Source organism: Capsicum annuum, chromosome 2, assembly GCF_002878395.1.
Source record: "Capsicum annuum cultivar UCD-10X-F1 chromosome 2, UCD10Xv1.1, whole genome shotgun sequence".
Lineage (NCBI taxonomy): Eukaryota > Viridiplantae > Streptophyta > Magnoliopsida > Solanales > Solanaceae > Capsicum > Capsicum annuum.
Window position 1 is genome coordinate 147,002,438 of NC_061112.1, and position 56,953 is coordinate 147,059,390.

The 56,953-nt window shown below is 34.3% G+C and overlaps 4 protein-coding genes and 1 pseudogene across 5 annotated transcripts; 1 reads left to right on the forward strand and 4 right to left on the reverse strand.

The window, feature by feature from the left end:
• Positions 1 to 14,771: 14,771 nt before the first annotated feature.
• Positions 14,772 to 19,000, forward strand: LOC107860347. Its single transcript, XM_016705670.2, has one exon. The coding sequence runs from the start codon at positions 15,904 to 15,906 to the stop codon at positions 18,691 to 18,693; it is 2,790 nt and encodes a 929-aa protein (XP_016561156.1). The 5' UTR covers positions 14,772 to 15,903; the 3' UTR covers positions 18,694 to 19,000.
• Positions 19,001 to 21,265: 2,265 nt separating this feature from the next.
• Positions 21,266 to 28,201, reverse strand: LOC107860348 (protease 2). The gene is made up of 11 exons (XM_016705671.2): positions 27,726 to 28,201; positions 26,876 to 27,054; positions 26,501 to 26,723; positions 26,279 to 26,420; positions 26,005 to 26,205; positions 25,711 to 25,842; positions 24,816 to 24,944; positions 23,171 to 23,580; positions 22,774 to 22,990; positions 22,393 to 22,583; positions 21,266 to 21,753 (listed from the first exon to the last, which is right to left on the reverse strand). The coding sequence occupies exons 1-11, from the start codon at positions 28,109 to 28,111 to the stop codon at positions 21,576 to 21,578; spliced, it is 2,388 nt and encodes a 795-aa protein (XP_016561157.2). The 5' UTR covers positions 28,112 to 28,201; the 3' UTR covers positions 21,266 to 21,575.
• Positions 28,202 to 28,802: 601 nt separating this feature from the next.
• LOC107860349 (B3 domain-containing protein LOC_Os12g40080) lies at positions 28,803 to 31,118 on the reverse strand. 2 transcript variants are annotated; one of them, XM_016705672.2, is made up of 4 exons: positions 30,807 to 31,118; positions 30,092 to 30,575; positions 29,860 to 30,005; positions 28,803 to 29,266 (listed from the first exon to the last, which is right to left on the reverse strand). In XM_016705672.2, exons 1-4 carry the CDS (start codon positions 30,861 to 30,863, stop codon positions 28,985 to 28,987), a joined length of 969 nt encoding a protein of 322 aa, XP_016561158.1. In that variant the 5' UTR covers positions 30,864 to 31,118; the 3' UTR covers positions 28,803 to 28,984. The 2 variants fall into 2 exon arrangements, with proteins under 2 accessions (XP_016561158.1, XP_016561159.1); XM_016705673.2 differs by having other exon boundaries at positions 28,803 to 29,263; positions 30,807 to 31,078.
• A 1,647-nt stretch (positions 31,119 to 32,765) lies between these two features.
• Positions 32,766 to 35,524, reverse strand: LOC107860352 (annotated as a pseudogene).
• Positions 35,525 to 35,656: 132 nt separating this feature from the next.
• Positions 35,657 to 43,123, reverse strand: LOC107860353 (extra-large guanine nucleotide-binding protein 1). The gene is made up of 8 exons (XM_047407414.1): positions 40,732 to 43,123; positions 40,487 to 40,624; positions 40,298 to 40,402; positions 39,804 to 39,989; positions 38,793 to 38,967; positions 38,291 to 38,532; positions 37,203 to 37,366; positions 35,657 to 36,582 (listed from the first exon to the last, which is right to left on the reverse strand). Exons 1-8 carry the CDS (start codon positions 42,049 to 42,051, stop codon positions 35,991 to 35,993), a joined length of 2,922 nt encoding a protein of 973 aa, XP_047263370.1. The 5' UTR covers positions 42,052 to 43,123; the 3' UTR covers positions 35,657 to 35,990.
• Positions 43,124 to 56,953: the final 13,830 nt, after the last annotated feature.

Consider the following 56,953-nt stretch of genomic DNA (forward strand, 5'->3'; position numbering starts at 1 on the left):
CCCCCCCCCCCCCCCCCTCCCACACACACACACCAATTTTTAAATTTTTTTCTTAACAATAAAAATTCAAAACTTTTTCTTACCCCCACCCTTACTGCCTATTCTGACACCCCCACCCACCCGCCAACCAACCCCTTCCCAAAAAAGGATTTAATTTTTTTAATTTATTTTTTTAAAAAAGAATCTAAAATGTATTTTTACGCTTTAGCTAAACACTAAAATGTATTTTTTGAAAAATATTTTTTCATTCACCAACCAAATACTAGAAAATATTTTCCGAAAAATATTTTCCATCCACCAACCAAACATAAGAGAACAAGTAAAAAATCAACTTATTTTTCGGGAAAACATTTTCTAGGAAAATATTTTCCTTCATACCAAACACACCCTTAATGTGGTTGAAATTTCAAGAGTGGTTTGATAATATCTAAAAATATAACTATGGAAAGTAAACTACAATTTATGTCTTAGTTTCTTTTCGTTAATAGGTGTTCATTGAGGCAACAATTCATTTATCTTGGACTAGAGAGAGTACTAGTTATTCTATCTTTTACCCCGCATAAGATAATACAGCAATTTGTCATAACTTATACATATAATTTTTATGAATTTCTAAATTGCAAATCAAATTAAACATAGAATTAATTTTATACCTGAATAATCCTAACTAAACACCAGGCATTTACTAGCTATCAAACTACCCTTTAGAGAATCACAATACCTTTGTTCAATTAAATAGACAATAAGGAAACCAAAGACAAAAAGTATATTATGAATGAAAAAAGAAAAAGAGAAAAAAACACTAGGACCTTTGTGAATGACCATAAGAAAAGAGAAGGCAAGACAAGTGTAGAGTACCACATAAAAAAAAGAAGTTCATGCATATCAAGAAAATGGAATTCACTTTTAACAAAAGTTTGATGGCTTTTTTCTTTTTTTGAACTAATTGACTTGTTGGGAGCTTATGGAACTAAGTGGAGATTCCACACAAGGTGAAAAAAAGAGAAAAATAAATTTAATTTATTATTCACTCCAACAACTCAAACAACAAAGAAGGACAGGTTGGGCAAAAAGATTGTGTTTTGCATTAAATGTGTCTGTCATTGTGTAATGAATCCAAAATTTTTGTAGCCTACCCCCCTAGGCCCCTAGTTATTATTGCCATTGCCCATTTGTTAGTTGGAGCACACATTCTTCCCATCCCACTTTCATTTTGTACTCCCAAATTTAAGCTAATACACTCATTAAAAATTTCAAATCTTTACCAAAAGATATTAAGGGATAGAAAAAAAAAGTATAGGATAAGTATTGGCTCAAAAAGATGAAATAGATTGTAAGTCATGAGGTAAATTTGGAAAGGACCAGTCAAACTCAAAGAGCATGCAAAGACGTATAGGAAGTTTAAAGGCAAATACCTAACAACATGTGGAGCATTTTGTTTTGAAGTTGTACCAAATAATTGACTGGGTTGATAAAGTCAAAAGAAAGTAATGGCAATTGTGGTCCATTAAAAAAAAAAAAAAAAGTTAAAATTGTAGTCAATTTGGTTGTTTAATCAATCTGTTGGTGCCAAATTTTTGGGTATCGTGCACCCAAACTCCGACTATCCAGGACAAGGGAATCCTAAGGCCCATGCACTTGAATTTTCTTGTTATACTCTCTCCGTCCTATTTTATTTAGTTCCAACTTAACTTGACACATTAATTAAAGAAAATAATTAATAACATGATCAGTTTATCATGATATTTCTATGAAATGATACTTACATTTTAATTTAAAGAAAAATAAAATAAAAAATCAAATTAAAAAATTTGACATAAGTAAAATGGGGCGGTGGTAGTAGTTAATTAGTACAAGAATTATTTAAACTATTAATGAACATCGGAGAATTTATTATTTAAAGTTTGTAGATTTTTCATAATTTTAAATTATATTTAAAAAACAAAAACAAAAGGCCAGTTAAGGTAAAACAAGTTTTGTTACTGCAGCAAGACTGCTGTGTAATGTTAGTGAGTTTCCAACAAATATTTTATATACAGAGGTGCATAGCCAACACTATAAATATTTTTTAGCACTAAAATTCGATAATGATGAAATATAAACATAAATGTACACTGATTTAATTAAATATTATTAATTCTAATATATAAATAATTTATAATAATTAATTAGGGGTAATATAGTAAAAAAATATTATTAATTCTAATATATAAATGACTTATAATAATTAATTAGGGGTAATATAGTAATTCACAGAGCAATTAGGAGTAATATAGTAATTGATGAAGCGCTGGTCAAAACAATAGACAGACATGTCATTTATTTTTTTAATTTAATATTATTAATTTTTTAATATATAAATGACTTATAATAATTAATTAGAAATGATATAGTAAAATCACGGTTAAATCAGCTGAAACAAACGTCATAAATATCTATTTTTTAATTAAATATTATTAATTCTAATATACAAATGACTTATAATAATTAATTAGGAGTAATATAATAAAAAATAGTACTAATTCTAATATATAAATAACTTATAATAATTAATTAGGGGTAATATAGTAAATCATGGAGCAATCAGAGATAATATAGTAAATGACGAAGCAGCTGATTTTTTAATTAAATATTATTAATTTTTAATACATAATTTATAATAATTAATTAAGAATGATATAGTAAAATCATGGTTAAAACAACTGAAACAAACGTCATAAATATCAATTTTTTAATTAACTATTATTAATTCTATTATATAAATGACTTCTAATAATTAATTAATTTTAATATATAAATGACTTATAATAGTTAATTAAGGGTAATATAATAAATTACTAAACAATTAGGATTAATATAGGCAGACATGTCATCTATTTTTTAATTAAACATTATTATTTTTTTAATACATAAATGACTTATAATAATTAATTAGGGATGATATAGTAAAATCACAGTTAAAGCAACTGAAACAAACGTCACAAATATCAACTTTTTTAATTAAATATTATTAATTCTAATATATAAATGACTTATAATAATTAATTAGGTGTAATATAATAAAAAATATCATTAATTCTAATATATAAATAACTTACAATAATTAATTAAAAGTAATATAGTAAATTACGAAGCAACTAAAGATAAAATGGTAAATAATAAAGAGCTGGTCGAAATCAGCTCTTCTATAATATAGAAAAGAAATGTGTGTATATAAAAAGTGGATTTTTAATATAAATACATAATGCAAATGTTATTAGATTTTTGAGAACCCCTACCGATTAGATCGCCCCTGGATGGACAAAATATAAAATCACATAAAAAGTTACTCTCTGTTTACATTTATTTGTGACAATGGACTTTTATTTTCCTTGAAAAATAGTAATAAATAAATAAGTGTATAATTATGGTTTCAATGGATTTGGACATTAAAATGATTTAAAATTAGTAGTTAATATTAAAGCTGAAGTATTAAGAAAATTATTAAGTACTTAAAATATATTAAAATGGATAAGTAGAAACAAAAATTTATCTTAAAACTATAAACAAGTAAAAATGATGGAACAGATACCACTGGTGAATGGAGCAAACTCGATGGCTAGTTTTCTACCGTTTAATGTGCTTGCTGATCAAAGAAATGAAGAATTAGTCTCACATCTGTCGGCCGTTAGAATAGCTCGGAAAACAGAAAAAAAAAAATGAAAACAGAAACATTTGGATCCAGAAATAGTTTGAGAGAATTGAGTAGTAGTAGTAATTAATTTTGACGATGACTTGGTTTATGACCACGTGTTACAGTGCCTTTGACTGAAAGCACAATCAGTAATCATTATCTCTACATATTTTTGACAATATAAGGATGTTTCCATGATTGAATTACTAGTCAGTTTTTTTTTCTCTTCTTTAGTTAAAAATTTGTAAATATATCTCCGGCATATGTTAGCTTAAATTTATTGGTATTTCAGTTTAACATCCTCCAAATGATAAAAGTATGACAATCTATTTATGTTGCCTTCACCATTTTGTCTTAACTATATTATAAAGTTAATTTCTAAACAATGTTTTCTTTGGTGTTTAATATTCATATTGATCGGAGTGGACCTACATTCATTTGTGGGGTATTCCGACACCTACTAAATTCAATAAAAAATATATAAAAATAGGTATATAATATATAAAAGCACTCATTAAAACAAAAAATTGGTTGGATACACTGACATTTAGGTTAACTTTAAGATTCTTCACTAAAAACTAAAAGGGCTGCCCCAGGTTTGAACCTCATTGAGGTGATTTTTTTTTTTTTGTTCATTTTTAATTTTTTTAATCATCCATTATCTTTAAATCTTGAGTCCGTCATTGCATATTGAAACTCGGCTAATTTAAATTTGCATGACGTAAGATCCTTTAGGGGAAGTGCTTCCTGACAAGAAATTTCTTTCATGTCCAAAATTTGAAATCGAGAATTCGAGCTAAAAAGGAATAATTTCATTTCATTCATCACATCCTTTGATGGTTCCTACCTAATGTTACCTCCAGATAGATACCTTTGATTAAAACAATACTAAAAGATTTTTAACCTTTTAATGTAAAATAAAAAATATCATTTTGTTAGGTTCAATTTATGTGATGTTATTTAATTGATCATCATGCATTTTAAGAAAGAAATAAGAACTTAGACTTATGGTGTAAAACAAATGATAACGTGGTACAAATCATCCTATTAAAAATAAAATAAAATTATTATAAGAAGATATACGGATTCGTTTGGGATATGTTAAAAAGTGAATTATGTCACTATAATTTTGGACCAAGCGAGTATCCAATAACGACGGTAAATTCAACCAGTTTAGAAACCTATAGATATTTATTACTTTCCTCACTATCATATTAGTTGGATCTCTTGCTAAAAACATTTATTTTAATTGTCTAAGTTTTAAAATTAAGAAAAATTTATTGTATTTTTTTAATATTATATCTATCATTAAATGACTATGTAAAGCGTATATAATCAGATTTATATTATCAATAGATAATTAATAGGGTTATTTTAGTAAAATAAACCTCTATTAAATATTTTTTTTTAAGGGGAGTATCAAGTCAATAAAGACCATATAAAATGAAACGAAGGGAGTAAATAAAATAAATTAAGTACTAATTTTCAAAGGCTCCACGTGAATCTTATTCAACATTCTTTTTTAAAACTAAAATTTAGTATTATCTAAAAATCCAGTAATTTCCAATACAGCTCAATATAGCGTTATTCAGTTCGACATGCTAATCAACACTTTGAAAAGCCTGCAGCAGCTACTTGTAAGTTGTACTAATATAATATTAGAATTAATTAATTAAATTACTTTGAGTAAACTAATTAAAGATTGTCCCCGTGAGATGCTATACTTGTCTCAGTTCTTTTTGGTAAAGTGAAAGGGGGTTGAGACAACATTTCAACCGAAAGAACCTAAGTATGATTTGATTTCATTATGGTATAAACTTTACCAACTAACACCCTAATCTTTTCCCCTTTCACTCTATGATGTTCAGTTTGTGTCGGAAGTTTCTTGTTCGTGGTGTTGAGTGATTGTTTATGGTTTCGGATAGATAGTTGTAGTATTATCTTATAATTGTAGTATTATCTTGTGGCTAGCGGTGTTAGTTTATTTTGTATATTGTACTAGTTTATATACATCTATGTTTTGTGTTTGTTATACTGCTATTGGTCCTAAGCCGAAGGTCTATCGAAAACAGCATTCCTACTTCACCTGAGGTAGTGGTATGATTTGAGTACACTCTACCCTTTCAGACCCCACTATGTGGAAATACACTGGATATGTTGTTACTGTACTCTATAATGTTCGATAACGCTCATATTTTATTCTATATTTTTTGTATTACTTGTTTTTTGTTGGCTTGATATTTTCTTTAAGAGATTTTAACTAGAGATATATTTTATTTAAACTTGTCTTCTTAACAATGATTCGAAAGTCTAAATCTAACTATCTTTACTTTAGGTTGTAATTTCATACTAAGAATAATACGAAAAAAATTAATAAAATTTTCTTGATTTGCTAAAATGAACAAGTAAAATAAATATTTATTTTTAGAAAAAGACCCAAGTAAAATAAAATGATGAGAGAATATTTGATTTTTTTTCAACAACAGTGGAAATTTGGATCAATTCATACACTTTTAAATAGTAATTTTACTAGGTATTCTTCATCTTTCTTTCTCACAAGCATAGATTGTGAAATCATATGCTTAGAGGTCGTTCGGTACGTGAGACAAGAATAATAAATTCGAATAATATTTAAAACTAACTTTATCCCGTGTATAGTGTAAAGTATTAACTAATTTCAGAGTTACTTAATCTCATCATCCATACTAAAATGACGAAATATTATTTCATATAAAAGATGAAATATAGCAACTTTATACAATATCTGATCAAACGCGTAAAATATCGTTGCTTATTCCATCCGAACTCTTATAACTTCTTTGACCAAGCATTGAAAAATGCACAAAACCAACCCCAAAAACATAAAAATGGCATCTAAGCTGTCGTATTTGCATCACAGGAACAGCAGTTTTGTGAGTTGAAAAAACCAAAACAAGGATACTTCAAGGGTTGACCAAAATTCTGATTCGATTCCATTAGTTTTATAATTGAATTAAATTAAATTAGATATAAGTTGCTATAAACTAACTAAAAGGTGGAACAATCCAGCACTCCACTTGGTGTTGCCCAAATATTTATAATGATTTTGTACGATTTCGTTTTGTTTTCTTCTTCTTAAACAAATCTACATAATTTCAGTTGTTCTTATCTTTGTGCTTTGAAGCTGCTACGTTTTACAGTTGTGCATCTTTCTTCTTTTTCTTTTCACAAAAATATGGGCAGTTTAAACGGCGAGTTATACATTTAGCCGATTGATGAAAATAATTGCATTTATTAGTTAAATATACATTATTATTAATAAAATATGTAGACTATACATTAATATACATAAAATGTTATTTGTTGAATAGGCGATTATTTATATCAATTTTCCTATTTTAAAACTATGGGTCCCGGTAAAATTGACACATATGATTAAACTATAAACTATAAGCTGTCGTTAACGTAAAACTCTTCTAAATATTTTTCCAATGTGAATAATTTATAGAGTAAGAAAGATGAACAAACAATTGTGTACCAAAAAAAAGAAAGAAAAAAGAAGAAGCTATATTATAATTTATATATGAAGAAAAATCAATAGAACAACAATAATATATCCAGTGTATTCTCACATAGTGGGTTCTAGGGAGGGTAGAGTGTACGCAGACCATACCATTACCTCAGGTGAAGTAGAGGGGTTGTTTCCGATAGACCCCCCGACTTAGAACCGATAACAGTATCACAAACACAAAAGTTAAGCGCAAAATAAACTAATACCGCTAGCAACAAGATAATACTACCACTATAAGATAACAATAAGAACTATCTAACCTAAATCATAGACATCACATAGCACCACGCATAAAAAACTACAAACATAAAAGAACGCTCCCTTATTACTACCGACGCACTCCCACCCCCTGACCCTCTACCCTAATCCGCGTCCTCCACGCCTTCCTATCAAGGGTCATATCCTCTGTAAGTTGTAACTGCTCCATATCATGCCTAATCACCTCCCTCCAATATTTCTTCGATCTACCTCTACCCCGCCTAAAATCATCCATAGCTAGTGCCTCACACCTCCGCACTGGAGCATCCGATTCCCTCCTCATCACGTGCCCGAACCAACGTAACCTCACTTCTCGCATCTTATCCTCCACCGATGCAACTCTCACCTTCTCCCGAATAATCTCATTCCCCATCCTATCTTTCCTGGTATATCCACACATCCATCCCAACATTCGCATCTCCGCCACCTTCAAATTTTGGATGTGGGAATTCTTAACTAGCCAACATTCCGTTCCATACAATATAGTCGGTTGGACTGTTACTCTGTAGAACTTACCTTTAAGCTTCGGGGGCACCTTTTTATCACATAATGCTCCCGAAGCGAGCCTCTATTTCAACCACCCTGCCCTAATACGATGCGTGACATCCTCGTTGATCTCGTTATTACCCTGAATCATAGACCCCAGATACTTGAAACTCTCACTCTTCTGAATGACCTGCGAGTCCAGCTTCACCACCACTCCATCCTCTCGTGACACCTCACTAAACTTACACTCCAGGTACTCCTTCTTGGTTCTGCTCAATCGAAATCCTTTAGACTCAAGCGTCTATCTTCAAATCTCTAACTTATCATTAACTCCTCTCTGAGTCTCGTCAATCAGTACCACATCATTCGCAAATAACATACACCAAGGCACCTGTCCTTGAATATGTTGCGTCAAAACATCCATAACCAAGGCAAATAAAAATAAGCTAATTAAGAGTTGATCCATGGTGTAACCCTATCAGAACGGAAAAGTGTTTCGAATCCCCACCTACCGTCCTCACACGAGTCTTCACCCCATCATACATGTCCTGAATTGACTTAGTGTACGCCGCGGGCACCCCTCTAGCCTCCAAGCACCTCCATAGAATCTCCTTCGAAACTCTATCATACGTCTTCTCTAGATCAATAAACACCATGTGCAAGTCCTTTTTCCTCTCCCGAAACTGCTTCACTAATCTCCTCACGAGGTGAACGGCCTCAGCGTTCGAGCGACCTGACATGAAATCGAACTGATTCTCAGAGATACTCACGATCCTTCTCAGCCTCAACTCTACCACTATTTTCCAAACCTTCATAGTAAGACTCAACAACTTAATGCCTTCATAGTTGTTGCAACTCTGAATGTCTCCTTTATTCTTATATAAAGGAACCATCATACTCTACGGCCATGCTTCTGGCATCTTTGCAGTCCTAAAAATGATGTTAAACAACCTTGTTAACTACTCTAAACTTACCCCACTAGTACCCTTTCAAAACTCTATTGGAATCTCGTCTGGCCCCATCGCCTTACCCCACCTTATCCTGCGAATAGTCTTCTTGACCTCCTCAGCCTCGATACGACTACAATAACCATAATCTCGACACTCCTCAGATTTCTCCAAGTCCCCCAACACGAAACCTTTGTCCCCCTCGTCGTTCAAAAGTTTATGAAAGTAGGACTGCCATCTCTCCCTAATAAGGGCATCCTCAACCAACACTGTATCATCCTCTCCCTTGATGCACTTCACTTGGTCAAGGTCACGAGCCCTCGGCTCCCTGACCTTGACAAGCCTATACAACTTCTTATCCCCTTCTTTCTCCTATAATGTCGCACACAACCTCTCAAAAGCTGCTGTCTCAGTCGTTGTAACCGCTACTTTGGTCTCTCTTCTAGCAACCTTATACTCCTCCTTATTCGTCTGTCTTTCCTCACCATCCTTGCTCTCCACCAACTTAGAATAAGCCATCTTCTTAGACTCAACCTTCCTCTTAAACTCTTCGTTCCACCACCAGTCTCCTCGATGCTTGCCAGATCGACCTCTCGAGACACCCAACACCTCTTTAGCAGTTCTCTAATACAACTGACAATCGTTTCCCACATACTATCCACATCCCCTTTACTGCCCCATGCCCCCTACTCTTCAACTTCTCCCCCATTTCCAAAGCATTAGTCAAAGTCAAGCTACTTTACTTAATCCTGGGCCGAGCCTCCACTATTGATAACCAAGTCCATCACCAACAACCTGTGCTGAGTCGAAAGATTTTCGCTAGGTATTACTTTATACTCTTTACATAGTGCTCTATCACCCTTCCTAAGGAGCCAAAAGTCTATCTAAGTCTTGGCCACCGAACTACGAAACCTGATAAGGTGATCCTCCTTCTTTTGAAAGCTCAAATTCACTATCCATAACTCAAAAACCCTAGAAAAATCCAAAAGAGAAGTTTCTCATTCATTTCGCTCCCCAAATTCGAAACCACCATGCACATCATCATAACCTCTCGACAAAGACCCTATATGCCCATTGAAATCCTCTTCCATGACAAGCCTCTCAGTGCTGGAGATGCTACTCACCACCTCATCTAAAACCTCTCAAAAGTCCTTCTTCTCTTTCTCGTCCAAACCTACTTGCGGGGCATAGACACTAATAACATTCACCGTAGACCCTCCAATAACCAACGTAATAGACATCAATCAATCACTAACTCTTTTAACCTCTACCACATTCTCCCTAAGTTCTTCATCTACTAAGATATCTACCCCATTTCTATGTCGTACGCTACCCGAATACCACAATTTATATCCATCCACCTCTCTCGCCTTAATGCCTACCCACTTAGTTTCCTGGACACACACTATACTAACCCTCCTCTTTCTAAAAATCTTCACCAGCTCTATAAACTTACCCTGCAAAGTTCGTATGTTCCAAGACCCAACTCGCAACCTAGACGCTCCCTTATCCCACTTAGGCTTACTACCCCTTGATCCTAACCCCACACTCGCTCCTAGCCCCGACCCAGACCCAACACCACCTAACCCCGACCCCGACCTATGACATGACCTTAGTCTCCCATTGCCAATCACAACCACTATGCAAAAAGGGAAAGAAGGATGAAAAGAAAAACGAAAAAAGATAAAAAATGGGATATAGGAAACCAATAATATATGGAAAGCAACAAAACCAATAATACAACGCAAGTTTTGATAACCAACAATCAATAACAGAAACTACACTACCACAATAAGTAGATATGCTAGTAAACCAGGTAACAATAATCAAGCTAGTAGAATAAACAAGTAACACTGTTATGAAATAGCAAGAAACAAGTAAATCGTCACCCACAAACAAGATAATCAGCCCACAACAACACAACCAGTCACAACCAAATCACAAGAAACAAAAAAATATGACGGAGCTAGACTGAAAGGAGGAACTAAATATCAAAGTTTAGAGGTCACCGGGATACTCGTGCGTGCCAAGTCCTCTCTTCTTGCGTTCTACTGCTGGGTTCCGATAATTTGATGTCGAAATTGATCGTCGGAATTGAGTCGAACGCTTTATTTTCCTTTTCCTTTTACATTATGATGCAGTTCTGGTCAAATTTCCACTTTTAAACCTGAAGAAGCAACTTTAGTGGTCAGACTAAAGGAAAAGTAAAATTGCTCAATGCAAACTTAAAAAACAAAAACATAAGCTTTTATTTTCCATGTATTGTTTAATCCAAAGGGAAGAATACACATTATAAAGAAATGCATTCAATTTGATAAAATAATGAATTTAAACTTGTTCAAGTCCAAAAAGTAGTGAGTGAGGTTTGCCTCAGATTATATGAAGGGGCAAAGTTCTCATCTTGTGAATAACGTGGGACACTAATACCCTTGCACGTTCAAAACTGGATATTGAAACATTGGCAATATAGGACGGGAAACTACATCAAAATTTCTGATACCATATAAAAAGATAAAATACTGAAATAATTGAACCAAAGAATTATGAACCAATACATTCAATCTTAAACAATTAAAAATCTTTTCCTTCAATTGGTTATCTTCTATACTTTGTTGTATTAATTGAATTAAAATTAGAATTTAACGAGTATAATTTTTTGAATTTTTGAAAAAGGCTATTTTTTTTTTTTATATATAATTTGATATTCAAATCCAATAACTCGACTAATATGGGAGTTATGTCGCATAACACCAATAACCTAATTCAACACATTATAATTTTCGATAATATAAGCTAAGTATAGCGTTCAACTAGAATTTTTTTTTTAAATTTATACCAAAAATATCTAAAAGAAATATTTGATTATACATTTAAATGTTTATTAAAATACATCATGGTTTGAATATCTAAGTATAGTGTTCAACTAGAAAAAAAAAAATTAAATTTATACCAAAAATATCTAAAAGAAATATTTGATTATACATTTAAATGTTCATTAAAATACATCATAGTTTGAATATCTAAGTAAAATTAAGGGGTGTTCCACTCGACTAAAGCTCGTTTGATATATCAAATAAGGTGCCATATCCAAAATTAAATTTGAGATTAGTTTTATGTTAAAACAAATCTATATCTTTGATCAAACATAATATACATATCATCCCAAATTCAACTCTGGAATATCTTATTGAATTTGAGATGATTTTATCCCATCTCTTAAATAAAATAAATTAATTTATAAATTATCATTATATAACAATATAGGGAAAAAGTATCGTTTTCACCCTAAATTATAGTCGAAAAGTCGAATCCACACCTAAACTATATAAGTGACCTATTACACACCTTAACTATAAAAAAGTGATACTTTTACACTCTGTCAGACATTACACCACTTGCATGTGGTGTGGTGTTTTACACGCACTGTCATGTCAGCGTCACGTCAGCACAATCCGAAAAAATAATAAATTTATTATTTTCATAATTTTTTTTCTTTTTAATTTATTTTTTTCCTTCTTTTCAATATCTAAAACCTCCATTGTTATCAATGTCCAAAACCTCCATTACCTCCATTACACCATATGCACCACCATAAACTTTATCCCACCAACAAAATTACCATAACAATTAATTTCTTCTATCATTGTTCTTCATCCGTAACCCATAGTCTTTTCTTAAAATAAAAATAAAAATAAAAAAATTCTCAGTTGTAATGGCCATTATTGTTTCAAAAAATGGTCACTCGACTGTTGGCCTCTGTATTTTAACTGGTAATGACCAACACATTTTCGTACTTTTTCTATTTGTTTTTTCAGCTATAATTAAAAAAAAAATTAATATGGTAGCAACCTCCATTTTTTGATGGATTAATAATTAACAGACAGAGAGGAAAAAATCGACAATGAATCTGACTTTTTCGATGAGAATTCACCGGAAAACATCCTTGCTACAAAATTTTATAAGTATTTTTTTTTATAAAATTTGATTTTGCCCGTTTAAACATTAAATACAATTTGATTTTGTTCATTGTGAAATTGACATTGATTCGATGAAGGTGGAGGATGAATTGTGTTATTTGAGGATGAAGTTGGAATTTGAAGGTGGGGTGATGAAGAAATTGTGTTGGTTGGGGTGGGGGTGATGATGAATAAGATGGTTTGGGGTTGGGGTTGGAGTTTTGGGGTGGGGTGTGATGAAGAAGATGATGGTTTAGGGGTGGGGGATGATGAAGAAGATGATTATTTTGGGGTGGGGGTGGGAAGATGGATGCTGGGGGTTGAGGGAGGAGTATTTTAATTTTTTTTAATTATTTTTTTACATTCATTTTTAATTTAAACGTGTCATTTTTTATTTAAATAATTATGTATTTTTCACGTCAGATCTAGAGAGTAAAAAATATCAATTTTTTTATAATTGTGGTGTGTAATAAGTCACTTATATAATTTAAGTGTGGATTCAATTTTTTGACTTTTGTTATTTAATAGACTGAATGTACCTAAAATAAGTATAACATATGAGCATTAGAATGAAATTACGGAAAGATATATTATTTAAATATAATTTTAATTTTAATTTTATATAATATAAGGTGAAAATAATGTCTTTTTCCATACAATATACTAACGAGTCCTAAATGTGATGCCTAATGGGGATGAGGATTTGGTGGAGCTAGACAGAAAACAGCTTTTACAAGCTAAGCTGATCGATCCTTTGACTTCACCCATCACCGTTAAAAAGGTCGACCCTACCTTACCTCACCAATAACCAAGATCTTATATTATCCCACTTGATTTAACTTAATTAATTAATTCACTAAAAATAAAATTTCTCTCCGTTTTAAAATAGTTGTCTCTCATTAACTTAACATTTTCTTTAGAAAAAAATTATTAGGAGTTAAATATATACATTTTATTTAGTTATTTAATGATAAGAATGATATTGAAAGAATATAATGATATTCTCTTAATTTCATAAAAGGAACAACTAAATTAAAATAAATATATTTTTTTTAAAAGTGTACTACTCTCTTCATTTCATATTAATTGGTCATCTTACTAAAAATAACGGTCCCGTATGAATCCGTCGCTTTATTAAACCAACAAAGCATTAATTAAATTTATTTCATATTTTTCTTGTAATTAATTATTTTTAAAAATATTCATGTTTAGCTGTGAAGTTTTCAAATTTTTTTAAAGAGATGAATTAATAAAAGTGTCTTCGTATTTATAATTTATTAACATATGTATAACAAGAAAAATAACAAACTAATATATAACAACATAATATAGCCAGTGTATTTCTAATTTTAATTTATTTATCTATTTTAATTACCCATAGAGTTTAAAAATGAAAAAAGTTTAAATCTCACAGGCCTAAATTAATGACATATTTAATATACTGTAATAAACTATCCTTAACTGAACATACCAAAGTGAAAAGTTAAAATATAAAGTTGCCAAAATAAAGAAAAGATATTATTTTTTTAATAAACTAAAAAAGAAAGTGGTAAGACTAGGGAGAAGTTATATTTAATATAATAAACTATTCTTTAATTGAACATACCACCAATAGGGAAAAAAATATTATTTTTTAATAAATTAAAAAAGAAAGTGGTAAGACAAGTTCATAAAACATAGAGTATCTAACTTTTTGTTTTGTCCATAACCTTTACTATCATTTTGTTATCTCTTTAATTTCAACTTAACATATTCAAAATCACAAAATGCATTTTAATTATGTTTTACTTTCTTAAATTTCTATCCAATTAAACTCAAGTAAGTAAATAAATTAAAATGGGGAAGTACTGCAATAACAGCACAACTTATCTCTCTCTTTATGGTGGGGTTATGTGAAAGTCAAATATCACTTCTCACTGTTTTTAGAAGGGAAAAAGTTGTAAATTACACCATGCAATTTCTGTATGTACAGCCAAGCCATATTATAGAAGAGTCAATCAAGAGAGAGAATAGGAGAGATAGCATTGGTGTAATCAATAGAGGTATGCTTTTAGGCTCAGAACTGCAATTAATGCGCCTTTCATTTTGAGACTCTTGCTTTTACTTCTCTTTAACCCAAAACCAAACAAAAAAATAAAGAAAGCCTAGTGAGAGATAACAATAATAATATGGGAGTGTTTTTCTCTTTTTTTTTTTTTTTTCCCCTTCTCAACTCTACTTTTCAGGTGTCTTTGATTGAGTAATAGCTGGAGTTTTTTTCCTTTTGGAGGTGTAGATTCTTCTTGTTTAATTTTCTTTGGTGTCTTTTGTTTGGTGACCATTTGTTGGGGATCTACTTTCTTGCTTGCTTTTGGGTGTTGGGGTTTCTTCAAATTTCATTCAACTGGGTTGACTTTTGATTTGGAAGTTGTGGGGTTTTACAAAGGTGGAGTCTTTGAGCATTTTGGATCTTAACTTCCTTCTTGGGTTTCTTTTCTTGAGAGTATTTTTAATCTTCAAGAAAATGTCAGCATGAAATTTCTTGATTCTTGTTCTTTCAATTTCTCATTTCAAGAACCTGAAAGTGATTGAGGGAGTGTTTCAGTCAAAGATTACTGGGGTGTCACTGTTTTGGAGTCTGAATCTTGAAAAAAGGCAGAAATTTCAAATTAGGGTTTGTTTCATTCTATATATTTTTTTAATCAATTCTTTTGGTATATCAGTATCTGGTCTTTGGTGTTTGAAAGGGTTTTGTTAAAGCAAATGCTTTTGGGACTTTCCTTTCCCTCCTTAAGTTAGGGGCATTTGATTTTTGAAAGCAAAGTGTTTGATTCTGGGGGGATGCTTTTAGCTTGATTCTCTTGCTTTTCCAGAATTTAGGGTTTGTGACTAAGCCTTTCTTTTTCTGGGGTTTAGTGATAGATGGGCTAAAGACTCTCTCTGTCTTTGGTGAAGCTTTGTTTCGTCATTTTCTTTTTTTTTTTTTTTTTGAGTCCTCTATTTGTTGATTGAGTAAGGGGGGGAAATTTCCCACACAAAGAAAAAAGAGGTCTAATGCATCTTTCACTATGGAAGCCAATATCTCACTGTGCTTCTCTGATCTTGGATAAAAAGAGCAGAAAGAGAGATGGGTCTAACCATAACAATGAAGAGATCAAGAAGAACCCATCTGTGTTGAAGAAATTGCAAGAGCATAAGCTTAGGGAGGCTCTTGAGGAAGCATCTGAAAATGGGTCTCTTGTTAAATCCCAAGATGTGGACTCTCTGTCAGCACAGAATCAAGATGAGGGGTTGGGTCGATCCAGGTCACTGGCTAGGCTACATGCTCAAAAAGAATTCCTTAAAGCTACTGCTCTTGCTGCAGAGAGAACTTTTGAATCTGAGGAGTCTATTCCTGAGCTGGATGAGGCTTATTCAAAGTTCTTGACCATGTATCCTAAGTACAACTCTTCAGGGAAGATTGATGAGTTGAGGTCAGATGAGTACTCTCACCTTTCTGGCTCTTCACCCAAGGTATGTCTTGACTATTGTGGGTTTGGGCTGTTTTCATTTCTTCAGAGTGTTCATTACTGGGATTCATCTACATTTAGCCTGTCTGAGATTACTGCCAATTTGAGTAATCATGCTTTGTATGGGTGTGCTGAAAAAGGAACCGTGGAACACGATATTAAAGCTAGGATAATGGATTACTTGAACATCCCCGAGAATGAGTATGGTCTTGTTTTTACTGTTAGTAGGGGCTCAGCTTTTAAGTTGTTAGGTGAATCATATCCTTTCCAGACAAACAAAAAGTTGTTGACCATGTTTGATCATGAGAGTGAATCAGTTAACTGGATGGGTCGGTGTGCCAGGGAGAAAGGTGCAAAGGTTGATAGTGCATGGTTCAAATGGCCTACCCTCAAACTATGTTCAACTGATTTGAGAAAGCAAATTTCAAACAAGAAGAGGAGAAAGAAAGATTCAGCTACTGGTCTCTTTGTTTTTCCGGTCCAATCTAGAGTTACTGGTGCAAAGTACTCCTACCAGTGGATGGCACTGGCACAGCAGAATAATTGGCATGTTTTGCTTGATGCTGGTGCTCTGGGTCCAAAAGACATGGATTCCCTTGGGTTGTCTTTATTTCGACCGGACTTTATAATTACTTCATTCTACAGGGTGTTTGGTTATGACCCAACTGGATTTGGATGTCTTCTTATCAAAAAATCTGTGATGGGAAGCCTTCAAAATCAGTCTGGGCATGCTGGGTCTGGCATAGTGAAAATTACTCCTGTTTTCCCTTTGTATTTGAGTGATTCAATTGATGGTTTCCCTGGATTGGCTGAGGATGATGAAGCTGGAGAGAACAGTGAAGTTAATGCTGAAACTCGGCCAGGATCTCAGTTGCCAGCCTTTTCTGGTGCATTCACTTCTGCTCAGGTAAGGGATGTATTTGAGACAGAGATGGAGCATGACAACAGCTCTGATAGGGATGGAGCAAGCACAATATTTGAAGAGACTGAAAGCATTTCTGTTGGGGAGGTCATGAGAAGTCCAGTCTTTAGTGAAGATGAATCATCTGATAACTCCCTGTGGATTGACTTGGGCCAGAGTCCTTTGGGATCTGATGGTGCTGGGCAGTCTAACAAGGAAAAGATTGCCTCTCCAGCACCCCCATTTTGGTTTGCTGGCAGGAAGAATAATAAAAAGCTCTCTCCGAAGCCTTCAAAGATGTCAAGCAGCCCAATGTATGACAGAGAGTTGAATCCAGGACGCCATGAAGACGACCATGTGCTATCATTCGATGCAGCTGTTCGGTCAGTATCTCAAGACTTGGATCATTTCAAGGAGATTCCTGAAGAAGACCAGTTTGATAAGAGAAGTCCTTCAAGAGAATTCAGAGAGATCGAGGAAGAACCTGAGACCAGCAAACCTGGTCACACATTTGATTCTGGTATGGGCAACTCAATTTCAATTTCTCGGCATCAAACCCTTGATAATGGATCAGCCTCTGAGATATGCCCGGAGATAAAAGAGAGTGCTATAAGAAGAGAAACTGAAGGTGAGTTCAGATTATTGGAAAGGAGAGAAGGGAACAGATATGCTGGTGGTAGATTTTTCGGTATAGAAGATGCTGATCAGCCTGGAAGCAGAGGAAGACGTGTATCCTTCAGCATGGAAGACAACCGCAAAGCTCGTCTGAGCCATACACTCGAGCCTGGGGATTTGTTAGCAACAGGTTTGGATGATGACGAGTTCATTAGTGATGGCGATTATGATGATGGACAAGAGTCGGACAGGAGAGAGCCCGAGATAGCGTGCAGGCATCTTGATCACATCAACATGTTGGGTCTCAACAAAACTACTCTCCGGCTGAGATATCTCATCAATTGGCTAGTTACCTCGTTGCTTCAGATAAGATTTCCTGGTTCAAATGGGGAAGACAGTTCACGACTTGTTCGCATTTATGGTCCGAAAATCAAATATGAGAGGGGTGCAGCTGTTGCATTCAATGTGCGAGACAGAAACAGGGGTCTTGTTAGTCCAGAAATAGTTCAGAAACTGGCCGAATCACATGGCATCTCTCTGGGCATTGGCATCCTAAGTCACATACGAATCTTAGATAACCCAAAACAGCAGCAGCGGTCTCTGAGTCTTGATGACACTACCCTTTGCAAACCAATGGAGAATGGCAAGTATGATGGTAGAAGTGGGTATGTGAGAGTCGAAGTTGTTACTGCTTCACTTGGCTTCCTCACTAATTTTGATGATGTCTATAAGTTGTGGGCTTTTGTGGCTAAATTTCTTGAACCTGCCTTTATTAAAGAAGCTGGAATCCCACCTGTCGCAGAAGACGCTGAGGCATGAAGCTAAATGAGGCTGATTTAGTAGCTTTTTGCTCCTATTCTAGGATGCAGGAATCTATCGCCAACAGCAAGTTCACTACGAAAATCTGATGAAAGTTGCAGGAGAAACAATGAAAAGGTCTGAGCTGTATTCTTTTGGTCCCTCTGTTTCTTCGATGCATTCGGGAGAAATTTTTTTATTCTTGTCTTTAATTGCTTGAATGTTTCTTCTTTACCTTTTTGGAGTTTCCTGTAGAGTTGGAGTTAGGAATTTGTATCTTCGAACCAAAGCAGTTATAAGCCAGGGGTTTTATGATCCCCTTCCACCATTTGCCCTCTTGCTTCTCAGCTGTGTATAATGATCATTCATGCTTTCTCAGGCTATTATAGAGTGCCTTATCCTTGGTTCTTGTCATCAGCATAATTTTGTTGAAAAAGAATATTCATACTGTCCAGTATCTCCGTTGAATGAGTTCGAAGTTCATGGTCACTTGACCAAGTTCCTAGTTGTTTAATGAAGTAAATATTTGCCTTGTATAGGCAACTAATATTAGAGAGTTGTGCTACTCCTTTTGGTTTATTCTGCTGTCACATTTTCCTCTTAACAAGTTAATCCTATGCTGTTTCTTTTGACTTGCTACAAGTTATCTATTTGAATCACCTCAATAATCGGCTCGAAAACATTTAACTATTCTCTATTAGGCTGCTTGTATATTTCAAGATTTCCATCAGGGGTTGAAAGGGATTGTCATTTTGGACAAGATCATTCCGCTTACATTGTTTGACTCGAATGTCCTTGAGAGTATTTTATATCTCCAGATAATGATAAGCTTATAACTTAGTATGCTTTAGCTTTTGTCCATTTTCATTGCCCTTGTTCTCCCACTAAATAAACCACAGAGAAAAAGCAGTGTATGATTTGAAGTAAATGGGACCTTCAATTATCAGTAATGCTAATTATTGTAGTTGGGGCCACCACCCATTGAGTTTTGTTTGCCACAGAGATAATAGTGAAGTGAGGTCTTGTATAATACTACTACCATTGTACTAATTTTTTCCCCTCTTCTTTGGGTTTTTTTGATTCTGCTTTCCCTTAGGAGGAGGTCCCAAAATTGAAGGGGACCTTGCCGAAAAAAAAAAAAAACTAGTACCTTTCTTTGATGGAATAATTGTGTTAAATTAGTGAAACGTCTTTTCTCTTCATCGTCACAGATAAAAATGTGAACGGTACATGCAAACCATTTTTTCTATCATACTAAAATATGTCAATCAGTAATCATGTCTCGTCTCAAATTGGTTCTGCTTATACACATGATGAAATTTAACTAGTTATATATGAATATTAACAGTCATTTTCCTCTTTACATTGTTCATTTTACTCAAATACTCATAAATAAATTATAATTTAAAACAAATTAAAGATTCTCTATGGGTTGTAGTTATTTACTTACCATATAAAGCATATGAGTCTCTGACTATAGAAAAGAGCTACTACTGACAATGTCAGATAATTATGACTTTCTTTTATGAACACCAACGAATGGAAATCATCTTAAATCTGACTTTGAGTGTTGAAATTTTTTTTAAAAAAATCGAACAAAAACATAGATGTACTTTCGTTTGATTTGTCATGGTATTAAAGAAAAGATATTTAATCAAAACTGATAATGTGTGTCCTTTATTTATTTATATTTATTTTTATGGTGGTTGTCTTGATGTTTATCGTTTGAAATGAAAAAAGATTGCAATGATAGTGAAGATGTAGCCACGTCAGACAAACTAGTTGACAGAATTTGGTAGCTTATGTATGGTTGATTGACGAAGGGACATTTTCATATGTTGGAAGGTTAGTTGATGCGTTGACAAATTTAGACACACACTAACAACAAATCCACGTGGCGCCAGCAATGTTTTATTTGGGACTTAATTGCTACTCACCAATGTCTTCAGCTACTATTAGATTAATACACACAATTTTTCATCTTAATCTCTTCAACAACAACCAAATCATTAACTTTGCTTGCACCAATAACACTAGTGGATACGTGCTACCTCAAACTCGCTCAATAGACAAGAGATTCATTTTCATATAAGAAACTTGAAAAGACCGTCGCTCAATAGACGAGATATTCATTTTCATATAAGAGACTTGAAAAGACCTTCTTCTTTGTACAACATTTAGAGAGGGGTTATAAGAGATTATTTTCACTAATGTACAATCTCCTTAGCTTCTTCATATGTTTATCTTTTAATATTTTAAATTCCCTTCATGAATATTCTAGTTCAAAAACTGCTTCCACGTAGGCATTACTAAATAATTCTGACCTTCAAGATTTTGACAATGCAAAAGAAGCAGCCTGACTTTTTTTTTTCTTGTGTTTCCAGAAGGATTTAAATCTGTCTTTCATATCATTAATCAACTTTATTAACCGTTAGGCAACGCTACTGAATGCAATCAGACCAAATCACTTATTGAAAAGTCTGTCATGCATCCAAGAGAAGATGCACAGCATTTTTCAATTAACAACAGCTCTAATAAGTTGGGCAAGAATGTGGCAAGTAAAGACTAAAGGAGATTCCTCCTGGAGAACAACTTTGCTGTAAAGGACAAAGATTAGTAGGAATATTCGATCCCCTGCTTAAAAGTGTGCTGTTACAATCAGTTTCATATGGAAAGTGAAAAATAAGTTGAGATCCCAGGGTATAAGCTTTTCTATTCTACATCAAATTAATACAACATACCTAGTGTAATCCCCACAAGGGTAGTCTGGGAGGGTGGTGTGTACATAGCCTTGCCCCTATCTTGTCAAGATAGAGAGATTGTTTCCGATAAACCCTCGGCTCGAGTAAAATACATCAAAAAAATCATGTAACGCGAAATTAATTAATAAAGCAACTTATTAGCTATGATTCCATCATCTTAATAAGAAAAGCTGTCTCCAGTGCTGACTCCTTGCAATGCAAGTATCGATTTTCTTCAACTATATCAGCTGTCAAATTAAGCAATACTGGATGTTTAGGATCATAAACGGAATATTCACGCACCCGAGCAACATATTTTGCAGCTTCCCACACTCCAAACCTGAAAAATCATGCAATATTACGGGGAAGGACTTACAACACAATGAGTTGCAACTATTCCTAATCAGCAGAAACCTATGCAGACGGATGACAGTTCACTCAGTTAGTTAATGACCTTGGAACAATTCTTGGTAACCGAAAAAGGATGATGGTTTCACTTAATTTACACCTAGGAGCAGTTCTTGATGGATCAGGTTCATTACACCTGGTCGGTCCTAGTTGTCAATCATAGCACTGTAGCACATGAGGGTTGCTAGAAAATGAAAAACATAATGTTGATGGATAACATTGGAGTTGATTTAACACCTAAAAATTATCACACAGATGGAAAGGAATCCCATGAACAGCTAGAAAGATAAATATCACGGAGGCAAGCAACCATGCGATTTCCCAGGTATGACGGCGAAGAGGCTGCTAAATGGGGTTTAGATCAAGTAAAGAGGTAACTAAAATCAAAGTCCCATTTATAAGATGGAGTGACTCCTACAGTTCGTTGTAAGTCAAACTAAGTAATAGTGTAAAAGACTGCGCTTTATTCAAAGACCACATATTAGTCACCTTGACAAGAAGGGACTACCATTTAATAAGCCTGAGGAAGTCAATTAGTCAGCAAAAGATTTCAGAAAATTATGGGCCTTACCGTGTGTAAAATGAAGATGTCACCAGAATAGCTGGATATAAAGTATCTTTTTGAATGTTATCATAAGGTGAATATTTACGTATCGCCTGAAAGTCATTAATGTCCCCGGGGTACCCAAACTCTTCATAGTCAGCAGGTGTAAGCGGTAAGATTGGATTGAGGAGCGTGTTTGTTGGATCCAAAAAAGGTACCTGTAAGAAGAGGTAGACAATTTTTTCAATAACGTCAAAAGAGAGGTTAAAATAAAAGAAGAGGAGTTAGTAATAGTTTTCTTTTTCATCCTTTCCTCTCCTTGTTGGGGTGAGGGACATCAAAAAGATTAAGGAAAAGAATGATTTGAAGGATGCATAAGCAATAGCACATTCAGAGCTTTTGGAAGACCTCCATAACTGCTGCTCGCAATAGACTTGGACATATATTTATAGCTGAAGCCACCAATAGCCCCCCAGCACTATAACCCCACCCAGCGAGCTTGTTGCCTTGCACAATTTCCCTCTCAATTAGGAATTTAGCACAGGATATGTAATCATAAATGGAATTGATCTTCTTTGTGCGCCTGCCATCATGGTGCCACTTTTTCCCACCACCTCCTCCACCTCTGAGAATGAAGAGAATAAAAGGTCACGTCAAGCACTAGTCACTTACATAACATCATAAGAATATAACCTTTCATAACTTCATAGGAATAGGATATCTGTAAAGATATGAACTAGCATTATTATAGAGGAAGTAGTAACTGTGGAGCCAAATTACTAAATTGGACGAAGAAATAACGCACCTGACATCAGCATATGCAATGACCCAACCACGATCAAGAAGACTTTTTAACTCACTGCGCCATCGTTTGTCTAATATCTCTCCATAAGCTCCATGTCCATAAAGTAATCCAGGATTCTCAGCTTGCTTTTTCCTCCTTCGCGAATAGACAACAGTCAGAGGAACAATGATACCATCATAAGACGTGACATCATGAACTTCACAGGCATAGAACTCAGAAAGATCATTCCACATAGAATGTTCTTCAGGATTGATTTTGTTATTAGAGCCTAAATTCCTTGGACTCTGGATAAAACTAGCTGAAGATGATGTTCCATACAACACTTTTGTAGTTTCATGAAGCAAGTTTTGCTGCTGTACTATATTCCATTTTCCACATGATATGTCATAATCGACAACTGCATCAGGCATCTATAAAACAGTGAATTTTAGACAAAAAAATCATATAATCTGTAGTTAATTCGTTGTCAAAAAAATTGTAATCTTTTGTAAATTAATTTTATAAACATCTTTTTCAAGAAGTTCCTTCGAAATAAAAGAGGGTTATTTCTACAACATCTTTGGGTCAGAAAGTTGGAAGCCCAATGCCGGAATAATAAAGGAGCAAGGCTGACCTACGCACCTCAGCACTACATTCATCTTTCCAAAGAACCTAAAAATGTTAACAGTTTTGAATATTATTTTGCCGCGGAAAACTGTAGCTGTTAGTGGCAGATTGCCAAAATACACCACCCTCTCAATCTAAAACATTATGCTTGCATAAGCGAAGAATAGAAAACAGTGCTGGCGGGCATTTGGCAGTTGCAGTTTCTGCTACTAGATGTCATTTTTTTTGGATAACCGTGGTGTCCGGGCAAGCTTACGTGCACCTTGAACAAATCCCTGGGATAACTGCCACCTCCCACAAGCAACAGATACCACGAACCTTTGTCCACCAAGGCTAGGACAAATGAAAAGAATCACTCAGTGGTTTTTTTGCCTCTGTGGAATTCGAAGTCATAGATTTTGAGTGCTGGTAAAAAAAACAATAAGCCTTTTTCAAGCATGATCTAGTCTTGTAAATTTACAAATTGCTATTTCATAGAAAAACAGATCACACCCAGGAGATTATATAATCAAAGCCAATTAGTTGTGGTGAGTTGAACCCAAGATTCCACCCTAATCTCTCTCACAGATCGTGTTAAAAAATAAGAACTTAATAAACGCGTAAACACATAGTAAGAGTGTACAGCTTGTTGGCGCACAGCTGATTGCGGATTTGATCACTGTACTAGCCATGCAACAAGCCTACTCAAGAGAACCATGGATTATTGGATTAGTCCTCCTCCATGGAGATCAAAACAGTAGAAATTAGAGAACGGAAGTTATAGTTATTTGTGCAAAAGCATTCAATTCCTAGCATGGGCACACTTGTTAGTGGTAGGGTGGGGGAGGCAAAATCATATTATTTTGAACCGACACACTAACATTTGAGAGACTCATAAAGACCATGAATTTTGAGCTCAAACTACAAGAGCTCATTCTGTTAAAAGAGGAGTGAGATAAAACTTAATAAATTTCATTGAAGTTATTTTCTTTGGTTTATACAAAACTATTTCTACAGTAAAATATATGAAATAAATTAATAAAACTTGACAAGTACCTACCAAAGGGGATGATATTGTGAATCGCATTGTTGAGGAGTAGTAGTCATAATTTGTTCCAGGCATAATTTGAGAGACATTCTTTGGTAGAGGCAAAAACTGTGGACTGAGTTCTTTGAGCTTAATCTCTTCCTGTCCAGAGAAAATTGGAGAAGGGAAAGGGCAGGAGGAGTACAACAGTGAGAAGCAATTCAAGTGAAAAACACATTATTGCTCAAAGACAATTCTAAAAGAAAAAAGGAAAAAAAAGGCAAATTATCCATTTCAAGCAATAAATGCACATCAGGTTGCAATCTTAAGAGTAAGAAGCTATAATGTAAAATGTGTCTTGAACTTGTATCATTACTCAGTAGTTTGTGTGTATTATATATATTTGCACATTTCTCCTGTTCATTAATTTTGGCTCAGAGCAACTAGAGGTAAGACAAATATATCAAAACAAATGTTGCACTTATAAATAGCAAAATTTTCCCAAAGGAGAACTTTCTGGAACCTGGTATACAAAGTTAGTGGGCGCCTATGGGCAACTCTTGGGAGTCCAGCAAACAAGAAAAAAGAAAGCAAGCAGTTGCACTTGCAAGGACAAAAGAGTCTAACCTTGAAAGACATATGGTGTAAATTGACATCATTAAATACAAAGAGTACCATGTTCAAAAGAAAAGGATGATAATTATCTCCATGGGTTGTTTACTTCTTTGTGAGGATAGGGGGAGAATGGCTTGATCATTAAGGTTATGCTTGTTTAAGGTTTCTGTATTAACTATAAGCCACAAAAGGATTAATCTAAACAGAAATTTATAGACCTGAGGCCATCCTAAACAGGCAAAGTAAATGACTTCAGGTTGGAATAAACAGGAAGAGTTATCAAAAGTACAAACCAGAACCAAAATAAGATTACCTTGACACTTGGCAGAGGTAGAGAAATGGAACAAAGTCTAAAATTTCGGCCATCCCGCACGATGAGCACCAAGTGCTTGTCACTGAAATCAACGTCTTCAATTATGAACTCCAAGTTATCACTGAATATATTCTGTATTGTTAATGAGAAATCTATGAGCCAAAGGTCCCATCATGAATGAATATTATGCTTTTCAGATGAAAGGTTATTTAGCCAGTGGAAGGATAGATGGCAGTTGGCGCGGGGACATTTAGAAGTAAATTTAGTAAAAGTTCCAATACAGTACAAACTCACTTCCCACTTCCTTCCATTCAGTGTGCAGTTAACAGGACTACGTAAAAGATAATGGTGATCAACTGATTGTCCATCTTTAGCAGCATCAGTAAAGAGGTAAAGATACCCTTGGTGATGCTCGACAACGCAGTGGGATTGAGCCTCACATTCCCACACAGGTATCATGCCAGACAAAGGTTCAGCAGCATCTATCAGAAAGATCTAAAAACTAGTCATTGACAATAAATTGTCTAACAGCAAGTGTACAAAAAATGTAGATAATGCTGAGTATCACCTTTGACGATGTAGTAGAGAATATATGTACTGTCACAAACTGGAAATCCTTAGTATGTCTTATGCTTACGTAGCCATTCTCGCCAGGCTCTTCTAAAAGCAACACATCGTCTTGTTCAGACCCAATCATACTACAGTAAATCCTGAAAAAAGAATTGGACACAAATGAGACATTGGGCATACGCCGGAAATAATCTTTTAACTAAATAAGTAAATTTCCAACCTATAAGGCCTCTTACAGTGATCAGTGACAACATAAAGCAATGCTTGTCCACCTTTCCCCCAAGCTATGTTTGAAACCCAATCTTCTTGGGGCTTACTACATAGTGAACCGAAATTTAAATCTCGCACATACATTTTGAAGTAATCGTTATCCTTATCATACATTGTGTATGCTAGATATCGATGATCAGGGGACACTTCTGATAATTCTTCGTATGCATAACCTTTAATTTAACAAAGGGAAAAAGGTCATACAGCATGAGTAAAATGAGCCGTGAAATCAGCAACCACTATAAGGGTGGCTATATAAATCCTTGTGAAAAATTCTACTATATTTGGAAAACCAACACAAAGAAAGTAGTAAGAAAAGCAAAACCTCCAAATTTTTCAGCTTCTTCATTGTAGTCAAGAAGCTTCTGCTCAATTCTCTTCCCCGAAGTAAAATCAAAACCTGCTGAAGGAGATTTATTGGAAATGAAATCTTCATTTGCCCGTGCTAACCTCCTACACAGCACTGGATATTGCTTTCCTTCTTCCACTCGCCTATAATACAACCTGCGGCGACCAATATCCACCTCCATAGTGTAAACACAAGTATCACATTTCAGAATCCAAACAACAAATATTGAGGGTTTCTGTATCCAAATAAACATTCCAATGACAACTACTCCCTTCATCCACTTTAATATTTATCACATACTTCCTAATTTACCCTTATTATTAACTACAGTCATTTATCAATGCATTTCCCAAAATATTGAATTTATTACTCCTTCCATCCATCTTTACTTGTCAAGTGCACTAAAAACAATTCTACATCTTTACTTGTCCAATATACTAAAAACAACTGTCCAACTTTACTTGTTCAGTTTGGGAAACCAAGATAATTTACCATTATGGGTCTATTTTACCCTTGCTATTAACAGTAATCATTAGCCAACGCATTTTCCAAAGCATTGAATTTATTATATTCAAAAGGTGATGCATTAAACTTAATCTTTTATTTATTGCTTGTTAAGGGGTGTGTCATGTCAATCATAGACAAGTAAAGGTGTACGGAGGGAATATATTCAAAGGGTGAAATAATAAAATTATCATTCTATTTGTGCTGAGTCAATACTGGACAAGTAGAAATGGACGGATGGAGTAGTATGTCTTCTAAATTAATTGAGGTGCTATATGAAATTCACTCAATTCTAACAAGAAAAATGAAGCGGAAGAAATACCAAGGACCCCAACGAAGGGGAGGGGTAGATAGGTCATTTGACAAGCGAGAGCCCATTTCCGTCTGAAGTTTAGACTGAAGGCGTTCAGTATCAGACATAACAGCTTCAGTATACTTCTCCTCTTGTTCCATGTACACATCCATATGTCGCATTGCTACTTTGTCATTTAGCTGTGACATCCAGCTGTACGGGTCCTCCCATGACTCGCCGTGATGGGTGAAAGTCACCGGCTTTTTAGGTGGATTTGGAGGAGATGGTGGTGCTGGTGGTGGTTGAGGCTTCTGTGGTTTGTAATTTGCATAGAAAATGAAGTGGATACGCGGCGGCGTTATACGGTGGTGGTGGTGGTGGTGGCGGCGGCGGAAGGAGCTTAGTAGGTGACGCATGGTCGCAGTGAACGGGGAAATTGGGGTTCAGGGTTTAAGCACTAATACTATTACTTTGCAAAAAAAAAAAAGAAATATTTTTGTATTAAGATTGAATATAAAAGGACCAGAATGCCCTTCATTTAGTTTTTGGTGAGAAAATGGTCATGTATTATGTCTTGTTAAAACTTAAATTTTTTTTGTGAGATGGACTTTATTTTGAGAATGATTTTACCACTTAAACTTCTTATATGTTGTGTGAAAGAAATTTTATTCTTCATAAAATATTAAAATGATTTTGAATGATACAGTTATTGTACCGAATAGCTGACATACTTATATTTTCAGGCAACATTGATTTAGATTTAACTAATACTCAGCTAACATTTTTCTATTACATTAAATTGGAAAGATTTAACAATTAGCTGATGAGGCAAACAACGTCCTCTACTTCCGCTTCTAACTAAAGAGAAACATCCGGCATTGCAAGCAAATAGAAAACCTCAGCCCGTACTATCTTCTGTTACACTAAAGACTTCGGGAATTGGGAAGGGGAACATTTCTTCAGTTGTTTGATTTGCATGAACATTTTACTCTCGAATTGCATTCAACATTTTTATACTGCTTAGTATTTACTGAAGTCATCTTATAGTTTTCGCAATTCCTAAAAGTACTAAGCATTTGAAAATCAAGAAACATAAATACAACATAATGATACTGAATAAACTTCTTGATGTCTCGTAATTAGCATTCACAAAACAACAACAACATGATAATTAGGTACATACGACTACTTTGTCCATGGCAGAAATTCAATGGACATAAAACGGACTTAAATCTCAAAAGCATAAACAAACATAATATTCCTAGCAAATCAAGTAAATGCTGTTGGAATTAGAGTGGTCCAATGATCTCATTCTTAACAGGATAGATGTGGACATCCAAAATAACTGGGATTGAGTTGTGTTTTCCTCCTAGTGCAAGCTCAAACACACAAACATCAAATTCATCTAGACGATTATCCATAACAAAATCTTCCCAGCCTGACTGGATCACCAGCCCTTCCATTCTGCAACGAATTGACGCCGGCCACGTTCTTCCAGTCGAAGGGATTCTTAGAGTAATTGTCTCAGATTTTTGCCTCATGTGCTCCTGTGCCCATGCTCTAGGGAACTTCTGGTTTCACATAATATAAGATTAACCAAAATCAGCTCAAAGAACACACTACTGTCATTTGATTCTTTGGTTGGACTAATGGGGGTCTGCTAGTGTATCTGTATGGTACTAATATATATGAATATGTAGAGATAAATCTACATTCACCACATGAACGTTACATACTATTACTTAATGTTACCGTGAACCGAAAAGGCTTGCATACACCAGAATGCAAAGAATAATGAAGAATTAACTCAGGTAATAGGCGGAAGATGTATAATATAAGGATATCATGTATAATTAGAGCATAATCTATGTATCCGGCTAGAAAAAGAAAACAGTGAATCCTATCGGCTATTAATAGAAAGATCCCAAGAATAGTTACTCTATCCTATATTCTGATATATTGTTGTCATGGTGGATTCAAGATTTGAATTTTGGGGGTTCTAGCAATCCATGTTTGCCATTGAATCGCTAAACGATTTATTCTATTAGGTTCGCAATTTAATAATATCTACATATTTTTAAGCATATAGAGAGGACCTAAGTTAAGGCTACTGGTTGTAACTTGCATTCACTTATGACAGTTGAATTTAAAGACAAGAAAATACCAGTTGACCATTGTAGACATGGGTAGGCTTCATTTTCATCAGAACACAAGGCACAGAAGATGTGTGTCTTGAGGCTTGCTGATGAACTCTCATCTTCTCTTTCTCTGGAACCTGGCGTCTGTTTGAGTACGAGCAACTGTTTTCCTCTGAACTAACAATTTCCCCAAATCAAAATCCAAACAATGTAGAAAAGAACAGATAAATTTCAAAGAAAAAAGAGGTAAAACTTAACCAGGAGTGCACTTCCTTTTCTTATTGTCCTCCTTGGCTACCAAGATTTTCTTCTTTTTCCTCCCTTTGCTAGGCTGAGGTGAATGGAACTGATACTGTTTTCCATGAGATGATTTGCGGCTCGTAACCTCTTGTATGTTATCCTCTTCATCAGTAGTATCATCATCATCATCATCATATCCATAGTTTATTTCCTCACATGAAGGATCATCTTCACTACTAGGTTCCTCTTTCTCACAAGCGCTTGGGTCAAAAATCGTGACATCAAAACCTGAAAAACCATCCATCTTGAACACCAACAGATCAGCATCATCCAAGTGATGATCTTTGACAAATATTTCCCAGCCATTACAGAAAACAAAATCATCCTCTTCTGTTCTCTTAACTTCAACCAAACACGTTTTGCCACAAGGGCCTGTTAGAAACTTCCGGCCCAACAGTTTGTTACTGTTCTTAAAAGAAGTCACAAACCTTTTTGGAATCCGCTGCATTAAAGAATCCCAAATGTGTCAGCTACAAATTCTAAAGAAAATCAAGAAAGGGCAGCCAGGTGCACTAAAGGATCTACTGTACTCAGCCTTAACCAACATTTCTACCGAGACTGTTTACACAGCTTGAACCCAAGACCTCTAGGTCACGGGACAACAGCTTTAACGTTGCTCCGACGCTCCCTTTCTTCTAAAGTAAATCAAATAGAGAGAAAACTATTGACTTACCAGTCTATTCCTGAAATCATTCATCATTATTTTGAAGAACGACTTATTTTTGTCCATTTCTTCCCGGTACTTTTGTTTCTCAAGAACTTTGCATCTCTCACAGTGTGTAGTCACTATTTAACAAAATTTTGGTTTCTTTGAAGAAGAAAATTTTGTTTTGGAAAGACCCTATTATGAGAATTACTCAGCTAAGAGTTACTATAGTTTATGGACCATAAATTTGGGGTCATTGTTGGTAGAATATTGTGATGTCTCATGCAAATAAGCTACCATTTTTAGCTTATATTCAAGAGAAAAAGAACTCCTCCTCCCAACTTACTTTAACACTTATACTTTAACTTCTTTTTATTTACCCCTTAACATCTTTAAAGTGTATTTGCTTCACTTCTCAAAACTGAATACCACTCTCACAACGGAGAATGGGTTGCACATGCGTCATGTCAGTGTCAGGTCATTGCTACGTAAAAAATTAGGATTTAAAAAAAAAAATCCCACACACATACACTTTTTATGTATTTTTGTTTTAAAAAGCAAAAAATAAATATTTACTATTTATGTATATATTTATATATAATATAATATATATATATGTACTATTTTAATATATATATATATATATATATATATATATATATTAAATAAAAAATGCCCCAGCCCATCCCATTTTTTATTTTAATTTTAATTTTAATTTTAATTTTAATTTTAATTTTAATTTTTTTTTTAAATTTTTTATTATATTTTAAATATAATATTACTAAAATTAATTTTTTTAATAAATAAACACGCTCCTTTTTTTAAAAAATGTCACGTCAGCTTTTGGGGTCAAATAAATACACTTTAAAGATGTAGGGGGTAAATAAATGAAAGTTGAGTTTAAGTGCTAAAGTGAATTTGGAGCACAAGTTCGGGAAAAGATGTCTTCTCTCTATATTCAAATCGTTTTACAGCTATGCAGAGCTAGATGAGGAAGTATGAAAACTTGACCCCTAACAGCAATTTAATATTTTCCTCAGAATGCAAAAGATAAAACAAAGATGAAAGCTGATGCTCATTTGTATCATAAACCAAATTCGGAAATGGTACAGGTGAAACGTTCTTTTAATTGGAGCTCCCTTTATAAAAAGGAACAAAATTTGTTCCTTTCACACACAGTAGCAGTTTCTAGTTCTGGCTAACTTTTGACTCCTTGTAATGTTTATGCTACACGTCAAAGACTTTATTTTTTGTACAAAAGAAACTTTTTCTGTTTCCAGGGGAGCAGTCATTTTCATTTTGCTTATTAAGGATCCACTTTTCCATTCACTTGAGTGGGATTTGAATCAACTTAAGTCTGTATACCAAAGAAGCCTAGGCAAAGCACTTTGATCATCTGGCCATTGACTCAGCTTTGCTTTCTTCTTTTACCATCTCAATATCTACCGCAACAGCCCTCTTATTCAAAAGAATTCGTTGAAGCACCTCTTATTCCTTTAAGGATAGAAGGAACTTGCATCAGTGCTATAAAATGAGCACTCACTCAAGCTGAAGTTCTATCTCCCTTGCATACTCGAGCGATTCATCCACTGTTTTCGGCTACTAATGAAACATACAGCTTCCTGTGAGTGAGAGAAGAAAAGAGCCTCTTGAATTTTACTGCAACATGATGAAATGCCAACTGGCCAACGGAGGGGCTATGGTTGATGCTGCTGGAGTTGCTGATGGCGACTTACAGTTGGATGAAAATCGTCAAAACATTCGCATTTGATCAAAGGAACACGTTCCAACTTGTCCTCAAATGAATCAAACTTAGTTAATAAGTCAAGAAAGTTCATCTGATTAAAGGTTGGATGAGTCACGAGAACGTTCTCGAACAGTTTCTTGGTTGATAAAATTTTGTTCAGTTTCTCCCCAGTTTCATCAACACATTCTTCATAACAATTTAAGGTAACACAGGAAATAACCACACAAACAAGAATAAACTTCTTCAAATCCCAGTGATTAACATTCACAAACATGACAACATAACAATTAGGTACATACTACTTGGTCCACGCCTGAAATTCAAAGCACACAACAAACTTAAATCTCAAAAGCAAATTAAACATCTCAAAGTAAATAAACATAACACTACCAAATCCTTATGTGCTGTTGGAATTAGAGTGGTCTCATGATCTCATTCTCAACGGCACATATATGAACATCCAAAATAACTGGATTGAGTTGTGTGTTCCTCCTTGAGCAAGCTTAAACACACAACTATCAAACTCATCCAAATTATTGTCCATGACAACTTCCCAGCCTGACTGAATCACCGGTCCTTCCATTCTGCAGCGAATTGGGGCCTCTCATTCCACTCGAAGGGTTTCTTAGAGTAATTGTCTCAGATTTCTGCCTCATGAACTTCTGTGCCCGTGCTTTGGGGAGCTTCTGGTTTCACATAATATAAGATAAACCACAATCAGCCGAAAGAACACAATACTATCGTTTAATTCCTTGGTTAGATTAATGGGGGTTTGCTAGTGTATCAGTGTGGTGCTAATATGAATATGTAGAGATAAATCAACAATTGCGACATGAACATTACTTACTATTACTTTAGCTATTGTTACTGTGAAGAGAAAGGACTTTTATACAGTGGGAAACAAAGAATAATGAAGAATTAACCTGAATAGAAAATAGGCGGAAGATATATAATCCATGTATAATATATGTATATCACGTATAACGAGTGCAAATTCTATGTATCCGGCTAGAAAAAGCAAAATAGTGAATCCTATCGGTTATTTGTATAAAGATCCTGTACTCTAATCTATTGTTGTATCGTGGATTCAAGATTTGAATTGAACCCCTAATCAATTTATGCTATTAGGTTCTCAATTTTATAATATGTACATATTTACCATATTTTTCAGCATATATAGGGTCTAAGTTAAGGCTACTAGTTGTAACTTTCATTAGCTGCATTTTATGACAAGAAAATACCAGTTGACCCATGTTGACATGGGTAGGCTTCACTGTCATCTGAACAGAAGGCACAGAAGATGAGTGTCTTGAGTCCTGTTGATGGACTCTCATCTTCTCTTTCTCTGGAACTTGGCTTTTGTTTGAGTACGTAGACCTGTTTTCCGCTGAACTAACAATTTTCCCAAATGAGAATTCAAACAATGTAAAAAAAGAATAGATAAATTTCAAATAAAAATAGGTAAACTTAACCAGCTTCAACATTTTGCTTGCTTGCATGAAGGAGTGCCCTTCCTTTTCCTATTGTCCTGATTGGCCTCAAAGATTGTCTTCTTTTTCCTCCCTTTGCTAGGCTGAGGTGAATGAAACTAATAGTGTTTTCCATGCGAAGATTTGCGCTTTGTAGGCTCTTGTGCGTTATCCTCCTCATCAGTATCAGCAGCAGCAGCGGATCCGCAACTTTTTTCCTCATACGAAGGTTCATCTTCACTCCTCTGTTGGTCACTAGTATGTTCATCTGCGACTTCATCTGGATGTTTACAAAAAGGTGACATATTTATCTTGACAAAAAAAGGTTTCCCCTTTTTCACAAGCACTTTGGTCAAATATCCTGACATTAAAAGCTGCAAAACCATCCATCTTGAACACCAACATATCAGCATTTTCCAAGCAATGATCTTTGACAAATAAGGACAGCCCCGTCTACTAAATCTCCGCTATGCGGGGACTCGGGGAAGGGTCAGACCGCAATGGTCTATGCCTGAAATCATTCATCATTACTATGAAGAATGACTTATACTTACCAATCTATGCCTGAAATCATTCATCATTACTATGAAGATCGACTTATTTTTGTCCAACTCTTCCCAGTACTTTTGTCTCTCAAGCACTCTGCATCTCTCACAGTTTCTAGCCATTCTTCTTTAACAAAACTTTGGTTCTTTGAGGAAGAAATTTTTTGTTTTAAAAGAATAAAACAAAGATGAGAAAACTCTGAATGCCAAATACTGAAAGAATGATGGTGAGAAACGTACTGTTAATTGGAGCTACCCTTGAAATAGATACAAAATAAGCTCCTTTCATACAAAGCAGCAGTTTCTAATTTAATTTAAGCTACATGACTCTTTGTAATATTAATGCTACACCTTAGACTCTATTATTAATGCCAATAGTACTACTACTTCTTCTTGGTTTTCTTCATTGTCTTCCACATTTCACTTTTCTCCTCGATAGGTTTATCTTACTTATTGTGTATATTAAAAATAATTGTTTGATTTTATTTGTCCAGTTTGAAAAATTAAGAAATCATTTATTATTTTGTGTCTATTTTAGCCTTATTATTATAATAAAAATTTATCATTTTATTAATTATTTTTTAAAGGGTGTGTGAAGTCAAACATGAACAAAAACAGATGACAGAGACAGAGTACTATATTTTCTTTTCATACTCAATTTGATATGGCTTCCTTGAGCCGATGGACTAAGATTTGCATACACATAACTATAGGCGAGATGTGATACATTATTATTATTCAAGTCTCTTTTAACAAGAAAATACTATAATTGGATCAAATTGAATTGACTTTATTTTTTGTACAAAAGACACTTTTTCCATTTCCAGAGAACAGTCCTTTTCATTTACCTAGAAGATCTCATTACTAGTGATTTTTCATGTCAATTTCCTCATTTTTAGAGGATTCCCACCATCATGTCTTTGTTTTGTTGTGCGAATAAACTAACGGTGGATCTCCATCACCCCATGTAAGTCATACCAATATACAGGAAGTGAGCTAATTTGTTAAGCATGCACACACATATAAGAGCATTTAATTAGCAGGCATATTCCATTCTAGTTTGATTAAATCCTATACTCTACAAATAGATCACATCATAGAGCGATACATACAATATAACAAAAAATTGCAAAAGCAAAAGCTATATATTTCCTGTTCTTTAATTGTACAAAAGATCCTACCAGATTAGCCATTTACAAGCCTATTCTGTAAAAAATAAGTCATTTTACTCATTCACCGGCAAACATCTTTCAGTCCTTGAGAATTTTCCATCTTGTGTGGGATTTGACTCAACTGTAAGTCTATACATGTATACCCAAGAGTCCTAGGCAAAGCACTTCGATCATCTGGGCATTTGTTTTCTTCTTTTACCATCACAATATCTACAGTAACAGCTCTCTTATGGACATAACTTTTCTTTCAAAAAGAATTCGTTGAAGCTCTTGTGCGTTCAAGGTGAGAAGGAACTTGCATCAGTGCTATAAAATGAGTACTCACTCAAGCTGAAGTTTAACCGCTCTTCATCCCACTTGATTATCTCCCTTGCATACTTGAGCGATTCATCCACCGTTTTTGGCTCTAAACCTTTTACTAGTGAAACATACAGCTTCCTGTTAGTGAGAGAAGAAAAGAGCCTCTTGAATTTTACTGCAACATGATGAAATGCCAACTGGCCCACGGAGGGGCTATGGTTGATGCTGCTGGAGTTGCTGTTGGGGCGATGACGACTTACAATCGGATGAAAATCGTCAAACCATTCACATTTGGTCAAAGCAACACGTTCCAACTTGTCCTCAAACGAATCAAACTTGTTTAATAAGACGAGAAAGTCCATCTGATCAAAGGTTGGATGAGTCACGATGCTCTCGAAAAGTTTTTTGGTTAATAACATCTTGTTCACTTTCTCCCCAGTTTCATCAACAACATATTCGTCATAATCACTCAAGGCAACACAGAAAATAACTACTCGAACGTCTTCAAACATCTCAATCCACTTGCAATTTTCAATGAACCCTCTTGCCTGTACTCTAATCAGCTGAAATCTGAGTACCAGAAAAAATAAAATTGTTTAAATAATGCCTCTTCATAGTCTGCAAATGACATGGGTTACAACTTCAGTCCTCACCCTACATTCATTTATGACGATCCTAAAATCAATTATAAGATGATATTATCTGCATAGAAGGGTTCTCAAACACAACCGCGCCAGTATCTAGAAATTAAAAAAAAGGAGGATTCAATTGCCCATTTGATTTGCTACTTGAGAATCCAAGCTCAATGGTTGGCTTTCAGATCTCATCTGAAATACTTATATGAACCCAAGATTGTCGGACCAACCATGAGATGGGTCTCTTTTCCAGTGTACTAAGTTTTTACTATGTTGCACTAGATTCTAGGCTATGTTGCTTGGAGCCTTCACAAATGACAGACCGGTTGCATGTTGGATACTACTCCAAATGTTATGCTTTTTTGGAGGATCCAAGCAACATAGGTTCGAGGTCAATCCACACTAGTGACTAGTGAGAGTAGTAAGTCAATGAGGCAAAAATCCTTGCCCATCAAAGACATAAAAATGCAAGGATGATAAACCAAATGTCAAGTTTTACTTTTCAAAATTATTCCACTTCTCTGTCAACTACATGGTTAATTAGCGTTTACAAACCTGAGTGCAGAATTAGGGTGATCGCTGCTGTCAAGATTATCATAATCTTCTGAATCTGGGAAGGAGAAATCCACACATGAAAGTCCGTTGGAAGAAGTAACACCCTCAGCATATAAAATATCCACATCTGAAGGTTCATAATCGGTTTTCAAAATATCAACGGCCTGAAATAGGAAAACAATAGATGCAGAGATATTTAGCAACATAATGGAAGATCCTTCCCATCATCTGTAGAAATCAACAAGGAACTCACAGACAGTTACATAACCCAGCCAAATGCTACTATGTGATCACAAGGTTTATTCAAAACATGGAATAAACAAACCAATTTATTCAAAGTCAACTTAATTTAGTTCAAAAAACCAATTTATTCAATGTCGACTCAATTTAGTTCACCAAAGTACCATAAAAGATAGTAAGAAGCTGTACAGCCAGAGAAGTTAAAAAACACGCAAATTTCAGTTGTTATCAGGTGTCTTTTTTTTAATTTGAAGTATATAACTTCTAAGAAAAAGCATATTAACCACCAGTAACATTCACCATCAGGTGATAAGCTTCGTCATTCGAATGGAGAGTGGCTTATAACTAGTATTCAAATGTAGGCACATGGGCAAGGATGGACTACTTGATATAATATGCAATTGCAAAATACAGATGTAACACACAGGAACTAGACAAAGTAACATTCTCAGCTTCGCTTCGCTTCTCTTCTCCTGCTCTCTCAGCAATCAACACGAAGTCAAATGTCACAATAACAACAACCTACCCTAATATGGAACCAGTTTTAAGAAGTCTTTTTTGATCATTTCAAAGACACAAAATGTCATGAAGTTAACAGGGGAGTATCACCAAAGTGCAAATAAGCATACAACATATACGATGGATAGAGCTCCTTCTTGGGCCAGACTCGATTTGTCTATGTAAGAGGGCAAATGAGGAATGGAGTTGAAATAACTGTAGACTTTGAACCATAAAACGAAGAATCTACAACAACTACCAAGTTCTTCAACCTTCAAATATAGATAGCAATCAAATATGCATAAATGTGACATCACCAAAAGCAAATTGACTACATGAGATTCTCTTACCCGCTCTAAGAAATAATAAGACATGTCATGAAGCATTTCCAGTTCACTTCTTCGCTTATAAGTTGCCTGAATGGCTGTATCATTCCACAACTCCTCAATTAATGGAGCATATTCCCGTGTTGCAGCTGGGAAAACGGCTTCTAGATTACCCATGGCCATTATTTTGAGAAGCCAATCTGAAAATGCTTTCAGTCTCGGAGGTATGGAATATAATGTTTTCTTTTCAATCCCAGTGCTATCACCTGATGTCACAAGCTCTTATTGTTACTTGAGAGGTATATTGCAAGAAATCCAGGTTCACCAAGTAGGCTGAGGGGAAATCAACTATGATGGCATGCACATGGTTATGTTTATGGAACCAATTAAAATGAGGCGCCCAAAGTTTTTAATACCACATGACTATGTTTGCGGAACCAATTAAAATGAGGAGCCAAAAGTTTGTGATGTCACATGATTGTTCTTATGGAACCAATTGAAATGAGGAACCTAAAGTTTGTAATACCTGTCATCCCAGAGTAGCAAGATTCCCCGCCCAATTCATACAAACTCTCTTCTTCAAAGCGCTCACGACCCTCAAGTAGCACACCAATGTACCCATACACATTACTTTGGATCAACAATTTGATATGTTCTCTCTCATCCTCCGAGAAAGGAACATCCTTGTAAAGAATTTTTGCCTAATTTACCAAATCAATGAAAGTAGAAGCCAAATTAAACAAAGATAGTCTGATAGGAAAAAATCAACGTACATAATAACAAGGCTAGATGGGAACTTAAATTGCTATAAACACAGACATGCAAAAAAAGAAAGGATTCAAGTCGTATAGGTGCCCAACATAAAAGAAGCATCAACATTAGTCTTTGCACAGAGAAAACTCTAAATAAGACAATATTACAAAGGGCCACACAAATATCTAACTTAGATATTTAAAGAAGACCAATAGCATCTAATCGCACTCAGACAGAATACAAATGCAACAAATTTATAAACAATAAGTTAAAAACAGTTCTTCTCAAAGGGTGATGCACCCTTTCCTTTCCTTTCATTTTTTTTCTTTCTTTCTCATCTAGGTAAGCAACTATAGGATGAGGAGATTACTGTTTTCCTCTATATTTGGAACACAAATACCGAGAAAGCAGAAGAAAAGGAAACTTTCCACTTTACTAATGAACTAAAGAAGGATGAATCTTTAAATCACTTCCCCCGAGCATGATGCAGGAGTAACTAATGTTTGTTGAAAGAGCAGACAGTCCCTAATCTAGCATAAATCAGGTGAATATGGGATGTTGTGAAACCAGATAATTGATAGCAAACAAGCTGGTCATCGGAGCATTATACTCGTGGAGAGAAAGCACATGAATTATATTTACCTAAAACAGCAAAAAGCAAGGCTCACGAGTCAGTTGTAATAGTAGAAACTAATTTTGTTATACTTCTTGTGTAGAGACATGTTCTTTTGCCCAAACATTAATATAAATTTATGACTTAATTAAAGAAACAGTAGAAAGTCACCTGCTTATATATGGTGCTAGTACCAGATCCACTATATCCAATCAAAAGTAGCTTGTTAAGTGCCCTCTGTTCAAGATAATCAGGTACCACTTGACTAAGCACACTATTAACTTGCTCTCCATAAGTATTAGATGATTTTGAAGGCACTGGAAGAGAGAGTACAGCACAAACCAGCTTCATTCCAGCCTGAAAAGACAAATACTTTCACTGAGAACCAGAAATGGATGTATATTTGAGTATGTGAAGTGGATAAGTCAAGAAGGAACAAAATCGAGGAATAAATAAAGACGATTCCCATTTCCATACGCTAAGTGGTTTTAAACGGGAGCAAACCAGGAGAAATTTAATCCTTATTTTTAGGCCCTAGCAATGATCCCCCAAAAAGCCAAACCTCAGTAAACCAAAGTCCGTTTCTATGGAAACTACATTAATCAGAGGCAATGGAAGATTTGAAAGAAGGATAACAAACTCAAATCGAGCATACAAAATCTAACCTTGCCCCATATATATCCTTTGGTATTTTTTTGCCCCTCTTCCTGATATGAACCATCCTCATTCACCCAAAAATGTGGATTGCCAGCACATTGTACTCCTGCTAACTGAATAAGTAATCAACCGAGTCAGTCTGAAACACAAAAAGTGAATTATAACTGGACCTCGTTTTGCAGGTATCAAAAATTAACCTGTAACATGCGTAGCTCGGATTTGGTGATCTCACGACCATTTATATAGACCTGAGTGTTTCCACTGCTAGCATTTGGCTTGATGGGACCTCCAACATTTAAATGAGGAGTGATAATTTGTGAAGGTTTTTGTCCTTCCTGTTATATAATCAACTATCGGCTTAGACTTCCAGATTAATGCTCAATGTACAAATTATATCATGAGGAAAAAGAATAAATGATGTCCAGAATGAAATTCTACTCACCCTTCCCCAGAGACCAGAAACTTTGTCATACCAATAATTCCCTGGTTTCAGCTTCTTTGGTGGATTTATGCAGCTTTGCAATACAACAAGCTCTTCTGGAGAGAGAGGTCTTCCATTCACACATATATATTCAGATGGCAGCTGATTTACTTCACACATTTTCTCCGTCTTCATTATCTGTCTAATCTCCAAATCATTTAGCAGTCGCTTGAGCATCCTAGAGCATTTCCCCAAGTTGCCTCGCTTTGATTCATCAATTGGGTAACTGATGCAGCTGACACACTTTCTTCCCTCTGGCATAGACCCCATTGCTCTAAGCACACAATTACTGCAATATTTGGCATCACAAACAATACATACCTCCTTTTCAGTAAACCTGTTTCCCTTACAACAACGATAGCACACCCCTTTCTTCACCTTAACTGCAGGTTCTTTCTTTGGTCGGGCGACCTCGGCCTCAACACCACTAACATCTTCATTAATATCCTCGTCCTCTGACTCAATATCACAGAAAGTCACAACAGGAGCTCGCTTCGCATCACAACTAGGTTCATTAAAACTATCCCCATATTTATGAGAAGAAACACGAGAAGACGGATAATCAACACTCAAAATTGACTCATTCGAAGCCCAATCTGGTTGGCTTAAATCATTGAACTCCAAGTTTCTGTCTTTACGACCATTTGAAGCCCTCAAACTGTGTGTACTCCTTGATAAGTCTTTAGATTTCTCAAAACTACTCGAAAATCTAAAAGTACCAGAACTCCCCACCCTTCCCAGCAATTCACGCGAATGATCACAGCTAACGCAGGAAGATGCCAAGTCAGTGGATTCATTAATTAAACCAGAAAATTCACCTACACTCTCATCACCATTACACCTCTCCAACGGGCTAGAACTACTGGACTGATCTGAAAGACCAGAAGCCCTATTACTATGTACCCTCTCTTCGAGTGCAGTAACAGAGCTAGGAGACAACGTCGTCTCTGAGCCTAAAGCTAATTCTTTACTAGCAGAATCATCCTCATCCACCCTCTGAAAAGCTATAACAGATGTAGGAGACACAGTTGATTCCGAACTACGCTTCAAATCTTTAGAAAATCTCTTGGTTATATCAGTAGCTGATATAGGTTGAACAACTGGTAAAGTTAACTTATGGGATAATGATGCCTGTGAAACTACAGTGGCCACTGGAATCCTATCAACATTGATAGGTACTGCCCGTGGAAGATCGTGGTTTATAGGTGGACCATCGTACTCCACAGCAAAACAGTATTCTACTCCATCATCAACCACCGTAGCCGCCATCTCCGGCGACATTTTGGGAGGACAAATCAGAGCACCCTCAACAGTTATCAAAGATTTTTACTTGCACACAAAATAGAAGTATAAAACAGATTTAAAAAAAGTGAAAATCCCTTATCAACTATTATTTACAGAACAGAGACAGTAGAGAGAACTGATATGGGTAAGAATTACAAACCCCATCTTGCTAAATCAGCAAAATGCCCCTTTTAAGATTTCAAAAGAAACCTAACCCAGAAATAGTATAGCAGAAGCTGAAGCTGGCGAGGAAAAGTGAAATCCCTCAACAACTATGACTACTCGATATTTACAGACCCAACATACATGAAACTGGAAAGCGTAAGGAGATAGAGACTAAAGACGCAATCTTGCTGTATGCTCAGCATGCCCTTTCAAGATTTCACAAGCAACCAAATCCAGGGAAGAGCAACTATGCAAGAAACTGAAGTTATCAAGGAAAAGTGAAATCCCTCAACAACAGACAAAAATACTGAGATGGGTGAGGAGATAAAGACCAAAAAATGCAATCTTGATTGTATCCTCCCTCTACATGCTCCTTTCAAGATTTCAAAAGCAAACAAAACTAGGACGGAGCAGAACAACTGTGCAAGAAACTGAGCTCGCAAGGGAGAAAAAGTGGAACAAAAGAAGGAATTTTGAGAGCAGATTGAAGAACAAGAAGAAAGAAACAGAAATGGGAATGGTATGAGGGAAAATCCAAAGCTTGGGATGGAGAAAAAAATGTGTTGGGAAAGTAGAAAAAGTTGGGTAAGTGGGGGGAAAAAGACAACAAAGGAGGGGTATCCAATAGTGGTGGACACTGTTTGCAGAGGCATCCTTTTTCTTTTCTTTTTCAATTTTGCTTTTTTACTTTACAGGACTCCGTATAATATATCTTTGTAATTTAATCCTAATCAAAATTATATTTTACTTAGTTAACTCGTTTTTCTTTTTTTCCTCATTGTTTGAGTTGAAATTTGGAAGCTTTGGCTGCGTGGGAGAGAGAAGAGTAGTGGATTGTTTTGGAATTTTGGATGGAATTGGGACACTTGTCTTGTACCTCGTGATTGGCATATCAAAGATGTTTGCTTTTTAAACCATAAATAATGGACTCCTATTTATACAAATTTTTTTTATGTTATTCACATTGTTTTATCCAACAAACATCTTTTTTAACAATTCAAATTTATGCTTCCAGCCAAAACTTTGCATCTACTCTGAAAATGATTTTGCATTTTAGAAAGAAAAAAAAACTTGAGGCGACTCTCTCCTAGACTGACGTGTAATACTTTATGCATTGATATTTTTATACAAAAAAAAATATTCCTTTCATTTTATTTTACTTGACTTTTTTAACTTGATAGATTCATTAAGAAAAATATTAATTAAAAATATATTTACAAAATTAATCCAATTAATGATGTCTTGAAATTCTAAATCTAACAATTACTATTTTCTTGAATTATTTAATTTCAAGGGTAATATAGAAAAGAAGTTATAAAATACTCTTACTTTGAAAATATTGACAACTAATTTAAAACAAACATATTTTTTTGTTATTGTTATTTGGAAGTTCTTAATAACAAAGAATTTTAGTTAATTAGTGAGACAACTTAATTTGAATTGTTATAAGGTCATTAAATCAAACAAAAAAAAAAGAGAAAAATTAACTTAGTAATTAATGAATGGGTGTAATAACTTGAATGGAAACTTGAAAGACCGATAAATTATAATCATATCAAGTATACATGAGTTTGGTGGATTAGTGATTGGAATATATAGTACGTATTTTTTAATGATTCTTTGTCTTCAAAATAGTCTTGTTGGATGATTACTCTACTTGACTTACTAAGTATGTTAGGTGAATATTCATAATTTTAAGGCAATTTTTTCAATATCAAAACTGTTGAACATTTATGGAAAAAAAAAAAATGCATCAATCTCTTCCAACTTAATTTTTGACCTTTGGCCAAACTTTGATGTGTGCGTAATTCAATTGTGGATTTTTTTTTTAAAGAAGGAAGAAAGAAAGAAGGAAAGTTGCAATCTACTCCCTCCGTTTCGTTTTAGTTGACTTTCTTTCTAAAAATATTTATTTCAATTTAATTGTCCCTTATGATGAAATCAAGAGTATTTTATTACGTTTTTCCAATATTACCTTCAACATTAAATAACTAAACAAAATATATTTACTCAAATTTATATTTTCAAAGCATAATTAATAAGATTAATTTAATAAAATAAACCCATAATAAATATTTTTTTAAGGAAAATATCAAGTCAAAAGGAATCAATTATTTTAAAACGGAGAAAGTAGTTTAGACAATGCTTTTGATGTTTTAGGAAAATAAATAATATCTTAATTTAGTTAAAAGATATTGTTATATACTAATTGATGCTAGTAAGTCCTACCGTCAATCATTAAATCTCAATTATGTATTGAGATACGAAAAAAATAAGAGTGCATAAATTATTATTTATTTATTTATTTTTGGTCTTTACTCATCGGTGTATGAAAAAAGTTTATCAATATTTCAAAATTTGTCATTTTCCAATGATGTTTGAAATGGCTCCTAAAAAGTTGTTGACCCTTCAATATGCCATGTGAATATGACGTGGGTATTCTCTTTCCACATTTTTCCAAAGATTAGTGACCGAATTATTATTCATTACGGAGATGGATGCAAGTTGAATAAAAAACATAACCTGTGCAGAAAACAAATTAAAACGTGGAATAAATAAAATACATAGATTTAAATTAGTAAAATGACAAAAATCACCTCTATATAGTACGTTATATTTAAAAAAAAAAAATAAACAAATATTTTTAATTATACACCATATACATTAGTTTTTAGACAACAAAACTATGTCTAATACGTACGTAATATTTACATTAAGTTACGTATTTTTAATCTATACATTATGGCATCTACATTAAACTTAATTACTTCAAAACTACACGACTGTTTGGTGTTTGAATAAGTTGGACTAAGTAAGTAAATCACACTATTACTATTTTTCAATTACCATTTAATAACATTCATTCGCACGACTTGTGTTTTTTTTTTAACCCATAAAGAAGGATAACTAAATGACAGCTTAGTAGCAACCTATATTCAGGCCGGCTCAACCCTTTGGAAAAAAAGCGGCCTTATAAGGCTCCTAAAATTTGAAGGTCTCATTTTTTTAGTAATAATAAATTATAAAATTTTTAAAAATATATTAAATACTATTTATAGAAAAAATAAAATTTTATATAAAAAAATTTAGATAGAGTTTGATATATTTAATTCAGAATATCATGTGTCAAGAAATTAATGCATTGATTATATTATTAATTAAAAAAAATTAGAATAAATCGATTATACAATTTTAAAAATAGACTTTATAAAACAATTATTTTTTTTCTTAAAAATGTAAAGACCTCCGTTCAATTTTGATCTTAGGTCCCGAATTTGCTTGAACCGTCCCTACATTATATACATGGAATTACATTTTCAAAAAGTGGTTCATGCATATGTGGATCTAATCTGATCAATTGTGATGGGGGCAATACGCAAACGTGAGATAATTTAAGTTTAGAAGCTACATGGGGTACAAAGTCATACTTTGATAAAAGAAAAAGTTGATAAAACTTACAAACACAAAGAAAAATAGTCCACGCCAATCAATATATTATTTATCTCTAAGATCTTGAAATTTATTTATCTCTTTTCTCATCATTTTGAATTTTTTTCCTCCTTCATTCTATTAAAGAAACCAAAAAATCTTTTCCTCAATAACCATCGAGTACTAATTACCGAACAATACTATACAATACTAATTATGTGTTTCATCTTCTCCTATTTACTATGAATTCCGCACATTTCTACTTTTACCATTCATCTTCTCGTATATTCTTATAAACTTTTTCGTTGATATATTCTCTTAAGTCTTATGTTTAGAATTGATAATATTATTTTTGTGAATTGTCTTTACTATTAGGCAATTATAGCTGAAAGTAAAAAAAAAATCTTTATTTTTTTCAAAAAGAAAAAAAATTGTATGGAAGTATAAAAAAAGGAAATAATAATAATTTTTTAAAAAAAAGGTTACAAGGAGGGAAAGGAAAGAAAATATCAAGATAAAATTACAGAAGATATTCATATAATCCTATAATCCGATACTTATGTACATATGTTTATGTACAAAGAAATAACTTATATTTCAAAATTTATTATAAATAGAGATAATACTCAATTACCCATGAACTATACCCAAAAAGGTTATGACACACCTCAACTTAAAGAGAATCATATTACCCTTGAATTAATTAAAAGTGTAATTTTGACACCCTTAATGCCTACATGGCACATACGTGACACAACACACCGAAGTGTCCACGTAGGCACACGTGTGTGCCACATATGTGTCACGTAGGCACTAAGGATGTCAAAATTACGCCTTTAATTAATTCAGGGGGTAATAGGGCCCCCTTTAAGTTGAGGTATGTCACAACCATTTTGAGTATAATTCAGGGGATAATAGAGTATTTTCTCTCATAAATATATATAAAATTAGATTGGTTTTATTGCAATAAGTTCCGACCATCACATTATTTTAATAGAATATATAAAATATAATTTCGCTTATGCATATATTACACAAGTATTTCTATTTAGAAGATTAAAAAAATCTTAAGCAATTAAAAATCATTAGGAGGTTAAAAAAACTCTTAGCAATGAAAAATTATTTAAAATATAAATTAACTGCTCATAATTAATTGGTTAGAACTTGAAATCTTTGACTTGGAGAACTAATAAAGAATATTTATACTTTTTTTTCATAAGATATGATAACAAAGTATTGGACAAGATACAAGTATTTAGATTTTTTTTTATTGTTTTATTATTTATCTTCTTGCATAAGATACATGTGTTTTTTATTATTTAACTTCTTGCACAAGATATATGTATATATATACATTGGTTCACATAGAATAAGATCATCAGAAAATTTCCCCAATATTTTGCTTCAATTCTTTTATGGTATCAGAGCGGTAGCTCGATCTAATCTCTTTTCCTCCTTCAAGCATCACTTGATTTAAATGGATCAACACGGTACTCTAGGTGTGGTTAACACTACCATTGCAGCTCCTACTACAGCTGCAATTCCTACTGTACCTGGGATTAACATGAATCATTCTTACTATTTTACCCCTTCAGTTTCACCTGGTATGATCATTGTCAACTCCATCTTTGATGGAAGAGGATTTCCAGAGTAGAGAAGAGGAGTATTGATAACTTTATCTGTGAAAAAAAAACTTGGATTCATTAATGGAACATGTAAAGCACCAGATATGAATGCAACTGACTATTACTATGAACAGTGGAGTTGTTGTAATAACATAGTGATATCATGGTTGCTCAATTCTTTATTAAGGGAGATTGGTGATAGCGTGATCTATTCTTCCAAGACGGTCAAAGAATTGTAAGATAGCTTAGAGCACAGGTTTGGTAGATCTAATGGTGCTAAGCTATGTCATTTGCAAAAGGAGATTCCAGAACTGGTTCAGGGAACTAACGAGATAGCAGGATATCTTACTAGGCTAAAGAGACTTTGGGATGAATTAGAGTCTCTTAATCATACTATTTGTTGCACTTGTGAGTGTACAAGTCAAGGAAAAGAAAAGTTGAAAAAGTCCTTAGAAGATCAGAAGCTAATCAAGTTTCTAATTGGGCTTAATGATGCATATGCATAGGCAAGGGGAAATGTCTTAATGATGAACCCCTTGCCAACTATTGATTATGCATATTCACTACTACTTCAAGATGAGAATCAGAGGGAAGTGTATGTGAATTCAACTCTTTCAACTGAATTTGGAGCTTTCATGGCAACAACTCAAAGAAGATTCAATCAAAAAATTAGAAATTAAAATATCAAATCAACAATCCCAACACAAAAGTTTACAGAAAACAACTACCAAAGAAATCGAAAACTCATGCCCAAAGAAAAGCAGAGAAAAGCCAAATATAATCCTATTGTGACTTGCACTTACTGTGGTAAGATGGGGCATGTTGAGGATAATTGTTTTAGGCTTCATGGATTCCCAGATGATTTTGAATTCACAAAAACAAAGAGTTATACAGGTTCTGCAAAAGCAAATGGTGTGACTACAGAAGAAGAAATGAAAAAAAAATATTGCACAGGAGGAGACACTTACCAATAAATACACTTTATTCATAAACATGAACAGAGACCAATATGCAAGCTTAGTTCAGCAGGTGACAAAGGACATAAAGGCAGAAAACTCAAGTGGAGGTTTTAATCCAAATCTTATTGCTGGTACTATTTTGAAATATCATGGAAAATATTTTTCTGTGTTCAATACTAGGACATGGATTATTGATTCGGGGGCCTCAGAAAATATGTGTTATGATGCTGGTCCTTTGTTTCTTTAAAAGCTCTTCCTGTGCCTTTGAATTTGACCTTGCCCAATACTTTCAAAATCATTGTTACTCATATAGGAAGTGTTTCTATTCTTTCAAATTTGATTTTGAAAAATGTTCTTCATGTTCTTGACTTCAAATACAACCTTTTATCTGTTCATAGGTTATGTTGTCAATATAAATATGATCTATTATTTACTCTTAGTGGTTGTGTCTTACAGGACCCTTTAATGAAGAACACTCAAGCTTTTGGTGAAGTTAATGAGGGGTTATATATATTGCAGCCTAGTAACTCTAAGTGTCATGAAGACGTGGTTTCTTTCAAAAATGAAGCAATTTCAACTCTAGTCCTAGTTCAGTTTCAGCTTCTTTTCCAGTTTTGGCAAATGTTGTTCCTAATGTTGACTTATGGCATGTAAGATTGGGGCATTTGCCTTATTCAGCAATGAAGAAGTTGAGTTTTATTCATTTTGTTTCTAATTCTCCTCTAGTTTGTGATGTGTGTCCTAAAGCTAGGCAAATTAGGTTGCCTTTTCCTGTTAGCAAAATTCAGTCCAAAGGGTTGTTTGATTTAATCCATATTGACACATGGGGTCTATTTAAGTACTTTACTTGCAATGGTTATAGCTATTTTCTTACCATTGTTGATGATCATAGCAGGACAACCTGGACTTTTCTGCTAAGTTTTAAGAGTAATGCCTTTCCTACTCTGAAGAATTTCTTGGTTATGATTGAGAGACAGTTTAATCTCAAAGTGAAGAGTATCAGATCTGACAATGCTTTTGAATTAGGAAAAAGGGACCCAAGAGAGCTTATTTCTGCAGTCACAATGCATTATCCATCAAACTTCATGTACAACCACTTCACAACAAAACGGAGTGGTAGAGAGGAAACATAGGCACCTCTTGGAGACTGTTAGAGGACTGATGTTTCAATCTAAATTGTCGGTCTCCTATTAGGGAGAGTCTATTCTTACAGCAACACATTTAATAAATAGGTTTCCCTCTAGTGTTCTCCAAGGGAAGGCACCCTATCAAGTTCTTTTTAGGAATGAACCTAATTATGAAAAATTCAGAAGCTTTGGTTACTTATGCTACTCTAATACTTTGTCTCAACACATGACAAATCTTGATTCAAGAGCAACAACGTGTGTCTTTCTTGGATAACCACAAGGACAAAAGGGATACAAAGTTTTGGACATTGAATCCAACAAAGTTTTTATCTCTAGAGATGTCCGTTTTCATGAACATATATTCCCCTTTGCTTCCAAACAACCCATTCATAGAAATTTCCCTTTACACATAGATTTCACCACCATTCTCATAAATCAAGATGATCATGTATATGCAGAACCTAGTCCACACAGTTCTCAGCCATTCCAACATTCTACACTTATATTACCTACTACAGAACGTAATTCACCCCATTTTTCCATTCCACCCAACATACCTCATTCACCCAATCCTAATTTTTTACCAACTACGCCAACAAGGAAATCAATGAGAGTGACTCAAAAACCTGGATACTTTGCAGATTACATTTGTAATTCTATGGTTTTAACTGATGTCTCTAATTCCTGTTTTATCCATCCTACTAAAGCAACATCCTATTGTTTTAGTTCTTTGTCTCTTTCTAATCAACAGGTTTTTCACTCTATTTCGAACATTATTGAATCCAACAGTTATGCACAGGCTTCTCAGCATGACGGGTGAATTGATGCTATGAAACAGGAGATTACAGCTTTGGAGGTAAATCACACTTGGAATATAGTTCAACTCCCTCCAAGGAAAAAACTTTATTCTGTAAATGGGTGTACAAGGTAAAGCACAGATCAGATGAAACCATTGAAAGGCTAAAGGCAAGACTAGTAGTGAGGAGGGACATTCAACAAGAGGTTATGGATTATACTGAACCATGATGACCACTATCAGATGTTTACTTACTATTACTATAAAAAGAGGTTGGAAGGTCAATCAATTAGATGTTTCTAATTTTTTTTACATGGAGACTTGCAGGAAGAAGTCTATATGCATTTTCCTGTGGGAATGAAGTGTCCTGGTTCTAAATCAGTTTGTCTCTTAAAGAAATATCTTTATGGGTTAAAACAGGCATCTAGACAGTGGTATGTTAGATTAGCCGGGGCACTAACTTACAAAGGTTATACTAGCTCTCTAAATGACTATTCTTTGTTTTACAAAAGGTCGGGTGAGCTGATTTCTATTATAGCAGTATATGTGGATGACATTTTGATTAGTGGGGATGATGTTGACGAAATTCAACAAATACAAGCATTCCTTCACAAAGAGTTCAAAGTTAAGAATTTGGGGGAAATCAACTATTTTTTAGGAATGAAAATCCTACGATAGAAACATGGTTTCATAATCAGTCAAAGAAAATTGACCTTAGACCTTATTCATGAGTTTGATTATTCTGGACCTCAGGTATCTTCACCTCTTGACCCACACACCAAGTTGACTGCGGAAGATGGACAACCTTTGTCTAATCCTTCTCTTTATCATCAACTAGTTGGAAAATTAAATTACTTAACCCACACTAGACCAGACCTTTCTTTTGTTATGCTGACCTTAAGTTAGTACATACGACAGCCTAGAGATTCTCACTTTTCAGCTGCTCTTCGAATCTTGAGATGCCTCAGAACAGACCCGGGTCAAGGAATCCTTTTACCCTCAGATGCCTCTTTTGATCTCCTTGTCTTTTGCGACGCAGATTAGGCCTCCTGTCGAAATTTTCGGAGATCCGTTAGTGGTTTTTTCATTTCTCTTAGTGGTGCTCCAATTTCATGGAAATCTAAGAAGCAAGCATCCGTCTCTTTATCTTCTGAGGAAGCCGAATACAGGTTAATGCGTAGAGTGAATACTGAAATCACTTGGTTGGTGCATTTTCTTGATGATCTATCTGCACCACTGACGTTACCCATACCAGTGCACTCCGACAGTCAAACAACCATAAACATTGCCAAGAATCCCATCTTTCACGAAATGACAAAGCATTTGGAATTGGATTGTCATTTCGTGAGGTAACAATTTATGTCTGGTTTGATTACTCTCTCTTTCATTCCATCTGATCATCTGGTTTTCGATCTATTCACTAAACCTCTATCTAGTGGATCGCATCGGACTTTGCTGAACAAATTGGGGTTGCTCCTTCACCCTCCAATTTGAGGAAGGATATTGGACAAGATACAAGTATTTAGATATTTTTTTGTTGTTTTATTATTTAACTTTTTGCACAAGATATTTCTATATTATATAAACAGTGGTTTCGACATGGGTGCTACATATCCAAAAAGTTTCATTCAAAGGATATTTTTGTCATTGTACTCTACAAGTGATACGTGTACCCATTACAATTTCCAAAAAAAAGTGGCAAAGTGCACCGTTCTCCGTATCTGTTCCTATGGTATTTCTTTGTTCAACAAGAAACAAGAAGAGTAAAGCTAAACTGCAATTGTGTTACTCACAACACTTGATTGGAATTCGATATCTATCGTATACTAATTTGGTGCTTCTAATTGATTTTGATTGTTGCCGAATTAGCTGAATCAATAAAGATCGTACCTTTTTTAAATTAAAATCGTTTAATTTTTGTGATTTAGAGCTATTGGTTTTCGAATCGGAAAGTGTTTAATTGCCGATTAATCGACGAGCTGATTCACAATTCTGAAAAGGGTTTTGTGTTTTGGGTGGATACTCGGAGTCGAAAGCGGGCGGAGGCCACCTCATCAGTGCCTTCTCACGGTAAGAGTTATGCTTTCTTGATGGGGTTGTTTTAGAAGCAGTAAATAAGAGTATAGTATAAAATTAAACTTATCATAGCCCCTTCAAAGTCAGGTACTGTTGTTGTATCTATTTTGTTTATTTTCTGTTTGACACAGTAATTTGCAATTGACCTTGAAAATGAATTTTGATTTCTTGTGTGTACATGTTATAGATTTTGGAACAGTGCATATGACGAGAAAACTAAGGTGCTATGATATTTTCGAGAATTCAAATCTTTTTTTCATTTGTACTCTTTACACCAATTACACGTAATTGACAAAAATTATATAGAAATAAGAAGAATTATTGAAGATTTTTTACGGATATTCTTTTGCCAATGTCCATGGCTGACCCAGATGGAAAATAAGTTAACAAGCTCGGGAGAATATTATCCATTTTAAAATTCGAAGCCCCTCAGGGAGTTTGAGGGGAACAAAGAAGGTTCTGAAATGAGTAATAACAACTGGTGACAAGCTAAGCATTTCATTTATTTGATGTAGGTTGAATTGATTGCTTCGTGATTTCTTTTATACGTGTGAAAAACTTTATCAAAATCTCAATGGGTGACAATTATTTGTCGACATCTGTTTAGGTTTTGGTTTAACTATTTCAGTTTCCTAAAAAATAAAACCTAACTCATCATTTGGGTACTGAATAGACTTCAATTGACTAATTTTGTAGTTATACCTGTGAGATTTACATTAAATAGGCAAAGTTTTTGTTCATGTTCTAAGCTATCATTAGGTATCAAAACAAATTGAATACAAACTTTACCAAGTTATGCTGCTAGAATCCCAGTTGCAGAGCAAAGCTGAAAGCTGAATACAAGTTTTAATTTCTGATTCTTGTTACTCCTATTACATAAGTGTGGATAATGTCTATAAATGTTTCTACATTCATTTTTTGTTTGGCATAACTTGTGAGTTGCTTGTTGTTTTCATCAATAACCACACCAGAGTTTGGGTTTCATTGCGGAAGAGTCACCACTCACCAGTGGAGTTACAAATGCTGCAAACAGACGATCAGAAAAAGCTATTACACAGGTGCTGCTAGAATTGAAGCACCTGAAGCTTCTGCTGAACTTATGAAGGCCAATATTTCTCGCAAAGAGTCTGCTGAAGGTTAAAATTCTCTATTAATTTTAGGTTGTTACTCCTCTTATAAAAATATAATATGTGCACTTTAATCATACCGATAATCCATTTTCCTGATAATGGAGCTTTCATAATTCTTTGTTGTTTGCTTTTAGATTGTATTTATATCACCCGAAGTTAAGGGAGACCATCATACTACTTTTTTAGGTTACCTCCTACTTTCTTGGTGAGTTAAAAAGGGAAACATTGTAAGTGGGGATTCATATAGCCTAGCCCAACTTGTCCTACTGTTTTGGACGGGAGACAATTATTTTGTGTGAGTTTGAAATCTATGCTAAGGACCAGATGTTAAGAGTGTTTATCGTCTTTTTAACCTATAAATACAAAGCATTTTTATTTCACGAGGACTGCTGAAATTTCACCGGTTCTCCTCTTTGAATTTTGGTCAAGAATTTGGTTATACTGGAATTAGAGACCTTTTTTTTTTCTTGGGTCAATGTAATATTAGACCTTGACACAAGTCAAAGGTGTTAATTTTTTCGTTCCTTTGTCAACCACCATCTTTTTTCCAATGTGTTATGAATGTATAAGCTAATGAAATTGTGTGTATGATGACAAAATGAACCCCATATGCAAAAGGATCTTTTTCTCATCTTGCCTGTTGCTTTGTAGGTATACTTGATACTTGTATGCAGTGTGGCCATCTGTTTTAAATTTTTAATAATTATTTTCTTCTTATCAATCTGATTAATCTAGATGCACATATGCCAGTTGAGATAGAGTGACCTTGTAGGTTGGTGGGAGGTAACAAGTACAACAACAACATCATATCCTGTGAAAGGTAACAAATATGCTATGAGAATAGTTGAGGTATGAGCAAGATGACCCAGACACCATGATTTAAAAAAATTGAAGGGAGAGGAAAGAGGTGGTGAATTATGAACATAAAATTATTGTATTTTTTATTCCCTCTCATTTTCTTTCTTTGCATATCCTTCTACGGTATCTTTGATTTCAGAAAAGTTGGATTCAAAATAATTTGTAGTATTCTTTGAATTACAAGATTTGCCGAGGTTCCTTAAGCTTTCCAGCTTCATGGCTTAAATTTATGAATTTGAGGTTATTATTTATCGCCGGGGATCTATCAAAAACAACCTCTCCACTTCTTCGGAGGTAGCGGTATGGACTGTGTACATCTTACCCTCCCCAAACCCCACTTTGTGGGAACACACTGATTTTGTTGTTGTTGTTTTTGTTGTTGAGGTTATTATTTTTCGCTTTCATTATTAATTTATTTGTTGAAATACATCATCGAAAGGAGAAGTATTTCTTTCTATGCATCAAGTGGTATATGAATCCCTAATACCCAGAAATTCATGTACAAAAAAAAAGAGCTTGGTTTAATGAGTTTAAAGTAATAACGAGCCTTGAGTGTGAAGCCTATTGACGACATCATTAAGGTATTGTATAATATTTTGTGGTTTTTAGTTTGAGAAAAAAGAGCAGTTACAATCATATATTGTTCTGCTTCTATTTAAGGACAAAAGAATATAACTTTTCTTTAGCTATATATATGTGTGCATGTTGAATTTAGTTGCCGATCCCCATGCTATCTCTAATTTTTGCTTCTATGGTAATTTCTCCATCTTAAAGTCAATTTGATGGTCCATTCTCCAATATAAAAATATGAGTGATACAAACAATCTCTTTTTGGAATTATTCTGTTAGAATTAGACGATAAACCCATATAAATTTACTTTGAATACAACATGCAAATTATTTTCTTAAGCTGAACCTGAATTGATAACTGGGATGACAAGACATCAACAACATATCCAGTGTAACCCCACAAAATCTTCAACCCTCTCCGACTACTACTACAACCAAACCTAAAGGTAGTTCTTTGTAATTCCTCTGTCTTCCTCTTTACTCTCTTTATCCATTTAATTTTTATATTCGAGCTATAACGTTCTAATCGTCATATGTCGTCTTCAATTTTAGCTTCACCTTTAATTTTGTTTCTCCCACTTTCAGATTTGGATGAATAAATTTATAAAGTTTTTATGTCAAATTTGGTTCTACGGATTTATGAACTTTTATTTTTTTTTATGTGGTACTTTGAAATGTACAGGAAAAAGGTGTTAACACTGATTAGCATGGCTACAAAAACTAATCTCTTCCTTTTTCCCACAGTTTTGGAGTATTAGAACTATGACGAACTTGGATTTTCTTTTTCCTATTCCTAAAGTTACACTATTGTGAGACTTTTTGGATGGAGAACTTCTGTTTTGAATCTTAACTTATTTTATTCCTACTTTGCTTTGAGCAAATGCCTTCTTTTACTGGCTTGAAGTTGTAATGAAGCATGTGCTTAAGTGTGAGGATTATACCTTTGTTTTCAACTAGAAGTATTAAATTGACATGACAAACTTGCCTAATGGAGATCTGTTACTTTTTTTTAATAGCAATATTAGTTATAATGCTCTTGAAAGAAGGGCAGACTGCAAAGGTGCCAAAGAAGTGAACAAAAGATCTGCTCCTTCACAAAAATGCAACCAAAAATGTTTAAACTGCTTCAAAGCATGTCCCTCATAACACTGGAAGAAATGATGTACCTCATGTAAGAAACACAAGTCTATCTGGTAAGATCTCCAGGCCAGCTTCGAGTGGAGGAACGTCAACATATTCTGAAACAGATCGTACTGTACATGAACAATAGGTAGTTCTAAGTGATCAGAAATGGTTTTGTTTGAACTGCTGAAGGCTTATTACTATCTTGAATGCAGATTACGGAGTTCAAGTTAACAATGAATAGACTTGAAAAGAAAAGGGACTTCTACTTTTCAAAGTTGAGGGACATTGAAATCCTGTGCCAAAGTCCAGAGATTGAAAACCTACCTGTACTATTTCTATTCTTTTATCAGAATAGTCGATCCAATTTTCTTTATAGCAACAACATGAGCGTATTCAATTTTGTTTTAACTTATAGGTGGTTGAAGCAATGAAGAAGATTCTGTATGAGCTTTGTATCTAAATTGTCAAAAGGCTAATAATGTTGGTCCCCCTAGTATGTATATTTATACATTGGTTCACATAGAATAAGATCATAAAAAAAATTTCCCCAATATTTTGCTTCAATTCTTTCACAAAGTTAGGAGAAGATGATGTCGTACCTCTCTTGCATTAAGAAATATGATTATCTTCTTTTTCCCTTTTTCTGGATTTTTTTTATTTTCTTCATTTATGTGCTATATTAAAAATACTATAAAAATTCATTCTTTTAGCTCTTTTAATTATATTAATTAAATTTGCAATGTCAAGAATTTAAAAGGGCATATCTTTAATGTAAAATTTAATGGTTTTTATTTTCATTACTCCACAACTTTTTTATTATCTTAATCGATAAAATAATTAACAGTTATTGATGAAATTAATTGATATTCCATATTGTAGTCCTATAAATAGATTTTTTGTAAGACTTTGTAGAAATGTTCACGTTAGCGTTTTAAGTTATTATGTTTTTGGTACTTATTATATTCATATTTTAGTTTGAATCGGAGAATGAATTGAACGCTATTGAATGGTGATCGGCTCGTGGGAGTGGATATAGACC

Bases quoted from the DNA above. Each gene is read 5' to 3' on its own strand.
- LOC107860347 (XM_016705670.2), top strand. From the start codon at position 15,904: ATGCATCTTTCACTATGGAAGCCAATATCTCACTGTGCTTCTCTGATC.
- LOC107860353 (XM_047407414.1), bottom strand. From the start codon at position 42,051: ATGTCGCCGGAGATGGCGGCTACGGTGGTTGATGATGGAGTAGAATAC. The intron at 40,625-40,731 runs GTGAGTAGAATT...ATTATATAACAG, and splicing joins TTTCTGGTCTCTGGGGAAGG to GAAGGACAAAAACCTTCACA. The intron at 36,583-37,202 runs GTTTGTAAACGC...TCTGGTACTCAG, and splicing joins CACCCTAATTCTGCACTCAG to ATTTCAGCTGATTAGAGTAC.
- LOC107860349 (XM_016705672.2), bottom strand. From the start codon at position 30,863: ATGGACAAAAATAAGTCGTTCTTCAAAATAATGATGAATGATTTCAGG. The intron at 30,576-30,806 runs GTAAGTCAATAG...TCTTTAATGCAG, and splicing joins ATGATTTCAGGAATAGACTG to CGGATTCCAAAAAGGTTTGT. The intron at 29,267-29,859 runs GTATTTTCTTGT...ATGTGAAACCAG, and splicing joins ATGTCTACAATGGTCAACTG to AAGTTCCCTAGAGCATGGGC.
- LOC107860348 (XM_016705671.2), bottom strand. From the start codon at position 28,111: ATGCGTCACCTACTAAGCTCCTTCCGCCGCCGCCACCACCACCACCAC. The intron at 26,421-26,500 runs GTTGGAAATTTA...TTCTTTTTTCAG, and splicing joins CACTGTAAGAGGCCTTATAG to GATTTACTGTAGTATGATTG. The intron at 24,945-25,710 runs GTAATCTTATTT...TTCTCTGGACAG, and splicing joins TACCTCTGCCAAGTGTCAAG to GAAGAGATTAAGCTCAAAGA.